We start from the raw sequence: 58,181 nt of genomic DNA on the forward strand, positions 1-58,181 counted from the left end.
CTTATTTCAGAACGTCAAAAGTATTTAGAACTTAGAAACATTATTGGAAGACGATATGTGAAAACCAAGAGGGGCTTTGTATATATTCACTTCTTCATCAAGGTTTCCATGAGGGAAAATATTATAAACATTCATTTAGTATAATTTTCAATTATGCGTTGTAGCCACTTGAACAAAAATATGTATATACACTATTTTAGCAATCAGAGAGAAATGTCTCATTGTAATCAATGTCGGAATATATGTCTTGACAATTTCGATACATGACAAGATATATGTCTTATTAGACCGCCCAAGTGACTTGAGTCATCAGTCGCAAATTTAATCTTGAAGATCCATTTACATTCAAGAGCTTTATTGTCTAATAGATAACACTTCCAAATAATATCCAAGTACTATAGTATTATTCAATCATCTGTTAATGTCAATCCTTTACCGCGTCATTAAACCACCTAGGATCCCAAAAAATTGCGACAGCTGCGAGAAAAGTTCGATAAGAATATGAGATATGCAACTGGCCAGAATCAACATATTCAACAACCATAATACTAATACTCAGCTAATGAGAGAATAAATCAAAAGCGGGCACTCAATGCGATTCAGTTACGCACTTAGACTCTCTTTAAACAAAAAAAAAAAAAAAAAAAAAAAACTGATTTGTGTCTTGTTTTTTTTTGACTTGAACGAGAGTCGGAGGTAGTAGTCATCATCATCCAAATGCAGAAAGAAAAACATAATCACGAAAAGCAAATTCATTAGGAGCAGAATTATGCGCTTCAATCACCCTATCATGTATTTATTAACTAAATTAAAAAAAAAAGAAAAATACCCTAAAATAACACACAAAAAAAAGCGATATAAAAAAAATTTAACAATGCTTTTGTCGGACAGTGATACTTTTTTAATTTTTTCCCCCTTGGTGGCCACAGCTTGGCAACTGGTATTTATTTGCTTCTCCATTTTTTTCCAATAAAAGTCCATTTTATAAACTATTATTAAAAAAAGGTTAATTATACTAAATAGAACACACACAAAAATGGAGACTCTCAAATCTCAGTTTCCCACTTGAATGAATCTAACAAACAAAAACAAGTCAAGACGACAATTGAAGGATTTTGGCAAAAAAAAGTAAAAAAAAAAAAAAAAAAAAAAAAAAAAAAAAAAAAAAAAAAATAAGAAGAGCTCTCAACGACACCATTTTGTATCTTCCTCTTCGTCTTCGTCTTCGTCTTAAAAAAGATAGCAACAATCGAAGAAGAGCTCGAGATGGGCCACCACCTCCACCACCACGACGGTGGCGATGGCGTCCCTCAACATGTCAATAGCCCTCGCTTCTCCGGTCCCATGACCCGCCGTGCTCAATCCTTCAAACGCGGCGGTTCTGGAGGTTCTAGCCACGTCGGCGGTGTCAGTGGTGTTGTTGATAACAGCAGCAGCGGCGGCAGCAGCAACAACAACACCTCCTCCACCTTGAGAGTTCATCACGAGATCGATCTGCCTCTTAATTCACCTAGATCAGAGATTGTTTCCGGCTCGGGCTCAGATCCGAGTGGTGGATTCCTCGATTCTGCTGTCAATAGGAAGCATCAGACGTATGGTCAGTTGAGGGAGAGAGTTGTGAAAGGCTTGTTGAGGAAGCCGATGGGATCCGTCGTTTCGGATTTTAGCTTGAAGGAGAGGAAGAAGCTTGGTCATTGGATGTTTTTTGCTTTCTGTGCTGTTTGTTTGTTTATGGGTGTTTTCAAGATTTGTGCTACTGGTTGGCTTGGATCTGCTATTGATGGCGCTGCTTCCGATCAGGTAATAGAGAACCCTGCTTAGCTCACATTTCTGATGCTAGTAGTGTTTAGATTGTTTCTTTACTTGAACATTTGTTGATTCCGGCTTAGGAAGGTCTTGTTTATGACTTTGTTGTAAATTGCGTTTTTTTATATGTGTTTGGCTTTCTGTTTCTGTTTCTACATATTGGTAAATTGCGTTTTGATGTTGCCCAAATGTGGATGTGTGTTTTCCATCTTGAGTGAGGGCTGCTTGCTTAGAATCTTTACATTTGTTGATGTTAGTAGTGTTGAACGTGTCTCTCTGGTTGAAATTTGTGGTTTGGAAGATGGGAGAAGAAGGCTTTAAACATCTTACATGACTTTGGTAATTCTTTATAGGATTTATCCAACTCAATCCCCCGAGTAAATCTACTTGATCATAGCTCACATGATTATATCTATAAAGATGGAGGGAATGATGTTGATCCCACTTTGGTTATGGTTGCTTCAGACGTGGTGGGTGACCAAAACAGTGTAGTTGAAGTAAGTCTTATCTCTGTGTATCATCTATTCTTTCACTGCTTCATTGGGCATAAGTTGATTAATTTGCAGCTTCATTCCCTACTCTCGTAAATCTTGCTACTGAAATCTTGCTCTATTCTTCATTCAGTATTCAGGTGTTTGGGCAAAACCTGACAGTGGAAATTTCTCGCAGTGCATTGACAGTTCAAGGAGTCGCAAAAGTATGCAATAGAAACTGTTAGTCCTGTTAGTAGCTTAGCAAAATCTTTTTTTTTTTTTTGTCTTCTTTAAGTTCTGACCATATTAGTACGTATTCTCTCTGCAGAGTTAGGTGCTATTACGAATGGCTACCTTCTTATAAATGCTAATGGAGGACTAAACCAAATGAGATTTGGGGTCAGGCTTTTGTGTTTTCTCATCGTTTCTCTAGTTATCTTCTGTTTATAAGTTCTAGGCTGATGCGTTTAACTATTTTAGAATGCAGATATGTGATATGGTTGCAGTGGCTAAAATTATGAAGGCAACTTTGGTGCTTCCCTCACTTGACCACAGCTCATACTGGGCAGATGACAGGCTAGTTCCTGACTTTATCAAGAAATTTGATTATTCTCATGCCCTTACGAAGCACGTAACTTGTTAAGCACTCTGTATACTTCACCTAATTAAACAATTAAATAAGTCATTGTTCTTAGCATACTAAAGATAAATAATTAAAGCTCTACCATAGTCATGATAGGTGACTTTCAGTTGGTTTTATTATCTTCTCTTTAGCTGATTTCCTTGTATCACCGAGTTTGCAGTGGCTTTAAAGATCTATTTGATTGGCAACACTTCATTGAGGAATTGAAGGATGATATTCACATAGTTGAGTCGCTGCCACCAGAATTAGCCGGAACCGAGCCTTTCGTCAAAACACCCATATCGTGGTCTAAGGTCAAGATTGCTTTCTTGCTATTTGGTTACATCGGGGTCCTCTGGTTCACTAGCTTTTGCATACAACTGTTTTCAAGAAGACCCTCAGTAATTAAAAAAAAATTCCTTTTTACAGGTTGGTTACTACAAGAAAGAGGTCCTTCCGTTGTTGAAACAGCATATCGTAATGTACTTAACCCACACAGATTCCCGGCTCGCTAATAATGACCTACCTGATTCTGTACAAAAGCTTCGTTGCCGAGTAAATTATAAAGCTTTGAAATATTCAGCTCCAATAGAGGAACTGGGAAACATTCTAGTTTCTAGAATGAGGGAGAACAGAGGTCCATACCTAGCTCTTCATTTAAGGCAAGTAGCTTTCTCTATTTCTCTATTTGTCAATTCGTATTTACTGACATTGGCCGTATGCCAGTGTATTTAGATAGATCTAGATGCAAGTCCAGTTTGAATGTGCTTGGTGTATAGCTCATGCAGAGACACTGAGTAATCCCGATAAAGTTTGGTTTTATTATAAGCATATTATCCTCTACAGGTATGAGAAGGATATGCTGGCTTTCACAGGCTGCAGTCACAGTTTGACAGCTGAAGAAGACGAAGAATTACGGCAAATGAGATATGAGGTTAGTCACTGGAAGGAAAAAGAAATAAATGGAACAGAGAGAAGATTGCAAGGTGGTTGTCCCTTGACTCCGAGGGAAACCTCGCTTTTGCTGAGGGCTTTAGAATTCCCATCCAGCTCCCGGATTTACCTCGTAGCTGGTGAAGCTTATGGAAATGGAAGCATGGATCCCCTCAACACAGATTTCCCCAACATTTTCTCACATTCAACTCTTGCCACCAAAGAAGAGCTGAGTCCGTTTAGTAATCACCAGAACATGTTGGCTGGTTTGGATTATATTGTTGCACTTCAGAGTGAGGTATTTCTCTACACATATGATGGGAACATGGCGAAAGCGGTTCAAGGTCACAGGCGATTCGAGAACTTCAAAAAGACCATAAATCCAGACAAGTAAATTCTCCCATATACTGTCTGTACCTGCTCCAGGTTGTAGTAATTTTTTTGTATCATTTTTGTTCACATATTCTTTTTCGATGCAGGATGAACTTTGTGAAACTTGTTGATTCATTGGATGAGGGGCGAATATCTTGGAAAAAGTTTAGTTCCAAAGTGAAAAAGCTGCACAAAGACCGACATGGAGCTCCATATAACAGAGAGTCAGGGGAGTTCCCAAAGCTGGAAGAGAGTTTTTATGCAAATCCTCTTCCGGGGTGTATATGCGAGACTAAAGAAGAAGAGGATAGGATGCGACGGACATAAACATGAGCAGATACTTCTGGTAATATTTTTTAGTAGCCTGAGTTTACAGTTAGCAAAAAAAAAAAAAGATGAAGGGGACTATGATTTTTTTGCCTCCTGAAACTAGAGAGGGTGATTGATTACCAAAGCTCAAAGATTGAGCAATTGGTTTCAAAGAGAGACAACTTAAAGAAACGACGGGGACAGTAACTTACTGGAATCTTTTGTAAGAGAAACCCCCCGCTGAAACGTTCACGGTTCATCCTCAGTCAAATTATACGGACAAAGCTTGGCCATGGAGATTTGTGGAAGTGGGTAAACTATAGGATTCATTATTTGTAACACTACAATTGTCATTGTTTTTTTGCCTTAAATCGAATCAACTTTATGTTCTTTTATACGCATTAATAACATAGAATATAATGTATTGCTGCAAGTATCTTTTTTCCAGCTGTTGATGAAAGTGTTGTTATCTTTTTCCAGCAGCTTACGTTTTAGAGAGATCGGTCAACCAACCTCATGGTTTTACAAGTTGCAAATGCAAGACTGCTTGATCGAGAGACTGTTAAACAGTTTCTTGGACTTTCATGAAACATACAACATCTACTCACCGCATCATGCATGTTAGTGAGCTGAGAAACTACGGTTCAGCGCATACGTTAGCCAAATTATCCATTTTAAAAAAGTAAATTTGTAGTAATAAAAAGAAAAAAAATGTTAGTGATTTTTTTGTTTCATCATTAAAGTAAAGTGCAATGTGAAGAATGGATTTTTCAAAGTAATATGAGACATTAGTTTTTTTTTTGTTAAAAGGCTTTCAATTTAAATAGCAAAAGGGTACATAAAAATTGTTTACAGGGCCTAAGCCCATTATAATGCTCAACAGGAACTCACTAATTCAAAGAACCAGAACTTGAACCAAGTTAGAATAGAACCAAGAGTTAGAATCGAACCAGAGATTTGGTTGAGTAAATAACTGCCCATCCTCCAAGCCACCCTCAATTATTACTCGAATACAACCAACAAAAAATAGTAGAAAGTGAAGAGGTAGGGTTTGAGATCGCATCTTGAGAGAAGTCACTTTCATGCCGCCGTTTAAGAGAGTCCAGCGAACCAGAGATGGAGGAGGTCTAAGGAGAGTTGAGGGTTAGAGTCTCTAAGGCTCGAAGCTTTGTTCCGGATCATCAAGTCAAGTTGTCTAAGAAGAAGATCAGAGGATTTGAAGGCGTTTCGATGGAATCGATGATTCCTCTCAGTCCAGATCGTGTAGATCACCGCTTGCCAAGCTATCAAGAGAAGTTTCTGAGCTACCTTGTCGATTCTACAAAGAGTGAGGTTGCTTAGAGTCGTTGACCAGTTGTTCGAAGAAGGGGAGAAAGCACATCGCCTCGCTGTTGGTTCCCATATCGACCAGCTGTAAGGACATTCAAAGAAGAGATGGTCTCGTGATTCAGGCAAGCCTGCACAAAGGAGACAGAAGGGGTCCACCCGCAAGCCCCAGTTTAGCAGTCGGTCTCTCGTCGGGCAGCGATTCAACACAAAAAGCCAGGTTAGAAAGGAATGCTTCGGGATACGTCCTGAAAACCAAACCACCCTGTACCAAGGGACATCAGGGTGACTCTCCCTTAAAGCAGAACAGATGGAGCATGTATTGTGTCGATCCCTACTTTGGCCATCGAGCCACCAGTTGTAAGAGTCTGGTTCTTCTGTTAAGGTGATTGTAGATAGGACAATGTGCAGATTCACCTGCGCTTCTGATCTTGCAGGAGGTAAAACCCACATCCCCTGTCTCCAAAGGTCAGCTAGAGTAGCTCCTCTGCGAATACCAACTTGATAAAGCCCATCCTCCTGAAGGTACGTCGTCATCTGTCCTAGACTGCTCCAGTTATCAGTCCAAAATTGACATGATTTTCCATTTCCTAGTTTAACCTTGATCCACGGATAAAACTCTGCTCTTATCTTTAACAGTTTGTTTGCTAACCAGGAATTTCTGTTGCTAGGCTTACGAGTCCAGAAGGAACTCAAGTTTCCAGCCAGAATTTCTTGCCTGAACCACGCTACCCAAACCGAGCCAGATCGAAAGAAGAGCAACCAGATTAGTTTGATCATACACGCCTTGTTCCAGTTAGATAAGTCCCTAACACCCAGTCCCCCTTCCTTCTTGTCCAGTACAATCGTTTCCCATGCCACTCTTGCGGAATGATGACCTTCTGTTGTTCCCTTCCAGAGAAACGCACTAGAAAGAGAGTTAAGCATCCTTATGCATTGCTTCGGGAGGACAAAGCTTGAGCACCAGAAGTTTGATATGCCAGCACTCACCGAGTTCAACATTTGCAATCTACCAGCAAAAGATAGGGACTTCGTAGACCAAGCATTGAAACAGCCCTTCACCTTTTGAATTAGCGGTGCACAATCAAGTAAGCTCAACTTTTTCGTACACAAAGGGACTCCTAAGTATCTTATGGGGAGTTGACCATGCGTAAGACCAGTCATGCTCACTATATGAACTATTTCAGATGAGGAGAGACTTGAGGTGAAGAAACTAGTTTTGGGGAGACTGATTGCTAGTCCAGAAACTTCCTCAAACTCCTTGAGAACTCGGAGGACACCGTGCACTGAGGAGACCAAACCTTCAACAAATATAAGAAGATCATCCGCAAAGCAAAGGTGAGTTAGTTTCATTTCTTTACACCTATGATGGTACTGGATTTTGCCTTCCTCTGCCGCTTTATCTAAACAAGCTGATAGACAATTCATTGCAAGGACAAAGAGATAAGGCGAGAGCGGATCCCTTTGGCGCAGCCCCCTAAGACCTTTGAAGTAACCATGAACATTTCCATTAAAACCAACCGAGAAAGACGGTGTACATATGCAAGCCTTAAGCCATTGAAGGTATTGCTCTGGTACTTCAATTCCTCTTAAGCAACTAAAAATAAACTCCCATCTCACTGTATCGAAAGCCTTAGCTATATCCACTTTGATAGTGATACGTTTCAAACCATTCGATTTTTGATAACCATTGACTAGTTCAGCTGCTAAAAGAGTATTTTCTACCAATAATCTTCCAGGGATAAAAGTTGTTTGATTCTTCTGCACCAAGTCTGGGAGAATGGGCTTCAGCCTCGCAACTAGTAACTTAGAGACTACTTTGTATAAGGTGTTGAGGCAAGAGATAGGACGGAAATCTGAGACAAGCGAAGCACCAGGAACCTTGGGAACCATTGCCAGAATGGTAGCATTAACCGCAGATGGGAGAAATGATATGCGGAAGAAGCAGAGAATGCTAAGAGTAACTTCAGGGCCCAGTATGTTCCAAGAAGTTTTATAGAATGCTGAAGTAAAGCCATCCGGACCAGGTGCTTTGTTATCTTTAAGCTTGAAAATTACCTTCCTTATCTCCGCAGCAGTGGGAATCTTTGTCATAGTTTGCTTCAATTCAGGTGAGCAACGGTAAGTGAGCAGAGTTCGAAACCAGTGGATAGGGGCGACAACTTGTGGAAGAATAGCAGGCGCGAGGAGGGTTTTGAAATGGTTTACTGCCAGCAAGCTCATTTCCAGAGGATCATCAACTATAGTTCCCGAGGGGGTGGAGAACGATCGTATAGCATTAAAAGCGTTCCTCATCTGCATAATACGATGAAAGTAGGTAGTATTCAAATCTCCCTCTTTAAGCCAGTTAATTCTGGACCTTTGCCTGAAATATGCTTCTTCAATGTTTCGTAGAAACTCCCATCTTGAATGTAACTCTTTCTCTTGTTGAAACAGGTCTCGAGAGGGGTCTGTCAAGGCTTGTACCTGCACAGTATGCAACAAACTGTTAGTCTCTCGCACTCTATTCTGTATATCGGAAAAGTTCTCTCGAGAAAGTGTTTTTAATTCTCTCTTTAATATTTTTTGTTTTGCACTCAAGGTGGACAAACAGGGTTCCTGCGAAGATATGCTTCCAGCCTGATTCCATGCAGTACCAACCGTTTCAAGGAAGTTTGGGTGCTTGGTTAGAAAATTGAAGAATTTGAAAGGTTTTGTTCCAGCTGAAGGAAGAGGGGCAAAAAGGTTAAGGCAGCTTGGGGAATGGTCTGAGATATCTGGAGCCAAGAATGAGACTGCACTATCTGGGTAAGAGGAAAGCCAGTGGTTGTTAGCCAGAACATGATCAAGCTTCTTTGCTATGGGGTTTAATGGATTTTTATTTGTCTAGGTGAATAGAGGGCCAGAGAAACGCAAGTCAAACATCTCAAGCTGCAGCAGACACTCACGAAGCTCCGTCATACGAGAGGTGAAGTGGTTAACTGATTGAGTAGAGTGTTCCGCTGGATGAATGATTTGGTTAAAGTCTCCACAGAGGATCCAAGGGGTGGCATCAAGGGAAAGATTCTGATGAAGCCTCAGCAGTTCACACCAAAGGTCAGTTCGATCCCCACTGGTATTTGGTGCATATATGAAGGTATAGTAGAAGCGATGACCACCTAGAACTGAGATTTCACAGGTGATTAGGTGAGTAGACTGATGCAGAATGGAGACTGCAGCCGGATCTTTCCAAATAACCACAATCCTACCATCCTCATGTGAGTTGTGATTGGAGGCAAAGTTCCAACCAGGTAAGGCCTTATTCATAACACGGTTCAAGTTTGGTTCTTTAATATGAGTTTCTAAAAGAGCTCCAAAAAGTGGCTTATGAGTAGCAAGCCAAGTAGCTAAAGGCCGATGCTTATCCGTATCATTAAACCCACAGATATTCCAACAAAAAGATTTTATATACATGGGGAACAAAAGAGGGTTACTGACTTAGAGGAGTTCCTCCTGAAGGTGGAGGATTTTCCCAGTGGAAGTGTCTTGAAGTTTTAGGGTTGGTGAGTCAATAACCATGTAAGAGGTAGGGTCAGCTGAAGATGAAGAGGGGGGAGGAGGATGAGGATTAGGTGGGGGCGATGGTAAAAGAGGGTTATGAAGTTGAGGGCTACTGGGGGGAAGTGCTAACACATCATAAGGATTGTGAGTAGCAATTTTATTAGGAGGGGAGGAAGGTGAAGATTTAGGCTTTGTTTGTTTTTTCATAGACCGGGGTTTAGGTGCAGGGATTTTGAGACTTGTATGGGGCTGAGTAGCAGTAGCTAACGGGACAGAAGAGAGAGAGGCACTAGCAGAGCCAACTGAATGTACCAGAGCTTCACCGACAAGCTCCAGATTAGAGCCTTTTGAACTACCTGCCTCTTCAGCAACCGAAAGCTGATTAGAATCAAGCTTTCCTTTTCACTTCTTGTCAGCAACAGGGTCCGATGGTAGGTCTTTTGTTTGTTTCTCCTGTGTCCATGATGGCGTTACTAAAGGACAGTAGCGAATAACATGTCCTATTTCTTTGCAGTTGGAACAAGTGGGGGGGACCCAAGGATACTCAACTTCAATAGAGATAACCTCACCATTCTCTCTTTCTATTTCAACAGAGGAAGACAGAGGCTCATTCAAGTTCCTTTCTACCTTGACATGAGCAACAGATAAGCTTACTAGATTTTTTGTAAACTCATCCATTTCCTTAGGTTCACCAACCAACCCAGCAACTAAACTTATTCCTTTATGATGCATCAGGTCAAATGGCATACCCTTGAGGTGAGCCCAAATGGGAATTGCATCAAGATCCATACTCTCTCCTCCTGAAGAATCCCATTGAGCCACAAGGAACATACACTCACCAATATACCACATCTTCTTCTCAAGAACTTTTTTCCTCAAGTACTCATTAGGGACTCGCACCAACATAGTGTTGCTTGCATGATTAAGGTGAATCTCAAGCCTTTTTCCTCTACCCCAAATGTGAGTGAGTACACTTTGGATATGCTTATACGTTGGTAGTCTACCTTTAAACCGCCCAATGATAAAATCTTTATGTATGTCAGCTCCTTCCTGGAAGACTGAGTCGGGAATGCAGACACGAGGCTTACCAGCAGGAGAGAAACCAATTGGAGCCAGTCTAGTAAGTGACCTATCTTCAGTTATTTTCAACTTCTGCGCTAAAGTTGTTGAAGGGTTACTAGAGGTAACAGGAGATTTGAGGGTTTGCTGATGAACAAAGTTTACAGGCTTTGCAGCAATTGGAACTGATACGGGAAAGGGTTGAGGGGGAAGAGAGGCAGGGGAAGGGTCGGAGATGGCTTGAGATGGGGAGGCTAAAAGAGAAGGGGCTAAAAGAGGGGCAGTGATAGTTTGGGAAGTGGCAATTGGGGTTGGGAGTGGCTTCTCCACTAGAGATTTGCTACCTTCGACTTGCTGCGATAGTGCTGAAGAACCCGCTACCGTAGTCAAAGCCGGAGATAGCATCGCTTCTGACAGTATAACAGAGTGTGCAGCCACTTCACCTGCTTGCGAGGGGGTACGATCTCTAACTCTAGTGATGAATTGACAAGCTACCTTTGGTGGAGGAGTTCCAAGGAGCCCATCAGTTTGAGCCACAGCTTTTGCTACAGTACCAACAGATCTAGGGATTTGCCCCAAATTTTTATAGTAAGAGTCGAGAATTGCCTGAGCCTGAGGATTAACCACCACAGGAGTAGATTTTTGTTGCGCAGGGAGTGCCAAGATAGTTCTTTCAGGATCCACAAAGTCAGATTGGGTTGGGGAAGTAGAAGCTGGAGAGGGAGAGATAGGGGAGAGGGGGGGAAAGTCAGAAAGGGATGGGAAGGGAGGATGGTCTGGAGGGTCAGGAGGAAATGGGGGAGGACGATTGGAACTAACTTCAACCAAAGTTGAAGAAGGAATCAGGTCGGAAGGACGCTCGCTATGAGACATTAGTTACACAAGAGATTCATCCCTTTATATTGCATCAGAGTCTTTGTGCTGTGCAGACTACATCGAAATCCCTTTCCCTTAAACTCTTGCCCCATGGGCGTAGACTGCACATGAATATTTAGCCCACCATACAATATCATGTAGTCAAAATGGCAACGAAAGTTTGTAATTTATTTTTAAAAGTCAAGAAAAATTTAGGCTTTGAATGGTTGAATAGTATGCTCCAGACCGGACTAAAATTGGACTAGTCCGCACTTAATTTACCATTCACCATTGCGTACCATTATGCAACAATGCATACTAAAAATCTTCATACTAGTACGCATTTCAGCATACAACTCCATACCATTATAAATTCACTGTTGGTCTGCATTTTTCATTTCACTCCTCAAAAGATCCATACCATTATAAATTCCATACTAGTTTGCTCCATACTACCGTCTAATATATTGCATACCAAAATATTGGTATGCATAGTCCGATTTACACCATATTGTACAACCATTCAAACCCTTAGACATTTAATGCACCAGAAGATTTTTTTTTTATTTTTTTAATTACTTTTTGTATATGTTTTTCTGATATTGTATTGAAAAATTGAATTGATATGTTTTGGTTACTCTGAATAGAAAATGAACTGTTCAATTTTTTTTTTGCATTTTTATTTTATTTATTGAATGACTATTCATCTATTGTTATTGTATTTTCATTTAAATAGATGTCAGAAGCTCTATGGGAAAATTCTGGTTCAGTTTTATGTTTTCTTATGGAGAATTAGAATATAGAGATAAATTAAGTAAACAATGAATAGTTTTTTTTGTTCCTGGTGAAAAGACTGTTTTATATATGATATGGATAAAAACTTTTATGTTTAGGGTGAACATTCTATTTTTTTTGAAAAATACTTAGGTTCACCCCTAGGGGTGAAACTTTGTATTCACCCCCTCTCCTCTCAACCAATCAGAATGTTCTATCTAATATTTTATTTAAAAAATAAATCAAAATTGAATTAATAAGCAAAACTAATTAAGGAAACAAATTCTGTATACTTTTATTTAAAGAAAGATAAAAATTGGCTTAGTTTAGATTTTACAATTAAACGAGGTTATATGTCGGTTTGAGTTTATAAATGAGAATAATTAGGGTTTAGATTTTATAATGAAAACAAAATTATATGTCGGTTTGGGTTTACAAATGAGGTGGTTAGGGTTTATATTTTACAATTAAACGAGGTTATATATCGGTATGGGTTTATAAATGAGAATTAGAGTTTATATTTTATAATTAAAACGAAATTATATGTTTGTTTGGGTTTACAAATGAGGTGGTTATGGTTTAGATTTTACAATTAGAACAAAATTATAGGTCGGTTTGGGTTTACAAATGAGATAGTTAGGGTTCAGATTTTACAATTAGAACGAAATTATATGTCTGTTTGGGTTTACAAATGAGATGATAAAGATTTAGATTTTATAATTAGAACAAAATTATATGTCGGTTTGGGTTTACAAATGAGATGGTTAGGGTTTAGATTTTACCATTAAAACAAAATTATATATCGGTTGGGTTTATAAAAGAGCAGTTTAAGTTTCTAATTTTATAATAATGTACACATATTTTATTTCTTTATTTTATAAAGGGGTGAATGAACCCAAGTATTGTCCAATTTTTTTTTTTTTTTTTTTACGTTCTAATTATTTTAACAATTTTGATCTTTTTAGTTAGCTCCAAAGACATTCACAAGTTCATATCGGATGACACCTTTTTTGCTAGGGGTTTCTTAAATTTTTTTGCTAAATGGGGTTTCTTAAATTCATTACAGTTCAGGACTTTAACCCTAAAAAACTGAAGCTCCCCAGATTTATTAACCTATTAATTAGTATTTAGTGTTGGTCAAATTAACAGAACTGAAAGTATAAAAAGACCCAAACCTAATGTGTTAAAAAAATCCAAATCAAATATTTCCAGTATCTATATGAATCTTAAACTCTATAACCGAGAAAATCAAAAACGACCTGAATTTGTATGTCCATCCTCACAACCGAAGTTTTTTGAGAAAAGTAAGTTATAAGAAATTAAAAACTTAAGAAGTATCTCTCAGTTTGAAACCAAAAAAAAAAGAAAAAATTACACCAAGTCTAAAAGTTAGTTAATACTATAAAATTCCACTCAATTAGCAAACTCTATATATCAACTCTCTCGTCGAAACTTGAACCCCGATTTAGGATTCATAAAAGTTGCAAAAGGATGTAGCGTCATTTCGTGGGACCAAGCAAATGTCAACAACTCAGAGTGAAGAATTCCCTTTTCTTCCCCAACGCGCTCACAAATACTTTCCACATCAACTGCTTTCGTTTCATATATCGTTGGAAAGTTTCCACTTCAAACCAAATATAGTTTTTTATACCCTAAATTTTTTTAAAAAAGATGACACAATCAGGTATTCTAGAAGCTTGACTCACTCGCCTATTGCAAATTCCACCAAATCATTTTTTTTTTGAACGAAACTTCTGTGATCTTCACAACTATTTCCTCTTTTTTCTTGGATAATAAATAGTGAGTGCAACTCTCTTCCACCATTTTTTATATTCATAATCACTTTATGGGTGTCTTAACATTAAATTTATAGACATTCTCATTTTTAGAGGTCTAAAAATTTGAAGACACTCCTACTTTAATTTTCATTGCTTTTGTTCTTTTAAATTTAAAGACACTCCCAAAAAAAATAACTAATGGTGGTGCTCTTAAAATGTTTCTTAAGTTCATCTCTAACTTTCTATTCAAGAAAAATCGTTTTAGAACATTGGCTCGTTACTCTAATAACTTCTTTGAGAAGGAGTATAATGAACTTCTTTACTCCAATAACTTCTTTGAGAAGGAGTGTAATGAAACTTCTTGATCTAGCTATCCAAATGTTTTCAAATTTGTTTGGTCAACCATTAAGATTCGGTTAGTGACATTTTAAGGACATTAATATAAACTACCAAACTACATAACTAGTTTGATTGTTTTCGGCTATTTTTTGTTTTCGACTATTTTTTCTTTTCTGAAATCACTCAATTAATGAATTTTTACTATTCTAATTTATCACTGTATGAAAAGGTATTATATGATTGTATTCAAAATTCTAATAGGAAAACGGGTAAACATGTCAATTTCTTCTCTCCCTTTTAGCCGTCCACTCACGACTATGATGAACTCACTCGTCTAAAACATTAAATTACATGACAATGTCAAAGCGCTGTTAAAACTTGAGAAAGGAGTATAAAAACTCCACCTCAAGAAGTCGTCGTCCTCTTTCTCTAATAAACTATTATTCCTCAAAATAGAAAACACTTGTTTTTTGCCTTTTAGGTAAGAAATGTTCTTTGGAAAAGAAAAAACATAGTTGTTAGTAAATATGAATTAGGAAAATATTAGTTAAAGTCTTGGTCCTCTTTTCTTCGACTACTTTAAAAGCTCTTTCTCCCATTACAAACCAAACCCATTACGAAAAAAAAAAAACAAAACAAAACACCTCTCCAAGAACAAAACAATGGCGGTGAAGAAGAAATCTTCTTGGAGATGTTTAATGGTTTCTTGTTTCCAAGATCAAGACATCATAAATTATCCCAAAAAGGCAAAGAAAAATGATGGTGAAGGTGTGATAACCAAACAGAAATCGTTTCTTGGATTGTCGATTCTAGACATAAGCGATCCGAGTTCAACCACCTTGTCTGAAGATCTTTCAATCTCTCTTGCTGGCTCTGATCTCCACGTGTTCACACAAGCAGAGCTCAAAGTCATAACACAAAGCTTCTCTTCTAGTAACTTCCTTGGTGAAGGTGGGTTTGGTCCGGTTCACAAAGGGTTCATCGACGACAAGCTCCGTCCTGGTCTTAAGGCTCAGCCCGTTGCCGTTAAACTTCTTGATCTTGATGGCCTTCAAGGTCACCGTGAGTGGATGGTTCGTACATACATCTCCGTAGCTAAATCCTCTGTTTGTGATACAAGATGATGAGTCTAAATATCTAATCTTTTGGGGGTAAACTTTTTCAGACGGAGGTTATGTGTCTAGGCAAACTAAAGCACCCGAATCTGGTGAAGCTGATCGGATATTGCTGCGAGGAAGAACATAGACTTCTCGTTTATGAGTTCATGCCTCGTGGAAGTTTAGAGTCTCAACTCTTCAGAAGTGAGTTGACTTTTTATATTTTGTTATCAACTATCAAATCATATGATCTATTCCTTTCAAGAACAAGAACTGATGAAAATGGTTTGCAGGGTGTTCCCTACCGCTGCCTTGGTCAACGAGGTTAAAGATCGCTTACGAGGCTGCAAAGGGTCTACAGTTTCTCCATGAAGCCGAGAAGCCTGTCATCTATCGCGATTTCAAGGCCTCCAATATCTTGTTAGATTCTGTAAGCAAACAAGTCTCAAACTTCTTCTTTATTGATCTTAAGGGTTTAGAATGCTTACACGTAACTAGACATTTTCCATCAAATATGTTTGTAGAGTACTAATTCTCGAAAGCGGTATTAAACAAATATATATATATATATATCTTTACCATATAAATTTACATAATATGGACATATTTGTATCCACAAATTGTGAATGGTGAAGGAAAAGGGTCTTGGCCGCAAGTTCCATCCATGACCACCGTTCAAAAGTCTAATTGTTGGATTTGACTAAAGGTTTTGATCTTTTTTATATTTTGTGCAGGATTACACAGCAAAGCTCTCGGACTTCGGGCTAGCAAAAGACGGACCACAAGGGGATGCAACACATGTGTCAACACGGGTGATGGGCACACAAGGGTACGCGGCACCAGAGTACATAATGACAGGTCATTTAACGGCTAGGAGTGACGTGTACAGCTTTGGGGTAGTGTTACTTGAGCTGTTGACGGGTAGGAGATCGGTGGACAAAAAGAGATCCTCAAGGGAACAAAGTCTCGTTGACTGGGCTCGTCCAATGCTCAACGACGCACGTAAACTCGGGAGAATAATGGACCCGAGGCTCGAAGATCAGTACTCCGAGACCGGAGCACGAAAGGCAGCAACTCTAGCTTACCAATGCCTAAGATACCGACCGAAGACAAGGCCAGACATCAGCACGGTTGTCTCAGTTCTCCAAGACATCAAAGATTACAACGATGATATTCCCATTGGGACATTCACTTACACGGTCCCTACTAAGCCAAGCCGTGAAGTTAAAGAGATTACAATTCTCCAAAACTACGACAAGCCTCGCAACGTTCAAAAGAGTGATCAACAACAAAAGTTCCGGTCGCCCGCACATACTGTACGAAACCACCGGATAACTTTGAGAAATGGATTGAACTCACCAATGCGTAATGAGGCTGGAGGGGAACGGTACTGAACTACTGATTGTTTAAACCCATTCATTAAAAAAAAAAATTAATACATAAAATGTAAATAGTAATTATATATTTCTACCTTCAAAGAAAAGAAAAAAAAAGTATTCTAGAATAGGTTTTGTCTAGATGGGTATTTTTTTCGTGAGTTTTAAATTTGTTTTTTTTTTCTTTTGGTTTGAATCAATCAAAAGCAAGCAAAATCGTTACATAAAAAACTGTTCTTGTTTTATTCTCTATACAAGTTTTGTCACAACTTTGGTCTAAGAAGTTACAAAAATAAACATTTGGTCGTAAGATAGACGCGTTATAATAGATCACCCGTTTCTGTCCTCTCTTTTTCTTTAATGCTATATTCTATTCATCCACGTCTCTAGTAGCTGTAATTTAATAAAGTCCGTCCAAAATTACAATCATTATGTCTGTAATGCATGACACGAACCTATATGACTTGCACATTGTTCATTTTTTTATTGTAAGTTTTCAGAATCACTTTGTTTTACTTTATATTCTTTTTGTACTGTTGGAGTTGGTGCAATGCAACATAGCAAACAACAACCAAACTGATATAAACGGTTAGGAGGTGAGGGCAAGCATCATCTCTGTGTGCAAGCATCATGCTTCATGCATATGCAAACACTAGCAACCAACTCGTATCACTGTATCAGAGCAACTTATTATTTTTGCAATGCCAACCACCAAAGATTGAAGTTAATCATTCTTATTTTTGGAAAACGAGAATGATTCTTCACTTTCGATTTTTTAAGGTTATATATAGGACATTCTACAAATGAAACCTTAGAAAAAAAACTAAAAATCTGATCATTCTCAATATTGGAGATCAAATCTTGCAGAAGCTCACCAACTACTAAACCTTAACTCATACTTTGAAAGGCCATACATGTCAAAGTATCTCCCTAAATGTGATTATCTTACGCTAAGTTTCTATACTTGAACTTAAAAGTTAATCAAGTTAACAAATGAAAATATTGATGAATTTGAAGATAGTTTCTTATTTGACGATAATGATGAGGTTCACGGCCAACTAATTTAGTTTGATCATCGACACTTGCAAATGTAACATGATCAAAGGAGGAGCTAACTAAAATGGGTCAAAAGAAAGAAACTTCAGAAAGGTCTCTGATGGGCAAAGAGAGAGAGAGCCAGATGACTTGAACACAAACAAAGGTCTCAGATCTAAATCATTCTGTAAAAAAGGTCATTACAATAAAACTGAAAAAAGTTTGCTTGGCATCATTTCTGAAGAGTCAAAAGACTCGGATGCTCTGACAAGTGACAAACCTTACACTGCTTTTTTTTTTTTTTTCGAAGTTTGCTGGGTTGACTAAGTGAATTAAAATAGGGAAGGACAACCAAACGAAAGATCGATAGAGAGTGATCACTCAGCTGAATATCTGAGAAAGCAAAGCAACTTAAAGTAACTCAGTGCTTGTTTCACTAACTCCATCAGTCTCGTTCACTAATGGCTGTCAAATGCTCATCAATCTCCTCTGTTGTCAATGCACGGAATAGCGGATTCTCAGCTCTCACCACTCCAACCTATCATTCCACCAACCGGTTTGATAAGATATATCAACAACAAAATGAATAATGACTACTGCAATCTGTACATGATGTTTTTCCATTTTAAAATTTGGGTATTACGAGAAGAGTTTTATATACCTCAATCTCAGTAGCCTTGAAGTCTTCTTGAAGAACAGATTGCAAAGCGGATATGGCAGTCTAAGAAAGTACACAAAACACAAAGTGAGGAACAATGTGCATTTGGTACATGCATATACAATAATAATCGATTTGTAAATTACACTTTAAAAACGGTACCCTTACACAGGGAACATCAAAACTATTCACCCGGAAAATGAACATATGCTCTACCATATTAGAACATAAACAGGCAAAAATGTCAAAGTTAATGCAAATAATCACCTGCACGGTTTCATCAAATGTGAAAGCTGGGTTTTCTTTCATTTTCTTCTCCAAGAAATTGACTGCTTCTTGTTCCTTCATACCAGCACTAGTTGCCTGCACGAATATCGATTTCGTATTTATTAGCTGCTTCTCAGATTACATAGGACTTCAACATGAAAAATCCACGGAAGAGAGAATAAAATTGTGTATATTCTCTAGAGATCTTAGTCATATGGTCCATAAGACTCATGCTTCACCTGTATGCAATTATGTCATTGAATAGGTACACAAAACGTGACACATTTTTGTTTCGACCTACGATCTACCAGTATCTAAAACTATAAATGATTACGTTGCTTAAAAACCTAAATACATTCAAGATTTCTGAAAAGTCGTTAAGATCAGCGAGAGAAAGACAAAATTGAAAAAGTTTCCTCTATTCTTCTCTGTAAATCTTCAATGAAAACAACCCAAGGAAAACCAGATACAAATAACCAAAGTGAAAGTTAGGCTATGTTATAGAGTCCCCAAACTATCCCAAAGCCCAAAAGGCTTACAACAAATAACCCAAATGACCAAAAGCTTCTGCAGTTATGACAACCTCTTATTATACTATTTACACTTATGCTTATTATCACAAAGACTTATAGACTGAGGCATTTTCTTCTATGTTAATCACAAGCAGTAAGTAGTGTTCAGTGCGTGTCAATATGCTTGTAAGAACATGCTATTCAGATAGGTTATCAAAATCTTGATGCAGCCAGCAAAAGCAATGAAAACAGCAAGTATGAGAAGACAAGTTTAGTTAAAGCATAAACTAAGAGTGATAATACCTTGTGACCGTAAAAATGTCCAGCTGGGTCACATTTGTAAAGTAAGGGACCATTCTCTTCATCAACGCCCAATACCATAGCAACTTCATATTTCATAAAGAGAGACAACAATTACAATCGTTTTGTCAAACTAATAGGATTCATCAAAATATGAAGGCGATGTAATAAGCAATTAAAACAAATGTACGAAACTAATGTATAACTTTGTCATAAGAAAAGAAAGAGATAGCAAGCTTACCAACTCCAAGGGGTCTCATGTAAGCATGTTGAGTGTAGACCTGTGACTTGTCTGCGATCCTGTAAGCAAGATAGTTATTTATCAGCAACCTCAGTTAAAGGACATTTATCACAGGAGAGCTAGATAAACTATAAGCCAGCCTCCACTAAGAAGCTAAGAATCGCGTAAGAGAGGAACAGGTCAATTAACAACTATAATACCATTTAGCGAGAATGTCGACAGGCATCTCGTATCCATAAGTGAAGCGAAACTCAGCTGCTTCATTCCTTGCTTGTTGGACCAAAGACCTTGCATCAGCTGAACATATAAAAATTTCACATTTTAAATCTACCAATGCAGAAAGGATCATGAACTCTAAAACTTTGAAGGAGATACAAACCTGTAATGCCAGTAGCAACCAATCCAATGTACTTGGTGATCGGAAACAGATGTGTAACACTAGACTGATCTAAAAGCTTGTCCTGTAGCAACCCCCAAAAAAAACGTTAAAGATAACTAAAAACCCTAATGGGTGAGATCTGCCAACAGATCCTAAACCTACTCAAAACCTATAACTCACACAACGGTTCAATTCATTGTATCGGCGGCGATAAAAGATGCAACTTTTTTGCAAACCCTAAAGACGAGAGAGAGAGAGAGAGAGAGAGAGAGAGAGAGAGAGAGAGAGAGAGAGAGAAGAAGTGACTCACCGGAACTTTCTTCTGGGTAACGACGCAAACGGAATCTTTCCCACGAACTCCGATAGAAGTGATACCAGATGTTTTCACGGCCTTGAAGGCATACTCTGCTCTCAAACCAAAAAATTGTATTCAGCGTTTTTTTTTTTCGAAGGTACAAAAAAAAAAAGAAGGGATTGAATCGTTTTCGAGTAATACTGACCAACTTGAAAGAGACGACCTTCAGGAGAAAAGATAGTGATGTGACGATCGTAGCCAGCCCCGCTTCCTCTACTCATCTTCTTCGATTCGATTCGATTCGATTCGGGGTTTGGGTTTTCTTCTGCAGTGAATCGGAGATTTGATTTTGATAATAACAAAAAAGGAACGGAATTGAAATCTTCCTGTCTTTCTCTTCAAGACAGAAGGAAAAAAAAAAAAAAAGAATTGTCCAGGGTCTTTTCCCATTTTGCCCCTTTGTTAGTCTTTTTATTTACTCTTTTGCCACTTATGATTTAAGTTCTTCAAGGAGGAAATATGGGCTTTTTCTTTTTAACGGAAATGGGGTTTGGGCTTTTTTCATACCTTCAGGCGTAAGAGTGATCGATTACGTTATATATATATTGCAATCATGTGCTAAAGTTTCACTCTCTCTTTTTATTTATTGGTTCACTAAGCAATACAATTAAAAAAATTATTTATTTTAAATCACAAATAAAATATATTTAATCATGACACTTAACTTACATTTTAATATAAAACTGAAATTATATAAATTATGCATTAACTCTAAATCTCCACTCAAGTGTATTAAACCACATATGTAATAAGTTAGAATTGTAACTCCTATCTATAATTCTCCACTACTTAATTGTATTAAAACACATAATAAATTCATATTGTAACTAATATTTTTCTAAATATAATTTTACATCACTTATATTCCTATAAATACTCATTCTCTCATTCTTTCATTCTCCCATCCTCTTCAACTATATCTCAAATCTTTTTTTTTTGTGTATTTTGTTGTTATTGTTGTATGGTTTAAAAAAAATCAAATCAAGTATTATTGTAAAAGCTTAATTCTAAATTATATTTTTGGAGTTTTAAAAGGTTAAAAATCAAATCAAGTATCATTGTAAAAACAATGTATATATATATACACATTGTTTTTGATGTTTTAAATGGAGTAAAATATAGAAAAGTAATATAATTTTTAAAATATACCATCTAATTAAACCCTCTAAAGATGAAAAAATTAGTATGAAATCTAGCAATAGAATTTAAATTGATGAGTGAAAATTAAAAAAAAGAGAAACCAAAAAGATAGAAGTTTTTCGTGGGATTTTAAAAATCTTTAGATTGAAGTTCATATGAGTTATAAGAAACCAATTCATGTGTAAGTTAAAATTGCATTGGGCCACTTGGTATTCCTTTTATAAACAACAAAACAGTTTAAAATTTTATTTTTAATTAACTCGAATCTAATGTCATGTGTAATTCTACATTTTAACTCAAATGTAACTCCTACCCAATAATTACTATAAATTTCATTCTCTCACTAATTTATTTATCTTTCAAAATAAAATGTCTTTAGATAAATTTTCATATTTTTTTTTGCTAGCTATATTTATAGTTATATATATAAACTTTGAAATGAGGAATATTTATACATAATATACATAGTTACTTTTTTTTTGATCATTAATAGAAAAAAAGAACCAAATACTATATTATTTTTATAAATATTCAGAAATATAACAAAAACCATTATGCATGTAACCACGCATTGCGTGCACTAATACCTAGTCATATTAAAACGAGAATACTTAATTGGCTGAAATCAAATATTAAACTGATATTTAACAATATGATATTGATTTGAATAATAAATTATTAATTTGTATTTGTATATGTTCTAATGAAATATATTTATGTCTTAATCATGTTCATAATACTATTCTCAATTCCACCACAACCAGTAAAACAAAAAACCGTCTTAATATCATTTTTTAGAAAGAATTCTGAAAATCAAAAATGTTATCTTTAAATATTATCAATTGGTTGACCAAAAAAAATAAAAAAACATAAATATCAGTTGATGTGGTTTACATTATGTGGTTTTTTTTTGTTTTGACAGTTTTTTTAAGCATATTTCCATGGAGAAATTTTTTTAAGACTAGATCATACCTTTTTGGATCAAATGGTAAACCACATTGATGTTGGCTCCTTGGATTCTAATTATAACTCTCTTTCCTATATGCTTAATGTGGTTTCCCATTTGATCCGAGAAGCAACATCAACAAGAACATAACTCTCTTTCCTATATGCTTTGCACTGTTGCTTTTGGTTGTTTCGTTCTACTATTGGGGTTTCTAATGGAAATATTTCCATAATGTTACTCCCAAGAAGATACTCAATCGGAATCATATCGTCACAGACCAGGTTGACAGATGATAGGTAAGGTGATTCTTTCAGAATCAACTATGGGAGAATAAAGAGACTGCAAGATAGTTTTAGATTTTTTCCAAAGAATATAGTAATCATGAGCCAGAGGAATATAGTATCTGCAAAGATTGCTGACATGAGGATAGCTTGACTTCAAAATGAACAAGAGAAACACTTGAGTTATTATGCTGCAGGTATTCTATTCTTACTAAATATAAGATTAGATAACAATCAAGAATGGTTATAGATTACGATATTGATGGTTAGTGATAGTATTGAAAGCTCAAATTTGTTACTGACAGACTCCGATTTTAGTTATGAATATAGATTACCAAATTTGCTCAGAAATATTAGGAAACAAATTAATCCCAACACTCCGATTTTAGGAATATGAGATCAGAAATGAATATTGATTACCATATTTGTTTCCTATTCTAATGGACTGTTGGGTTTAATTTTGTATTAAATGATCCGATTTAATTAAATTATGATTGTGTAGAGATATTTTAGAGATCACTGGCATTTAAAAAAAAAAAAAATCAAAAATAACATCCAACCAATATCTATTGCTTGAGTGCATTTTCTGTTCTATTTTTGGAAGTAGCATATCAAAATCTTTTTTCTTGCTTGAATCTTTTTTATAATTGTTTTACTGATTTTTTAAAAATGGTTGAGTTTTGGAATTGGTTAAGACACGGTCATTGTTTACGGAAAAAACCTCTTTATTATCTGAAAATGATAATAGCTGAGATTTATCTATTAAGCTTGAGATTCTATAGATTCTAATCAAGTTTAATAGAGTACGGTTCTTCAAATGAATTTTCACCTTTTGAAAAAGTCTAGTTAGAATCTTTTGATAATTATATGGATTTAGTATATATTGCCTCTGATGATTTTGTGGGATCCTTTTGTTTTGCAATTTGAGAATACTTAATTTGTTAAAGGATCCTTTTTACTCAATCATATTAAAAGGAGAATACTTAATTGGCTCAAATCAATATTATACTGATATTTAACAATATGATATTAATTTCAATAATAAATTATTAAATTATATTTATGTATGTTCTAATAAAATATATTTACGTCTTAACCATGTTCATAATACTATTCTCAATTCCACCACAAACAATCAGTAAAACAAAAAACCGTCTTAATATCATTTTTTTAGAAAGAATTCTGAAAATCAAAAATGTTATCTTTAAAAATAATCAATCAGTTCACCAAAAAAAAAGTTAAAAAAATATATAAATATCAGTCGATGTGGTTTAGGTTATGTGGCTTTTTTTTTTTTTTGTCAGATTTGTTTAAAGCATATTTCCATGGAGAAATTTTTATAAGACCTTTTTGGATAAAATGAGCCTTTCAAGCCTTGAGTTATCGCAGTATTTTTCTAAATATTTAATTATCCAATTCGGTCAAACCAACCCGACCCAATCAAAAATTAGGTTTATATGGATAAAGGATTAAGCCAGTAGCTGTGTGATGAAAACCTTTGAAAGCAAGTAGAGTGTTTTACCAGTTGGAAAATAGCTGGCAAAAAGCAAAACATCAACCTCAAAACGACTAAACACGAATGAGAATTAACTAAAGCCAATTTTGTCTAATTTGAATGCGGGGAAAATCATACATTAGCCATGAAACGTTGTTAACGAATAGGTAATTTATTAAGAGCACAAAACTGGTTAACAAAGGCACATTTAAAAGGTCTAAAAGTTTGCAGTGAGAACAAGCTTGATAAAATTTTAAGAGCTTTGTTTATAATATAGTTTAGTTTCAGTGGTGAAATCTGATCGTTTAGTGCAAATGAAAATAAGAGATTATTTGAAGAACGTAAATAGATTTATTGTGAATTTATTTCTGACATTATTATAAAATTTGCCATTGGAAAAATTCACGAGAGCTCGATCTCAGTCAAAACAAAATTTATAAGTGAATTTCCTCAGTGTTTCTCGATAAGTGGATTCAACTCAGAAGTTTTCTCTAGGCTTCATCATTGCTTGCTCAAGTTTCTGATCACATATGGAAGAATGCCTCCGTGGTTGAAGTACGCCAGTTCCACCTATGCACAGCACAGTTACCATTAGTTTTTACAAAAACATTTTAAAAAATGGTGTGTACAAATATTATACCTCAGTGTCAAAGCGGACTGTGCAGGTGAAAGATTTTCCAGTGTCTGTAGTGACAGTAACATCTTGCCCTGGTCTTATCTCCGAGATATCGGTTGAGAGATGGATGGTGTAACGCTCCTTACCTGTCAATCCAAGGCTGTCTGCATCCTCACCCGACTTAAAACACAGTGGGATGATTCCCATTCCCACCAAGTTACTCCGGTGAATCCTTTCAAAACTCTTTGAGATCACTGCTTTAACGCCCTGCAAAAGACAACAATTTTGTCTCAGAGAAAAAACAAAAAAGAAGAGAACATAGGACACTAATTGCAGAGAGAGAGCAAGAGATATAGAGGGAGGTTCGAACCTGTAACATGGGTCCCTTGGCAGCCCAATCACGTGAACTACCACTACCATACTCGGCTCCAGCCAGAATAATGGTGGCCTCACCAGCTGCTTTGTATTTCTGAGAAAGCAGACATTATCATTACTTCATTATACAATCAATAATACACCCACCGAACTTCTTTGGAAAAATTAAGCTAACAAAACACTAACCATGGCTGCATCGAAGACAGAGAGCTTCTCTCCAGTAGGAATGTGAACCGTCTTGGGGCCAACTTCCCCATTCAACAGCTTGTTAACAAGTCTGATATTAGCATATGTTCCCCTAGCCATAATTTCGTCGTTGCCGCGTCGACTACCATATGAGTTGAAATCTTTGCGGTCAACCCCACGTTCGAGGAGAAACTTTGCAGCGGGGCTGTCCTTGTGGATGCTTCCAGCTGGAGATATGTGGTCTGTGGTGATACTATCGCCTAAGTTCAGTAAACAGTATGCATCCTTCACATTGCTAGGCCCTGGAGGATCCATGGTCATGTCCTTGAAGTATGGAGGCTCGTGTACATAAGTTGACTTGGGATCCCATGAGTATAGATTATTTTCAGGAACAGACAGCTGATTCCACATCGGGTTTCCCTTGGTGATGGACTCATAAGTAGCTCGGAACATGTCGGGTAACACACTGGACTGAACAACCTGTAGCATATGCCCATAGAATGTTTCATAACTGTGTACCTGGAGAGAAAGACATTCAATGGTTCTAAGTTGTAAGTACCTGAGCAATTTCCTCTGTGGTGGGCCAGATATCCCTGAGGAAGACATCCTTACCGTTCTTGTCCTTGCCAATGGGCTCTGTCTCAAAGTCAATATTAACCTGGGAAATAGAACACATACATATATAATATATTGGTCAAGTACAATCGAATAGGCAACATACTGAACTCTTAAAAATTCCCCAAAACTGTGTACCGTTCCAGCCAGAGCATAGGCAACCACCAAAGGTGGAGATGCAAGGTAGTTGGCTCTTGTTAATGGATGAACACGGCCCTCAAAGTTCCTGTTCCTAGAAAGCACAGCCGCTGCCACAATGTCTGACAATACGCAGAGAAAATATTATTGCATGCCACTATAGTCTACAAAAGCTAACCAATTCTATTTTTTCAATCTCAATAATACCATTTTCTGTAATGGCAGCTCCCACTGATTCATCAATTTCTCCGGAGTTCCCAATGCATGTAGTGCAGCCATAACCGACAATATTGAAACCTTGCTGGTTCAGATATTTTTGCAGGCCGCTGCAGCAAGAGTACGACTGTTAAATGTGTCCACCAAAGCTCGAAATTACAAAGCGTTAACTACGGGAAATGTGCAACACGCAGGGCAGTACCTCTTTAGTTAGTATTTTGTAACAACTCCTGAACCTGGTGCAAGACTTGTTTTTGTCCAAGGCTTAACCTAAGGGTGGAATGATTAACTCAAGAATCAAAGTTATTCAAAACATTACATAAGTTTAGTTAAATCTGGTGGAAACTAACCTGTAGGCCAAGTTCACAGGCCTTTTTTGCAACAAGAGCAGCACCAAGCATGACACTGGGGTTTGATGTATTAGTGCAACTTGTGATTGCAGCAATCACCACAATGCCATGTTTAAGCTCTGCAGGTTGTCCATTGAAAGAAAATTTTGCTACCTTCTCCTGCGCCTCCTTAGGTATAGCGAAACCCTGCCCAGAATGTACATATCGAATCAAGAAAGTAGCACCCACCAAGTGCGTCCACAGCAAGTTTATATCAGATAGGTGCAAAACATAACTAGACATCCATATACCAAGTATGAAGGCTTACCTTGAATCCAACTTTACTGTCTAAGCATGAGTGCCAGTCAGCTTTCATTTCTTTTAGAGGAACACGATCATGTGGCCTGTGAAAAGAAAAGAATATCATCATAGTGGTCAATCAATTAAATAGAATACTTAGTGGTTAAAACCAACAGATCTCACACCTCTTAGGTCCGGAAATGCAAGGTTCAACACTATAAAGATTTAATTCCAGATAAGACGAGTAGACGCGCTCTTGCTGAGGCTGAATTTATTCAAAAGGCAAAAAAATCGATTAACAACCAGAAGCACAATTGATTAAAAAAAATCCAAGATATACGAAGGACAAAGTCGCACCTCACTATAGTCAACAAACATGTTATTTGCGCGAAGATATGCTTCAATCATGGCAACCTGCACCCAAGGAACTATGTCAGTTCAGACTCCTGCATATATGCAACAGAAGAACTGAGGCCAAACATTCACCGTCTCATCACTTCTTCCAGTCAATTTGAGATATTGTAGAGTAACATGATCCACAGGAAAGAACCCCATGGTTGCACCATACTCAGGAGACATATTGGCAATTGTGGCCCTGTCAGCCAGGGACAGTTCACTCATACCATCACCTAAAATGCCAAAAAAGAAAAGACTTAACATATTGTGGCCAACGAACACAAGTATACCAAACTTACGGGAAACGTGTTCAAGAAAAAGACTTTACCATAAAATTCTACAAACTTGCCAACAACACCATGTTTCCTCAGTATTTGGGTCACAGTTAAAACTAAATCAGTAGCAGTAACACCATCTCGTAATTTTCCCGAAAGATTGAATCCGACAACACCAGGCAATACCATACTCATGGGCTGTTAAAACAGAACACTCATCAGTAAAAGAAAGCTTGGATGAACTAACAAATTAATATACTGAAGCAGAGAACTAACAACAAAAAGTGATCTTAGCATCTGACATGAATCCATGAAAGTAGCCTTATTAACCAACAGTAGATGGAGTATAGTCAAAACTCAAAAATAAGAAATGAATACTTTACCTGGCCAAGCATTGTCGCCTCAGCTTCGATGCCTCCAACTCCCCATCCAGCAACTCCCAACCCATCAATCATAGTTGTATGAGAGTCTGTTCCAACCACACTGTCTGGGTAGAGAAGACCTTGGGTATTGAACACAACTCTTCCCAGATATTCCAAGTTAACCTTGCATTTTAATATCCACAATTAATTGATACCAGATGAAAGCTATAAAAAGCAAGAAAATTTTTAAGATGAACCAAGAGATTAGCATAGCAAGCTGCAAGGAAAATTACCTGATGCACAATACCAGAACCAGGGGGCACAACAAGCATGTTTTGAAAAGCAGTAGAACCCCACTTAAGGAAAGCGAACCTCTCCTTGTTCCTCTGGAATTCAAGCTCCATATTGGCTTGAACTGCATTCTCAGATCTAGCAACATCAACTTGAACTGAGTGATCAATTACAAGATCCACCGGAACCTGGAAGGCATGATGGTGTAAGTAAAAAAACTAGAACACCTAAGATAAAAAAACAGAAGAAATCAGCTGGTTGAACAAGAGATGTACCAACGGATTGATCTTGTTGGAATCACTTCCCAGTTTATTCATAGCATCACGCATACAAGCAAGGTCAACAACAGCTGGGACTCCAGTGAAGTCCTGCCCAAAACATAAGTTTCAAAAAAAAGGTTGAGAAATAGAAAACTACACATTAATGGCATATCTTCTAGACTGACTCCTTAGTTTACCTGCAGAAGAACACGGGCGGGTTTGAAAGGAATCTCGACTTGTTTAGGAGCAGTGTTTTCCCAATCAATAATCTTCTCAACATCTTCCTTAGTGACTTGGAAATTGTCACAGTTACGAATAGCAGATTCAAGAAGAATCCTAATGGAGTAAGGTAGCTTATCTGCATCAAAACCAAATAAAAGATCAACAAAAAAAAAGAAAAAAAAAAGAGGCTTTTCGACTTGACTTTAACGAAATGGGCAAGAAACAAAGTGTCTTTAATAATCTGTTACTCCAACTCAGCCTTGAGCTTCATTCTATACTAACTGACAAAATTGGGAAGCTATAGCAATTGGGTCGTTTCTTGAGACATACCAATACGTGGATCATTGAGAGCAGGCAAGCTGTAGAACTTTCCGAATTCGCCACCACCAGGCTTAGGAAGAGTGGTGAAGATCCCTCTGAACGGATGATGCTCTGAAGCTGAAACAAACCCTTTAAAGAGACAAAATTCGAAATTACCCATGGAAGAGAAGGTTCTCTGGAGACGGTCTAAAACAGGAGAAACGGCTCTGATCTGAGAACCGAGTCAAATTTGAAAGGGTTTCGAGTGGAGACAGTGACTCAAACGAGGCAAAGAGGTTAGAAAAGAGCGGCGAAGAAGAAGATGAGAAGACACAGGGGGAGATCTCAAGGAAGAAGAAGAAGGGAAGTAAGATCGAAAGGAGAAGAGAGCAGAGCGAGAAGAAGAAGCAGCAGCTCTGGCTATATACATGATTTGATCAATTGGGAACGATCATGGAGTGTTGGGGGGGGGGGAATCTGACGTCGGAGATGATGGAGAGCTTAGGGCTGCGTGCGACACTCTTTTGGCAATATATACGAAATTACGAATGAGGGTTGTTGTTATGATTAACTAGGACTCAGATCCCCGATGTCGCGGGGGAAAATTTTAGAAAAAAAAGTAAATAAAATTTAAAGTTTAAAATTATACATTATAAAATCATTTGAATCAAATAGAATAGTTAGAATACATAAATATTAAACATAAACTATAAACTGTTACTAAAAACATAACCATCAAAATGAAAATTTATAATAAAAAAATATTATATAGAATAAAGGCAACTTTGTAAAAAATATTGTTTAAAGTATAATCATATATAAGATATTCTATGAAAAATTATGATAAAGAGCTACAATTAAAAAATTATTATGACAAAGTGATCTTAACCGAGAATATTGAACTAATGGTTATAATGAATAAATATATATATTTTTTTAAATAATTATAATTAAAAATATATTTAATAGTGAGTGAAACTGTATCAACGAAAAATTAAAATTAAAATATACAACTTTTAAAAACAAAATAAAATAAATGAAAATAGTTTCTAACGAAAGTTATGATAAATAGACGCAAATGTAAATTCAATATTAAGTTTTATTAAATTTTTATATTTCTATAATCATTTTTAAATTTTGATTTAGATTATTGAATAGCGTTGAAAATTAAATATTAATATCCAAATTATTTAGATTCAACATAAAACAGAAAATTTCTTTCAAGGAACAATGATTTGTTAGTTATTGATGAAGAGACAAATATATAAAAAGTTCAAAAGACATGAATATTTAAATAGACACACATATTAGAACAAAAAATTGTGATAAAAAATATGAATAAAATATAGTGAAAAGACACAACTCTACAACTGTTTCAATTTTTTTTTCAAAAAACAAATAAAAACAAAAATTTTACGAAAGATACTACAAAAAAACGCAACTGTTGTGTATGCACTGAATTATATTTATACCTAATAACCCATATAAACTGCTTTTAATAGAAGACATCTTTATTACTATATTGAAAATTCAAATTCAAAAACTCACTATATAATCCATCTAATTCTTGGAAAAAAAAACTCAAGGTATTTTCATTAAATTTTTATATTTAAAATTAACTAAAAGTTGTAAGTTAACTAAAATGTGGCCTATTATGTATAATACTAGATTTTAACCCGCGGTACACCGCGGGACAATTTTTTAAAAAATAATAACATTTTAATTCTTTTGTTTTGTATATTTAGTTTGTTTTGTTTAATTAAATAATAATTTTGTTTGGATTGTCAATTATTAGAACGATAATAGGGGAAATAAATACATAAATATGTAATTTATAAGCTATTGTCGGATTAAGTCACAATTTTATCAATGATTTAATTGTTTTACAAAGTTAAATTACCTTGATTTAATATGTTTAATATTCTTATATTAGTGGTATTGACCAAATAATTAAATGAAGATTTAACTCGTGTTTCAAAACCGAATTAATAATATTTTATATTTATACTAATGTTAATTCAAATCGTCATGTTAATAACATGTCCTGCTATATAACAACAAACCGTCATATTAGTGGTTTAACTCGTGTTTCAAAACCGTCATATTAGTGGTTTTGGTTGTGTGTTGTGTTTCGTTTGTGAAGTTGATATTTATACATGGAAAATGCTTGATGAGCAAGGAGTTTACGATCCGTAGCAATAAAAGAGAGATTTTAGTGTTTTCCTATTTGAGTTGATAACATTATCGCAGAATAATATTCAGTTTCTTAATACGGTATATATTATATTAAATGTTTTTCTTGATGCTAAAGTTAAATATACCCGATTATTGAGTTTCTAAAAGTTGGGTTCTCGTTTTTATGAACTTTATTAACATTATAATAATTATTACGATTGTAATCATTTGTTACTCAAACTCGGCTGTGTCATTTAAATTTAAGAGATCATATAGTCTCTAAAGATCTATTAAAATATGTTTGGAGATTTTTATGGGATTAAAAATTTAATGCATAGAATTATGTTTGGAAACATCAGAAAGTATAGATGGTGTCAAGATTATTATGGCAATAAGTGTAAATAAATTTGTTCGATTAATATAGTTCTATTAAATGAGTTTTCAGGAATTATTATTTTAAGAAAATAGTTAAGGGTTAATGTTGTAAATAAAATAAATTAAATAACAAAAATTTTAAAGACGTATTTCAAAAATAATAATATAAATTATGTACAATAAAGCATCATAATTGTTACTTCTTAGGTTGACCAGAAAAGTTATATTTTAATGCTTTATTATATAAATGAAATTACCAGGTATCACTTAACCATTTAACCCATTTGAAGGTCGTCTATTCATTTTTAATCTGGCTTTTTTTTTTTTTTCTTTTTTTTGTCCGCTATCCATTTTCATTGATTAACCCAACATTGGCAGATTACAAGAAAGATACAATGTGAATTTTAGGAGTCCAATAACCCAAATATAAAGCCCAAACATAAACCTATACAAATGATACGGCAAAGCAAGAAGCTAGGTCTAGAGTGGGACACGTCATAGACACGTCTAGAGTGGAAAATGACCGACTCAATAGTCAACATCGTCTTTCTACCAGAGCTAAAATCCGATCGGACATGAAAAATTTCCAGTGAGAAAATCACTCGTTTCACCACAAGATTCCGGTAGATTTTAGCATCTTACTCCGAAGTTCATGAAAATCTTTTGCAGTTTTCTTCCTTAACTTTTGCCTCATCAATCTATAAGAGAGGTTTAACGGAATCTGCAAAAGGAGAAAAAAAAGAAAAAAAAACTAAATAAGATAGCCATAAAAGCTAAGTACATCTCGCACTTAGGCGAGGAATACAACCAAACTTAGCCAGAGACAAAAAAAACCGACGAAAAGAATCGCCGGAAGTATAAACAGAGCTTTCTCCCTCTCAAAGATTTTAGAAAGAGAAGAGAGAAAAAACTTGGTTTTTTCAACTGTAGCATGATTAATGATTTAACTTTTATCGGAAGTTCATCCAGTGGCGGAGCATGAGTTATTTTTAGGGGGTCATACTATATAGTTAAAACAAGTCTTTTTTGTTTGAAACTATATCGTAATCTTGTGAAGCAACTAAATATAAAATAAAAAAAATTAACAAAGAAATACTAAAAATTAATAAGAAAAGTGGTGAATCTTTTTTTGTCAACTGGAGTTGTATTAGATATTTATAGATTGTACAATACATGCATTTCATGTGGTTAGCCTACAGGCCCATTAGCCTTCTTCCTTTCCCCATTACTAACCTAAGCCTTCCCATTACTAACCTAAGCCTTTGTGAATTATAACAGGTTTATACAAAGAATTTTAACAACCCTTTTTATGATAGCCTGTGAAATTGTCTTGTTCCACTTCTGAAGCAAGTTAGTTGGCTATATCAGCATATTACGGTTTGTTGGAGCTAGCCACTGCAGCTAAAAAACCATCAATCGGCCAATTTGTCTCGGTAAAAGAGGTGTCGACTGACACCATTAGTAGCATCGATCAATGCTGCAGTATTGTCGCGAATAGACACGTCGGTCTTGTAGGTAGTGTCGGTCGATGCTGCTTTAGCCGAAGGTGGTTTCATTGTGTTTTCAGTCCGAAAACCTGTATCAATGAAGTACACATGCTCTTCCGGTAAAAAATCACGGATTGGAACATCATCATCAATCCAGTGGGATTTCTTTGTAACATCATCATTAATCCAGTGAAATGTTTTTTTTCATAAAATACATAATTAATAACCAAACTATACCCTAAAAGAAAATAAATCCAAATCAACCCAAATATAACGTGTAAAATTGTGTGTTTAAAGTATAAGAAAATGGAAAATTTAAAATAATTTTAATGAAGTGGCAAAATCTATAAATGCCACTAAAATATGTCCTTTTCTCATAATTATATATGGTTTTTAATCATTGGGTCAGGCTTTATATAAAATCTAGTAAACTAGTATCTATTATCTAGTCACAAGAAATAAAATGATGTGAATCAATTACAAGAAAATCTTTATTTCACAAATTTCTTATGGATATAGGACTGATAGTCTATAGTTACAAAATTGAGAAGTTAAATTTACTTACAAATACTTTTTTGCCTTAATTTTTTTTTTGGTTTGGATTTTTTAGTTTGTGTTTGTCCAACCTAAGAGAAAAACAATGGATCTGATGGTGGTGACAATGAGATCAAATGATGTTTGGGATTCGAGTCCTTGGGTACATTAGATATTATGTCTTTAGGGTTTAGTTTCTTTGATTCAAAAAGCAATTAATTGAAACCATTGAACTCATTGGATCAGAGATGGTGTTGGCGACTGAGATGTTTGTAAGGCGAAAGAGTTGCGTTTTGACTTTCGATTGACAGAGACGATGTTGATGGAGCATGATGGTGAGAAGTAAGGATTATGGCCGAGAAAGCGAGGGTTGTGGTCGGGAGAGGAAGCAAAGGTTTTGGTTATCAGAAGAAAAATATTGTGGTCGGAAGAAAAATAAAGGATAAGATATATAAGACAAAGGCATAACAGTCATTTTTTATATCTTAAAAATGTCTAAAATCATAAAGTTGGAAAATAGTTCCCAATTTACAAGTTTTACCCATAAAACCCTAAATAATTAATTAATACCAATGAAAAATCGAATCCCTATTTTCAAGAGGACTAGTGTAACAAAATCTAACCCTTGGCAATATGAGAAAATAGAAGACATGAAAATCATAATATACTAAAGAGTAAAACACAAGTGGATATTGAATTTTGAGCATCGACGATAACGATAAATATAAGGAAACAATTGAATCATGTCAATAATCTTGGCATGATAAACTTCTACTCCCTCTGATTTTTTTTTAATTGTCGTTTAACTTTTTTGCACACAAATTAAGAAAAGTATTAAATTTTCTGTTTTGCCCTTTATAAATATATTTCATAATTTTTTGATTGGTTAAAACTTTAAAACAGCAATATTCATCAAACATCTGCATTGAAAATCTAAAACGACAATTATTATAAAACAAAAATTAAGTCCCAAAACGACAATTAAATTAAAACGGAGGGAGTAATATCAAATATAATTTTGAAGATTAAAACATTATAGATTCTGTTATAAATATATTTGGAAACTCAACAACTAAGAAAAGGTATATCACAAGCCGCTAAAACTCTTTTAGCAGCTGTAATATATTTACTAACCGATGGATCTTTCAAGTAATCACATAAACACGATTGTTGTTCATTCAGTTTTGCGCAACATTCTTTTGAACGTGGGGTTTCAGTTGTTACTGCCGACTTGCATATTTGAACATCTGCCACAACACATGCCGCTTTCACTTCTTCCCCTACTATTGTTGTTTTGGTTAGAACAAGAGACGATAGAGCGAAGGCCATGAATAATATTGTAATGAACTTCATGTCTTGAAACCTTAATGACTCCTTTCTATATAATTTTATTTCAATTTCTTAAAAATGTTTGAGATTTTGATTATGGATTATGTTCACAGGATGATGAAGTTATATATAGAGGGTATGGAGAGATGGAGTAATGCTTTGCAATAATCAAGTGGGATTTCTTTTGGGTAAAATGCAAATGTCTTTTTATTTTTATTTTTATTCAACTTTAGTGTATTTCATATATGTGATACAATAATTAATGAAAATGTGTATGACTAACAAAACTTTTAAAACTATGCCATTTTTTATTAATTATAAATATCTACTAGGTTCGGACCCGCACGTACGTGCAGAGTTATTTTCATAATTTTATTTAAAAAACATAATTGTCAAGCTATCAGACCCGTCTAATATGTCTGATATCAACGTTTAATTTTATTTGACCCAAATTTAACCCATTATTTGTAATTTACATGAGTAAATAATATGTCTGCATATGTTCTGCTTGAATTCTTATTCTTAAAATTCTCGTCCCGTTTTTTGTCATACATGAATATACCCACGCAAAAATTCCCATAAACTGATTATTATGGAACTAATTTGAACAATTTCCTAAAATATAATAAATCTGTTGTTTACTGTTTTTTTTTCTTCCTAATATGTAAATTGGGTCAGTTTGGTGACATCGATGTTTGATATGATTTTTTTTAACCCTTAAGTGTATTCTCCAATTAATAATATAGATTTCCTTCAATTATTGAATGTAATATTCCTTAGTTATATTAATGACAATTTCATGAAAATAATATAGTGTAAGAAGGGCAAATAAGAAAATGGGATATAAAGTATTTTATATAGGAGATACTAGAAGGTATTTTATTAAGAAGAATTCTATTAATTTGGATATTTTTAGTTTTTTTAAAGTAATATATGTGCTTGTAATTGATGGAGATATAAAATTATAAAATTGTTTCGTGAGGGAGAAGACTATAATTGGTCATTAAATCCATTATATAATTGGTTTTAGTTACAGTATTATATCACTGGATTTAATAAATTTTTATTGGTCATTAGATCCCTATATATCTCAGCTATTGGTATAATATTATTACTTGTTTTCATTTTTCTTGAACTGAATTTTCTAAATTTTAAGATTTCTGTAAAAACACTATAACTACATATTTATATATAATGTTTAACTACACAATTATCCAAATTAAAGTATATATTCATGTCATTTCAATTGGTGATCATATGTTCTTTTGGGAAAATATAGTTAGTGTTTTTAGCAAAAGAATAAACAGTGAGACAGTTTCAAATGATCTTCGATTCTTTCACTATTAGAGCTTTATAAAATTATTAGAAAGGTAACATTATTTATATTTATGAAAATATGATTTTTAAAATATATATATATATATGTTTTACATCTCATAATATAGTCATATTATTATATTACAATACATAGTGAAATTAATTTAATTTTGAAAATATGTAGGGTAATATTTATCAATTTTTGAATAATATTCACCAATTTTAGAATTTATAGGAGAAAAATGTTGTGTATATAAATAAATTGAAGAGCAGTGGCAATTGACAAAAAAAATATATATATAGTCAGTGGCAGTTTTATGTAATTTTATAGAATACTAAGGGTGAATAATAAATTGGCTATGGAGCTCTCTGGCGACGACACATCAGCTTTTTCTCCAAAATGCTTCTCTTTTAATATATAGGGGATATATATATATATATATATATACATATATAATTTGGATTTTTTAACGGCATATATATATATATTTATATTTGTGTAAAATACAAATGTATATAGATATTTGATTTTAAAAAGTATCTTTGAAAATATTCAAACAATAGTTGTAAAGTAAATAATAAAAAAATTTGAAAAATAAATAAATAAATCTATGTAAAAATTGTAAATTTGTGTAAACCGGGGTACAAATTTAGATTGAATAAATCTAGATTTAGGGAGTGATTGGGAGAGACTTCAAAACATTTAGATTTAATTTAAAGTTTTAACAGCAGAAAAGTTACCAATCATATTTTTATAGCGTTTTAAAAAAAAACACTTTTTTCCGTCAAAAGCGAATTTATATTGATGAATTGGAATAGTTTCATACAACTGGCCTAAAAGCCAAAATGGAGGTGTAAAACATTCAGAGTAAAAAGACATTTGCAAACTACCATATTTAGCTAGTAAAAAAACAGTTTTTAAAGTCTAACTGCTCAATTTTTATTGAAACAACCCGAACCGTTTTTTCGTTTTAATAATAAAAATATATAATTAAGCATTCCATACTACTTAATTAAACTAACCAAACCACAATTAATCATTAAACCAGCAACAACCAATAAGCATAGTGGAAACCTACCAACAATACAAAACCAACATATCATCAATACAATAACATTTCTAACCCTTCTATCCGACAACCTAGCACAACTCTATCCAAGGTTCCAACATCAAATAACATAACTATAACACAATAACCGAGACCCTAGATCATCGTCCTCCTCATTGCCATGATTCCATGTCACATACCTGCACACCACAAACAACAATTGAGATGCGTAAGTATTATCATAAATACTTAGTGAGGCAATCCTCCCATCTACTGGGCTATACACACAAGCAACTGAGAAACCAATGTTTAACAAACCACAAACAAGCACAAACAAACCAGGATACAAGCGTCAGACAAGATGGTGTCGACCGTCACAGACCATAAGTGTCGATCGACACACCCAACCCCTGGTGTCGATCGACATCGACTCTGTAGACACGATCTGAACGAAGCCGAAAGTTGAAAAACCACTTCTCATCTCTTCCAAATCGTCCAAAACTCCCCTAAAAGCCCTGTAAACTCATGGCAACCAACAACCAACCACAACCACAAAAAGCAAACAACACAAACAACCAAAAATCAAGCAAAACAAAGGATTCTCATACTTAGATCAGCCATGGTCATGCACTCACCTCTTTTTCAGGAATATCTGGCTTCAAACGATGAATCCAACACCTTAGAAGCCTTCTCCTTTGTTCCTAGCACAAGATTTCCACTCCATAGGAACATATATCTCAAACAAGCCAAGAATCACCACAATCTCTCAAGAACACTTTCTCTTCTCTCTTTTCTCTCTAAAACAACAATAAGCGGCTTCTCCAAACACCAATGTCGATTCCCACTTAAATACTCCGATTTAGGGCTTCCCAAACCGAGCAAATTCTAATTTCAATGATTTAAAACAAACTGGTCTAACTGGAAATTATTGGTGTCGATCGACACTCCCCCTGGTGTCGATCGACACTCACCCCCAAATCACATTATTTGGTTAGTGGATGTTACATTTATAGATTGATGTGCATCTCTATATACTTATTTAAGCAATGTTGATAGAATTTTAACCAACTTTGATATAACATATTACAAAAAATGTCATTGCATGTTAATTAATTTAATAACTAACAAAAGAAAATATTATATTGGTTTATAAAATAAGAAAATAATATTTTCCAAATTATCTAATTAAATTATTTAACAGATTCAATTTCTTGTTTTAGAAGTCGTAGAAAACAATAACAAATTATTTAATTCGCTAAAACTTATTTTTTATACACAATATTCCCTATATAAACAATACTAAGTTTATAACGTTGACTACTCATATCAAAATCTACATCTACAAAAACAATTAATAAAAATAAAAGAATTAACTTCATTCTTTTTCTTTATTCTACAAATATTGTCAAGAAGTTTGTAATTCGGAAGGGTTTTGGCTTAATACTGTAACATCTGCGCACTGAATAATTGGTTTTCAAGGCGGGTGTCGATCGACACCAATGGGTCTGTCGATGGACACTATCAATTCTGGTCTGACCGGGTTGATTTAAATTGTTGTTTTTGTTTGGTTTGGTTCAATTGAAGTTTCTAACCGACGTATTAAGAGGGGGAAGTCGACTTGAGGGTTTGGGAACAGCCGTTATTTGTCGTTTTCCAGAGAGTCAGAAGAGAGAATTGAGTTTTGAGAGATTTTTGGAGTTTTGGTGCTTTCCTTGGAGATCTGTTGCTGTGAAGATCTTGTGTTAGGAACGAAGGAGAAGCCTTCCAATGTGTTGGATTCGTTGCTTTGGGTCAGAAACTTCCTGCAAAGAGGTGAGTGCATGACCATGAGAATCCTTTGTTTTGCTTGTTTTCTGGCTGTTTGTGTTGTTTTCTTGTATGTTTGTGGTTGGTTGTTGGTTGTTGGTTCCCTTGAGTTTCCAAGTCCTTTGGGTGAGTTTCGGATGATTCGGAGGTTTTGGGAAGCGGATCTACGATTTTCATCTTTGAGCAGAACGTGTCTGCGGAGTCGTTGTCGATCGACACCAGGTGGGTGTCGGTCGACATCAAGGTGTTGACGACACGAAGACTTTGCGAGGGTTGGATCGAGAGTTTCCGGGTCGAGGAGAGGTGTCGGTCGACACCAAGAGGTGGTGTTGGTCGACACCAAGGAGGAGTGTCGATCGACACCAGGAGGGTGTCGGTCGACGCGAATCCTTTTTAGCAACTGCTAATACTTGTTTCCCTGGTTTGTTTGTTGCTTGTTTAACATTGGAATTCTCAGTTGCTTGTGTGTAAAGCCCAGTAGATGGGAAGATTGCCTCACTGAATGGTTACAAAATATCCACCCATCTCATATGTGTTGTGGTGTAGGTAAAGGCAAAGTGTGATCGTGGAATCAAGGCTATGAAGAGGAAGAATTTCTAGAGGCTCCGTTGTTTGCTCTGTGTCTTTGATAGGATGCCAGAGTGGAACTTAGTGGTCTAGAACGGTTGTTATGATTGATGGTTCTATGACTTGCTATGTTTCGGATTGTTGTTGGAATTGGTTTAAGTTATTCATTATTCATTATTGGTTTATTGGATTGGTTATGTGTTATCCGCTGTTTGTTATTGATTGGGGTAGGTTGCTAGTAAGTATGGGATCACTAGATACTAGGATATTAAAAAAAAAAATGTTGGTTTGTTTCACATACAAAATAAAAAACAAGAGGGAAGGCCTAACAAATACAAATATGTTGCTCGCATCTTTCATGGTTCCATCTTACACAAGAAATGGTGGCCAATAGCTCGAAGAATATACCTGAGCGCTAGATGTCGGACATATGACTGAAGAGATAATTTGGGGTCATACTCTCCATTTCCTATGTAAGACCATAGAGTAGAAACATCTGAATACTGTTTGGGCAGAGCAATGCCATGAAACCAACGGGGCCAACCAAAGTCATCACAAATCTCAGAAAATCTCATACTATAGGGCATTCGTCTGATGAAGAAATGCATGCCACCCTCATAAGCCTTTGCTGCCCGCTCATTCACATAAGTGACCCTAACAGAAGCCATAAACTGATGCACTAAATCCGGATAACAGTCATACTGCTTGGTGTATATGGTTCCCAAGTGCATTTTTTCTATCAAACCTAAGACCCCTCACCATAGTTTCCCATCGTACGAATAATAGCAGGATCAACAAACCTGGTAGGTTTGATTTAAACTTCCAACCAAGCATTGTACAACATTGTCTCATACTCTCCCCATTTTTGAAGCAAAGGCCTGTTGATAAATTCAGACTTCCCAAGCTCAACAAGAGGTTCATCATCCTATTCCTTTTGAGTGTGAATCTGGGCATGTTCCTCATTTGGCCATGGGGTTTGAGATTGGATGGGAGAAGGAAGATAGAGTTCATGCAAGGTGGTGGGAGGTCTCGCCAGAGCTCGCAGCGGCTGGCTGTGGCCGGACTGGCAGGAAGATGAAGCTTCCCCGATGGTAGTTTTCTGCTTCTTATGGGGTGCCATTGCTTCAAACTGAGAAATTGACCCTATATCTGGAAAGAAGAGTGCAAAAAGAGTGGGTTAGAGCTTTGAAAAACGGAGCAAAATCAAAGAAGTTATGAAGTTTTGAAGTGTTTGGTTGGGTTTTGAGTGATTGTGAGGAACGAAGAAGACGACTCGGGGTAAAAAGGCTTTGCACGTCTATTCTCGGTGTCGACCAACACCCATTAGTGGTGTCGGTCGAATCTGATCAGTTAAACCCGGCCCACTCGTAATTCAAAGCCCATTAAACAAATCCAATATAAAGCCCGATATCTTTTGATCTGTTCTGCGATAACAACACTGGTGTCAGTCAATTTTACCTTAGTTGTACCCAATTTTACTCCAGTTCTACTAGTTTTACCCAGTTATACTTAGTTTTATCTACTTTACTAGTTTTACTTTCGTTTACCTAGTACTACCTTGTTTTACTTCCTTTCCCTAGTTATATTTCCGTTTTACTAGTTTTACGTACTTTTATTAGTTTCACCTAGTTCTACTGCATTTGATTTAGTAGATGAGATATTACAAACGATAGTTTTACTAGTTTTACAAACGATAGAATCATGGAAAATAATCCAAGCAATTTGTCACGAGACTACTGGTTGTACCTAGTTTTACTATGGTTCTACTAGTTTTACCGAGTTATATTTAGTTTTATTTTTTTACTTACTAGTTTTACTTCCGTTTACCTAGTATTACTTTGTTTTACCTTGTTTTACTTCCTTTACCTAGTTATATTTCGGTCAACACCACTTTTAACCGTTTGTGAGTCGCTTGTTTATGTGTTGATGGTGTTTGTTGGTTCAACTTAACAATAGAATCTCAGTTGCTTGTGTGTATAGCCCAGTAGATGGGAGGATAGCCTCAGTGAGTATTTTTAATAATACTCATGCATCTCAATATGTGTTTGTGGTGCAGGTAAAGGCCAAGTGTGATCGTGGAATCAGGGCGATGAGGAGGAGGATGTTCTAGAGGCTTGGTTGATTGTGGTCTAGCTATTGTTAGGTTGCTAGAATTGAGTTGATAGAACATCGTTAATGTTGGAATTCTTATAGGTTTATTGGAGTTGTTTTGGTTATCCGCTGTTGTTGATTGTTGCTAGGTTTTTAGTTGGTATGGGACCACTAGTGAATTAAAAAAAAAAAACGGGAACGCTTGTTTCATTTTGGTATCAGAGCCCTTACGGTTCTAGGACTAGGGTTCACTGTGCTTTTACTGTTGCTGTTTGGGATTTCATGCTAGAGTTGATTATGTTATTTAGTCAATTGTGTGTGGCATGAGGTCCTAGAACATCCTCTTCGAGCCTACTTCGTGATTCCACGGTGAGTTGTGTTCTTGTGTGATTAGAATTATTTGTTGTTTAGCCTTCTGTTCTTGGTGATACAGATGGTTAGAGGTGAGGTTGTTGTTGGTCGTGGTCGTGGTCGTGGTCGTGGACGTGGTCGTGGTCGTGGTCAGGGACGAGGTCAGGTTCCCGAGGCCAGTGAGAGTGTGATCCAGAGCATGGCCAATGAGGAGGTAGCGGAGTCACAGGTTAATCCTAGTGTGTCTGGAGACTAGGCTGGTTTGGGTGACGGCAGGGCGGATGGGCCTGGTGTCGGTCACGGTGTTGCCCCGGGTGTGTGGGTTGCAGCAGAGGGGGCTCCATGCAGGGAGGATGTCTTGGTGGGCTTGCTAACTCAGGTTTTGGTGCGGCTGCCAGCAGCGGTGCTGCTAGTGGTTGGTGGGAAGGTTCCAGCGGTGCAGCCTGTGGCGGGTTTGCAGGCAGGTGTGCAACCAGGGGCCGAGTTAGTGGACGCTCAGTATGTGCAGATGATGTTGCAGCTGCAGCGAGTGGGAGCGGGGCCCTTCTCGGGAGGTGCGGATCCGAGTGTAGTGAATGAGTGGAGAGAGAGGATGGAAGATCTTTTCCGGTCGCTTCGGTGTCCCGACCAGTTTAGGGTGGATTTGGCAGGACACTACTTGCCAGGTGATGCACGTGTGTGGTGGAGGTCGGTGACAGCACGGAGGGTGCAGCGGGATATATCTTGGGTGGATTTTGTGAGGGAGTTTAACTCCAAGTATTTTCCACAGGAGGCTCTTGACTGCATGGAGGCACGGTTCTTGGGATTGACTCAGGAGGACCGTACAGTGCGGGAGCTGGATGCTGAGTTCAGTGGGCTTGTGGGGTATGCAGGCCAGGCTTGGGAGCCAGAGTCGGCTCAGGTGCAGAGGTTCTTGTTGGCTCTGCGAGATGATCTGAGGATTCGGTGTAGAGTGATGAGCTATGCTACGAGAGCGGAGCTTGTTGAGGTTGCAGCTGGGCAAGAGGACGACTTGAGGTCCAAGCGGTAGTTTCTGGCTGGAGCGGGTTGATGGATTGGATTGTGGTATCTTATTTTTCTTATGTATTTTTGTTGGGGTTGAAACGATTATGACATTTTTGAGATTAATAAGATGAGTATTTTTCTTTATGTCTAACTGTTGTTGTCATGGGAAAAAGACAAATAGCTCGGGTTTCTATTTTTGGAAAGTTTCCATAAATAGAAAGTTTCCACAAAAAGGAAGTTTCCAGAGTTAGAAAGTTTCTAAAAAAAGGGAAATTTTTGTGGATAGTGTTGAGGTAGATCTAGTCGGGAGATACTCGATGGCATCAGACTTGTTTGCTCAAGGCCGTGAGGGCCCAACTCATGTGATACCGATAGCTTGATGGACTTTGTGTCCAGAGAGTGGGAGTGGTATGTTGCTTCAGATGACGATCCGAGAGCGCGCTTTAGGGTGACGACCCAAGAGCGGAATTTTTTTTGAGACTCCCTGGATACCGTAGCTGTAGGCGGTGGCCTGGCAGTGAGCCGGTATGTCTCGAAGGTTGCAACCCGAGAGCGGGGGAGCGTGTGTGTGTGACTTCCTGGATGCCGTAGCTTAAGGCAGTTGGCCTGATAGCGAGCCGGCATGATTCATTGGTTGCGACCACGGACGAGGGAAGCACTGAGTTGCGAGCAAATAGGGTCTTGGATGTGAGTATATTGACTAGAGGGAGACCTTGAGGTTTAGTCGGAGGTGTGCGGGCTGTTGCGACAGTTGCACAGGAAACCTTGGCTGACGGTATTTAAGTCCAGTCGGAGGATGTGCGGGCCGTTTTGATGGTGGCACGGAGGTCCTTGACGGATGGACGATGCTGCGGGATTCGAGGACGAATCCTTGTTGGTGGGGGAGAATTGTAACGTCCGCGAACCAGCATTTGCAATTGGTCTGAGTGTCGATCGACACCATGGGTGTGTCGATCGACACCATCATTTCCAATTTTGATTGATTTGTTTTAGTTGATGTTTGGTTCGGTTTGGTTCAATTGGAAATCCCTAAACTAAGTATATTAGAGGAGAAGCGACGAATTAAGGGTTTTAGGTTGTCTTGTTTTGTCGCCGTTGACCGAGAAAAAGAGAGAAAAGGAGAGAAAGTGTTGGAGAGCGTTTGAGAGTGTTCTTGAGAGATTTTTGTTTTGTTCTTGGTGTTTTTGGAGGGATCTGTGGCTGTGGAAGGAAGAGCTGTTATTGGGAACGAAGGAGAAGCTTCCTAAGGTGTTGGTTCTACCGTTTCTCATTCCAATCTTCCTGTAAAAAAGGTGAGTGCTTGACCATGGCTGATCTAAGCCTGAGATCTCTTGTGTTTGGTTGTTCTTTGTCTATTTGTGGTGTTTGCTTGCTTGGGCTTGTTGTTTTAGTGATTCCCATAGGTTCTTGAGGCGATTGGGAGAGTTTGAGACGGTTTCGTAGTGATTTGAAATGGAGGTTCGACATTCGGATTCGTGCAGATCGCATCTGCAGAGTCAGTGTCGATCGACACCAATGTGGTGTCGGTCGAAACCCTTTTGTGCTAGCCTCGAATCCGTGAACCAATTCAACTCCCACTCTTTTAGATGACTCTGTAATAATTCCATTGTCTTATGAATATAGCACTTTACTGTAATCTGGAATGGCTTTGTATATTCACTCGGAGTGAAGTACATCTGAGGAGGTTGTAGAGCTTCGGTTTCCTCATCAGAAACCACTACCGGAGGAGGCAGAACTAGTTCTTCTCCAGTAATATGCTCGGGTTCTGTATGAGGACAAGATACACTTGCGTTCTTTGTCCGAGCCATTACTCCCTTGCACAAAGCAACAAACAAACAAAATCATTTAGTTTACCACTAATATTCAACAAACGAAAACATAATGAACTAACGATTCTAAACATTTCCATTCAATCGCTTTCAAGATTGAGGCTTTTAGTCAATAGCTTAGTTCTACGAAGATTCCAACCGCAATTATACCTAGATAGACACTCTTTTTCCACTCAATCGATTCTATTACACCTTATTTTCCCCCATAACCCTTCAGATTCTATACAAACGAAAAAAATCGAATTTGATTCATCCAATTTTACACAAAACTCAAAATGAAAACGACATTTTAACTTACTCAATAACTTATTTGTCTTGTAGTTATACCAAGATCGACAGCGAGAAAGTAGAAGAGGAGCGAAAGAGATGACCCGATATCTTGCTGTCAAATGTTGTCGCCGTCGCTGAAGGGTTAATTTTTTGGTAAAAGGGGAAAATAGTGTTGGTTTTGATCGAGGACTAGTGATATTGTGAATTGTGATGAATTAATGGGATTTGAGACTTTTGTTTTCGAGAAAACCCAAAAAAGACTCGAAACTCTTCGCAAATTAGTATTTAATTAAATAATTAAATACTCTATTTATATCCCCTTTATAGATTTGAAAAAATATTTTAGTTGCTATGTTTTACGAAGAGAACTGGTTCTAACTTAAAGGAAAATGTTCTTTTCATATGTTTATTCGGAAGTCCAACGTCATTGACATTTGTTTTGGCCCCATACTGGACTTTATTATTTTTGAGGTTAAAAAAAAAAAAACAAACTATATCCATGAATTGTGACACTGTGTTGTGGAATGTGGACCAAAATCAAAATAAAGTAATTAATTTGATTTTTTAATTTATTGACTAATCATGTGTTTTTGTTCTTATTATTCAGTAATTGGTTTATAATTAAATAAAAAGAAAAATGAAATTCAGCTTTATTTTTTATCACAATTAAATTTCCAGCAAATATTAATACATAACGCTACAAAAAGGTTAATACATAATTCAGAACCTGTTCTTCTCGAAATAATAACAGGTTATAATGTCAAAAACATTTTCCCCATACAGTATTTGGGCCCCTTTATCCTCGTAAACAATACCACGTTATGTTCATAAGATAAAGTATATAATTACGTTACATTATAGACTTTTGCTAGAATTATAATGTAACGTAAAATATGCAGAATGGTTTTGCAAGAATAGGAAGGAATCCGTTAGTGGGTCAAATGCACAGAAACTTGTTCCTTTGTGGAGAGCGAAATTCATGAATGAGTTGAGATTGCATACAAACTAACGGTGAATGAGCTTAACACTTACGCCCTTCTATATAGTGTCATTGGTCGCGATAGAAAGACCTATGTGGTGGACTTAAGAAATAAAAGTTGCTCTTGCCGCCGTTTTGATTTCGATAAGTATCCTTGTGTACATGCAATAGCCACTACAATAACTCACTTGAAACAATCACATAGAACCAGCAGCATACACAAGTTTGGTAACATTCCTATTCCCCCTCATCCGAATAGGACTTCGATACACAACCTTATTCGCATTCTTCTTTGTCTTTTTACCGCCCCCTTTACTTGGTTCTTCCTCTTCTTTTTCCACTTTTCCTCTTAAGCATCTATTTGTTATTTGCCTCATCATTCTCTTTATCACCACCATCCATAACACTATCTTTTTCCATCTCCTCATTCTCCTTCTCCTTCCCCCTCGTCCCAATAGGACTTCGATACACAACCTTCTTCGCGTTCTTCTTTGTCATTTTACCGCCCCTTTACTTGGTTATTCCTCTTCTTTTCCACTTTTCCTCTTAAGCATCTCTTTGTTACTTGCCTCATCATTCTCTTTATCACCACCATCCACAACACTATCTTTTTCCATCTCCTCATTCTCCTTCTCCTTCCCCCTCGTCCCAATAGGACTTTGATACACAACCTTCTTTGCATTCTTCTTTGTCTTTTTACCGCCTCCTTTACTTGGTTTTTCCTCTTCTTTTCCACTTTTCATCTTAAGCATCTCTTTGTTACTTGCCTCATCATCTTCTACAATCTCCGTCTCCATCTCATCATCTTTTCCAATCTCCATCTCCATCTTATCATCTTTTCCAATCTCCATCTCCATCTCATCATCTTGAGTCACCTCTTTCTCAATCTCCATCACCTTTTCTCCACCCTGAATCTCCTCATCTTCAGCCACCTCTTTTTCCATCTCCTCCTTTTCTCCAACCTCATTCTCCTTATCACCACCATCCACAACACTATCTTTTTCCATCTCCTCCTTTTCTCCAACCTCATTCTCCTTATCACCACCATACACAACACAATCTTTTTCCATCTTCTCATTCTCGTTCTCCTTATCCCCACCATCCTCATCACTCCTAGCCGTACCACTCCCATCATGACTTGTCTTCACCTCTTTGCCTCTTAGCTCATTCTCCTCAGCACTTAGCCGGAATGATTGGATTGATGCTTCCATAATTTTGAGTCTTTTATCTTGTTCTTCATGCTTCTCTTTGATACTCTGAAATCCATTCTCCACCACTGTCTTTAACCCGTACACAAGCTCAGCCAATCCATCAATACTTACATTCTTTGGAGCCACTTTCCCCTTCCCCTTGTCTTTTTTTCCTTGACGAACCTTTCTTGGAGCCATATTCACAGTTTCTGTAACCATATTAGCCTCATTTGCTCGACTGGCTATATCTTGATTATAAAGCTCTTCAAAACATATAGTCCTCCCCTCATGAACTAAAGGATTCTTCCAACCATCAGCAATTACATCATCAAAATCATTCAATCCACACTGATCATCCATGATTCTTTGCAATAATATTTCCTTATCATCCGTTGGAGTTAATATACTCTGAATATCCTGTGTATCGTAAAGAAAAAAGTAATAAAACTTAAGTGATACGTAAAAAAAAAAAATTATCTAATTTTCATTATAATGGTACAACTAACCTTAGTTGTATCGAGTTTGTCATACACATCCGACAAAGGATAACCTTTCATGGTACTAGGTTTAAACTTTATCTTGCACATTCAAGGACACTGAGGATCTGTGGGTTGAACATTCTCGCAGAAAGCGTTCCTGATAACTGGGATTGCGTCAAACGCTAGAAACTACAAAACACAATGAAATCATTGGTTGTTTTCAGTATAACTATCATAAAAAATTAAGAAATGGATAATGAAATCATACATACCTTCAGGGGAGTAACAAAACTAGGAAAGACCTTTTGTGGACCAACAACTCCTCCACATTTTTCCAACAAATAGAAGATTTTTATCAAATTTTCATCATATGCATATCTCCCCCATGGGAATGTTTTGCAAACCTCTAGATCCCCTACGGCCCTAAGGAAAAACGTCTCCACACAGGGTGCGTCCTCTCCTGTATTTTCCTTTCCGACGATGACACTGCTTAAGAAATATAGCACAACCATTCTCAGATGATCATCAGAAGGTTCCTTCATTGACAACAACTTTTCCTCCACATCTTGATATTTTATCTTACTTCCTGGGGGAAATACTTGCCGACAAATACGTTACTGCCCCTGTTTTCATAGAAGTTCGGATAGTGATGGGAGTGTAATCCTAACATGATTGCAAACTCTTTGAGAGAATACAGGATCGGAACGCCGTTGACGATAAACCAAACTTCCCTCTTCTTCTCTAAACATGTTGTGCGAAGAAATAACAGCCACATACCCATCAGCTTATGATTTGGGTCCCTATGCATGTGGAAGAAGTGACTGAACTGCGGGTGATCCGTGAACCAATTCAACTCCCACTCTTTAAGATGACTCTGTAATAATTCCACTGCCTTATGTATATAGCACTTTGCTGTAATCTTGAATGGCTTTGTATACTCACTCGGAGTGGAGTACATCTTAGGAGGTTGTAGAGCTTCGGTTTCCTCATCAGAAACCACTACCGGAGGAGGCAGAACTAGTTCTTCTCCAGTAATATGCTCGGGTTCTGTATGAGGACAAGATACACTTGCGTTCTTTGTCCGAGCCATTACTCCCTTGCACAAAGCAACAAACAAACAAAATCATTTAGTTTACCACTAATATTCAACAAACGAAAACATAATGAACTAACGATTCTAAACATTTCCATTCAATCGCTTTCAAGATTGAGGCTATTAGTCAATAGATTAGTTCTACGAAGATTCCAACTGCAGTTATACCTAGATAGACACTCTTTTTCCACTCAATTGATTCTATTACACCTTATTTCCCCCATAACCCTTCAGATTCTATACAAACGAACAAAATCAAATTTGATTCTTCCAATTTTACACAAAAATCAAAATGAAAACGACATTTTAACTTACTCAATAACTTATTTGTCTTGTAGTTATACCAAGATCGACAGCGAGAAAGTAGAAGAGGAGCAAAAGAGATGACCCGATATCTTGCTGTCAAATGTTGTCGCCATCGCCGAAGGGTTAATTTTTTTGGTAAAGGGGGGCAATAGTGTTGGTTTTGATCGAGGACTAGTGATATTGTGAATTGTGATGAATTAATGGGATTTGAGACTTTTGTTTTCGAGAAAACCCAAAAAAGACTCGAAACTCTTCACAAATTAGTATTTAGTTAAATAATTAAATACTCTATTTATATTCCCTTTATAGATTTGAAAAAATATTGTAGTTGCTATGTTTTACGAGGAGAACTGGTTCTAACTTAAAGGAAAAGGTTCTTTTCATATGTTTATTCAGAAGTCCAACGTTATTGGCATTTGTTTTGCCCCATACTGGACTTTATTATTTTTGAGGTCCACATAGGATTTTAAAAGTCCACATGGGAATTAAAATCCATGTGGACATCCTTAGGAGTTTATGATCCCATGTGGACATCCTTAGGAGTTTATAGCTTGGAATCGTAAACCATAAAACCCCTCTTCCCCTCTCTCAAGTTTTACATTTATATATTTTATATTTTCTTTTTTAAAGTCTATTTTTATTTCTTCGAAATTGAGTTTACAAAGTTACAAAGAATATCCACTCAGGGATACATAAACAAAGAACTAAGGAACATACAACTTAAAAAGCGAATTACACGATGCTCCTTGTTCAGATGACTCTTACTCGCTAACAGATTATAAAATCTGTTATTTCCTTCTTCGTACTCGAACCCAAGTCGTTGTGATTTTTGTCTATCATCCAACTATGAAAATACCAAATTCACTTCGCAATATTTTTAAAACACTATTGCATCTGTAGTGATTTGTACCATCCTCCCCGAGAACAACATAAATCTGAAACAAATTGCATAATTCTTGATTCACACATTGTCAAGGCTTTAACAAACCACCAGAGAAACCGACAGAAGATCTTTTGCCGGAACCAAACTCTACCGAAGAGAGACATAAACTGATAATAATAATTACTAATACTGATATAAACCACAAACTTCAATCTTCACTCCAAAATCGAGTTCTTAGACTTTAACTTACATTTCCAAATGGTGGATAAATTATCTACCATGATGATTCTGGGATCCCATACTCATCAAACCAGTGGAAACGACCACGCTTGAAAGATATGGGAAATGCCACCAATGCAAAGCATCATCCCAAATAGTCACTATGAGACTCCACCAACGATGTCGCTTGAGGAAGCCACCATAGAAGTGTGTCTGATATGTGGCCAGCAAGGAGACAGAAGCTGCAGAGCAACCGGAGATCGTGGGAAGGGTCACTCGTTCAAGAGCTAAGGAGTTGGCCAAGGAAGCTCATGCACTCATAGCCGACGGGTCATTCAATCTACCGAGGATCCAAGTCTTCAACATATCCACCCTGAAGATTTCACCCGATAATGATAACTAGATAACTTAGGTGTGAAGTTTGTACTCTTTTTCCCATAGCTGAGTTTTGTCCCACTGGGTTTTCTCGGTATGGTTTTTAATGAGGCAAATGGATCACTACGTCGAGTTATCTAGAAGTCATTACCAATGGGGAATAATGTACTAATACAAGTGACTTCTGTACTACTACAGATCACCTAGACGCTTCGTTGTTTTTTTCCTTTACACGCCTTGTTGTTTTATTTTGAACTTCCTGTTGTTTGGAGTGTCGAACCCTAGGGTTGATTATAAAACCCAAAGCCACGCCTCCTTGTTTGGTAGCGAAGAAGTTGTATGAACAAGTATTGTCACACTTTTTCTCTCAATTTGAATTCTTGAATGCGTTCTTGATTTCTGGGTTTCTATACACTTTGTGATTCAGAAACTCTTCACTTTGTTCCAATCCATACAACCACCCAAACATCTATCTCCATCGAACCATTGTTTTCATAATTCGATCTTCACACATCATCACTCAAAGTCATTCGTCCATCATCATCAACAAGATCACGTCGCCTATCACCTATCTTCAGCCTTTCATCGGAGTTGTATACTAGGGAGATCGTATTATGTGGTATCAGAGCCAACTCTGTGCCAAAGGCTAAGCGATTCTAAAAACCCTAATCTCGTTGTGGCTTGATTTATTTCGTTTGTCTAGTTTTAGGGTTTGTTTTCGTTGTTCATTGGTGTTTAGATCGAGTTCTGTGAGTTTAGGATTTAGTTTTGGTGTTGTTTCGGATTAGACTGCAATTAGGGTTAGTTATTTCGAATTTTGTTCATTATAGGGCTGGTATTGTTCGATTTTTCTAATAGTCTAGCTCGACATTAGGTCTGCAGTCGTGTTTTCTGTTTAAAATTCAGAATTTCAGAGTTTATTTTCGTTTTTCTCATTCAAGGAACATTTTACTTCGAGTTTCTTCTTTAATTTGCAGGTACAATGGAGCTTTCTCCAGAAGCTATGGAAGCTTTGAACCAAGCCATGGCTAAGCAAATAACATAAGCAAACAAGACAATGTCTACTCAGTTCCAGCAACAGATGGAGCAGCTCAGTAACAAGTTTGAGAAGCAGATCAAAGATATAGCTCAAGCAACTAGCGCTTCAGATCAGAGTTCTTCAGAACCGCCTAGTCCTAATAAGGCTCTCCGCTTAGCTAAAGGAAAGGCACACGTGGGAGCTTCTTCCAAACATACACAGATCAGAACAGCTAAGTCACCTACTGGGGGAAGAGAGACTTGTTTCAATCAGAGAAGAAACACTCAAAGCACAGAAAGAGAGCATCGAAGAACTGGTAGAGACCCTACACGCCCACGACGAGCTGAACAAGTAGTTGGACATCGAATATACATTGAGTCAGATAGAGAGTATTCTGAAGAAGAAGAAGTTTCAGATCATAGTCAAGAGACAATGAGGAGAAACAGAAACAGAGATCATGGCAGGGATTATGATCCTTTGAGGCAGCAGCTGAAGCACCTCAAAATTCAGTATCCTTCGCTCCATGGTACCAATGATCCAGAGACTTATCTAGACTGGGAAAGGAAGATGGAGTCGAACTTTCAAGTTCAAGATACCTATGAGTTGAACAAGGTGAAGATAGCCATATCTGAATTCAATGGCTATGCTTTGTTGTGGTGGGAGCAGTTGGGACTCACTAGACATCGACAGAGAGAGCCTGCTATCACAACATGGGAACAGTTAGTCACGCAGATGAGAAAGAAGTTTGTGCCAACACATTACCAGAGAGAGATTCTTAACAAGCTTAGGCGTCTCATTCAAGGCACTAAGTCTGTTAGAGACTAGTATCAAGAGCTGGAAACGCTTATGATCAGGGCTGATCTGAGAGAAAGTGAAGACATGGTTATGTCTAGGTTTCTTGGAGGTTTGAACAGAGAGATTCAAGACAAGATAGAGCTGCAGAATTATGAAGATGTGCAAGAAATGGTACATAAGGCAGAGCTAATTGAATCACAGATCAAGAGAAAGGGAGTGAGGTCAACGTTTTCGCCTAACATTCCCAAGCCAAGAGAGTTCAGTAAACCCGCCTTCACCAAGGACAGCAAACCCGTGACAGCCACAGTCAAAGAGGAAGTTAAAATCGATTTCAAGCCCAAGAGTAGCACCTCTACAAGTCATATCAGGTGTTTCAAATGCCAAGGAATGGGGCATTATTCCAGAGACTGTCTAAACAAGAAGATGTTTCTTCTTCAAGAAGGAGGAGAGATTGTGCCAGTAGACAGTTCAGAGAGTGAACCAGAGTCTGAATTCGGTGAAGAAGTTGAACCAGCAGTCATGGGAGAGATGTTAGTAGCACGCAGAGCTTTAAGTGTTCAAATTCATCCAGATGACAGAGGGCAGCGTGAGAACCTATTTCACACCCGGTGTATGGTTCAAGACAAGGTCTGCACCTTGATCGTTGATGGTGGTAGCTGTACTAATGCTGCTAGTGAAGAGATGGTACAGAAGCTTAATCTCGAGACCACTTCACATCCAAGACCTTATCAGCTACAGTGGTTGAATAACAAAGGAGCTTTAACAGTTTCGCAGCAAGTGGTAGTGAAACTCACAATTGGGAAGTATGAAGATGAGCTGCTTTGTGATGTGATTCCAATGAAGTCAAGTCATATCCTTTTGGGAAGACCATGGAAGTTCGACAGAAGAGTGTTTCATGATGGCTATACCAACAAGCAGTCGTTTGAGTTCAAAGGACGCAAGGTCACTCTTCTACCACTTACACCCAGCGAAATCTACAAGGACCAGCTTCACATGAACCGCAAGGATACAGAGAAAGTGTCTCACAGCCTGTACATCAATCACAGCGAGTTCAACAAGCTATTTGATCCAGAGATGACCACATTCATGTTTGTGTATAAGGAGACACTCACCAGTACTAAGTCAGCAGGAGAACTTCCATGCGAGATGATAGAGATTATAGAGGAGTACAAGGATGTATTTCCAGAAGAGATACCTCCAGGTTTGCCGCCAATACGTGGGATAGAGCATCAAATCGATTTGGTACCAGGTTCAGCTCTACCAAACAGACCAGCTTACAGAACCAATCCAGTAGAAACTAAAGAGCTTCAGAAGCAAGTAGAAGAGCTGATGAGCAAGGGACACATCAGAGAGAGTCTCAGTCCATGTGCAGTACCAGTTTTGCTTGTACCAAAGAAAGATGGCTCATGGAGGATGTGTGTTGACTGCAGAGCTATTAACAACATCACAGTGAAGTACAGACATCCAATTCCGAGATTAGATGACATGTTGGACGAGTTATGTGGTTCAACAGTCTTCTCAAAGATAGATTTGAAGAGTGGGTATCACCAGATCAGAATGAAGGAAGGAGATGAATGGAAAACAGGTTTCAAGACCAAGCAAGGGCTCTACGAATGGCTAGTCATGCCGTTTGGTCTCACCAATGCTCCTAGCACCTTCATGCGTTTAATGAATCATGCTCTCAGACCTTTCATAGGCATCTTCGTGGTTGTGTACTTCGACGACATACTCATCTACAGAAAAGGTCTAGAAGAACACTTAGAACACATCCGCCAAGTTCTAAATATTCTTCGTTCTCAATCTCTCTTTGCTAATTTTTCTAAATGTTCATTATGTACTACTGAGGTTGTTTTTCTAGGCTTTGTTGTCAATGCAGAAGGAGTTAGAGTGGACGATGAGAAGGTCAAGGCTATCAAGGAGTGGCCAACACCCAAAAACGTGGCAGAAGTCAGGAGCTTTCATGGACTAGCAGGGTTCTACAGGCGATTTGTGCAAGACTTCAGTACTATTGCAGCGCCACTTACAGAAGTTGTCAAGAAGGATGTAGGATTCAGATGGGAGGAAGCACAAGAGAAGGCATTTTCAGCCTTAAAAGAGAAGCTTATCACTGCCCCTATTCTTTTACTTCCTGACTTTATGAAAACTTTTGAGATTGAATGTGATGCCTCCAGAGTGGGTATAGGTGCTGTTTTGATGCAGGATAGGAAGCCAGTAGCTTACTTCAGTGAGAAGCTAGGAGGATCGACGTTGAACTATCCAACGTATGACAAGGAGCTGTACGCCTTGGTTCGGGCTCTTCAAACGTGGCAGCATTACCTGTGGCCCAAGGAGTTCGTTATTCACACAGATCATGAGTCCCTGAAGCATCTCAAAGGACAACAGAAGCTCAACAAGAGACATGCCAGATGGATGGAGTTCATTGAGACTTTTCCCTACACGGATAAGTACAAGAAAGGTAAGGATAATGTAGTCGCAGATGCATTATCCCGGAGGTACACTCTCGTTTCTACGTTGTCTTCTAAGCTAGAAGGTTTTGATGAAATAGTAGGACTTTATGAGACTGACATCGATTTTGCTGAGAGCTATGGCAAATGCCATAAGTTTGCTTTTGAAAACTATTATAGGCAGGATGGATATCTGTTCTTTCAGGATCGACTGTGCATACCAAGAGGATCCATGAGAGAGCTGCTGATCAAAGAAGCTCACGGAGGTGGACTAGCTGGACATTTCGGAGTGTCAAAGACTCTACTTGGACTGCAAGCACACTTCTATTGGCCTCAAATGAAGAAAGACGTTGAGAAGGTTTGTTCTAGGTGCCATATCTGCAACATGGCGAAGGGTAAGGTACAGCCCCACGGCTTGTACACTCCTCTACCTATCCCTTCTCAACCTTGGACTCATATTTCTATGGATTTTGTTCTTGGCTTACCTCGAACCAGAAATGGTAGAGATTCGATTTTTGTTGTGGTTGACAGGTTTAGCAAGATGGCTCACTTCATTGCAAGTCACAAGACGGATGATGCTGTTATTGTAGCTAACTTGTTTTTCAGAGAAGTAGTACATCTCCATGGAATACCTCAAGTAATCGTTTCAGACCGAGATACTAAGTTTCTAGGACACTTCTGGAGAACGCTATGGGCTAAACTCGGAACTAAGCTATCATTCTCAACCACATGTCATCCGCAAACAGATGGGCAAACCGAAGTTGTGAACAGGACGCTATCTACACTCCTCAGGACCTTAGTGAAAAGCAATCTCAAGTCATGGGAAGAATGTTTACCACACGTAGAGTTCGCATATAATCACGCTAAGCATTCTGCTACTCTATTCTCTCCTTTTGAAATTGTTTACGGTTTTAATCCACAATCACCTCTAGACTTGATTCCTTTACCTTTAAGTGTGAAGTGTAGCTTTGATGGCAAAGAAAAGGCTGAACAGGTCAGGAGGATACATGCTAAAGGTAAGGAGAACATAGAGAAAAGAACCAAGCAATACGAGAAACATGCGAACAAGGGCAGAAAGGAGATCGTTTTCGGAGAAGGAGACTTGGTGTGGATTCATCTACGTAAGGATAGGTTTCCAGAAGAGAGGAAAAGCAAGCTTCTACCACGAGCTGATGGTCCATTTGAAGTCATCAAGAAGATCAACGACAACGCCTACCAGATTGATCTTCAAGGTATAATATATCTTCAACATTCAATGTTTCTGACTTGCTTCCTTATTATGCAGATCCCGATTTGAGGACAAATCCTTTTGAAGAGGGGGAGGATGATATGATCGTGGCCAGCAAGGAGACAGAAGCTGCAGAGCAACCGGAGATCGTGGGAAGGGTCACTCGTTCAAGAGCTAAGGAGATGGCCAAGGAAGCTCATGCACTCATAGCTGACGGGTCATTCAATCTACCGAGGATCCAAGTCTTCAACATATCCACCCTGAAGATTTCACCCGGTAATGATAACTAAATAACTTAGGTGTGAAGTTTGTATTCTTTTTCCCATAGCTGAGTTTTGTCCCACTGGGTTTTCTCGGTATGGTTTTTAATGAGGCAAATGGATCACTACGTCGAGTTATCTAGAAGTCATTACCAATGGGGAATAATGTACTAATACAAGTGACTTCTGTACTACTACAGCTCACCTAGACGCTTCGTTGTTTTTTTCTTTTACACGCCTTGTTGTTTTATTTTGAACTTCCTGTTGTTTGGAGTGTCGAACCCTAGGGTTGATTATAAAACCCAAAGCCACGCCTCCTTGTTTGGTAGCAAAGAAGTTGTATGAACAAGTATTGTCACACTTTTTCTCTCAATTTGAATTCTTGAATGCGTTCTTGATTTCTGGGTTTCTATACACTTTGTGATTCAGAAACTCTTCACTTTGTTCCAGTCCATACAACCACCCAAACATCTATCTCCATCGAACCATTGTTTTCATCATTCGATCTTCACACATCATCACTCAAAGTCATTCGTCCATCATCATCAACAAGATCACGTCGCCTATCACCTATCTTCAGCCTTTCATCGGAGTTCTATCCTAGGGAGATCGTATTAGTGTCAAAGCCGCTGGTCCGGATTGAAGAAGATTTATAGCATCAATCAATACACAACGTTGAAACACAAATTTCCAAGGAGTTCTAGTTCTAAGTTAATCAATTTACATGGATGCAAATGTTTACGATTTACATTTATATCTTTTACATTTATAGCATCAATTCACAACGCTGAAACACCAAACGTCACCACTCACCACGTTTTGCACTCTTTATATAGTATATTTCGTACATTCCTATTTTTTCAGTCTATTCCTCTGATGTTCTCTTCTGGTTAGCGAAACTCAATGACTACTCAAGAGGAAAAGAAAGCTGGTGAAGAAATTAGGAGCTTGGCAGCAAAGGAACATGTAGGCTTTTGCTTATTGTCTGTAAACTCATTCACTTTGAATGGTAACTAATGTAATGTCTCTTCCTCTGATCTTCTCTTCTGGTTAGCGAGAATTAATGGTTATTCAAGCCCGAAAAGAAGCTGATGAAGAGATTAAGAGATTGGTTAAATAGCATCAGGTAGGCTTTTGCTTATTGTCTGTAAAATCATTCACTTAAAGGGTAACTAATGTTCAAGTTCTGGTTTATTTCACTGAGAGAAAAAGCGGAGTTTCGTATGAAAAGGCTTGAGGTGATGAACACACTCCATGCTGTGCACGCATTGGAGATGGAAAAAAGGTCATGAGTGAAAAGCTGAAGCGCATAAGAGGCATTCCCGGTAATGAGGAAGAAACAGAAAAGTTAAATGAAAAACTGAAGGAGCTGACGGTAAAATACGGCTACGCTAACAAAGACCATCAAGATGCGTACAAGCGTATGTTCAAAGTAAGCAATTTTATGCCTCATGAACATTTTCACTGTTGATCTAGTGAGATATCTACTTCTCTTGCTACTAGATAATAGTTTAGTTCTGTTCTATTAACACATGTGTCTAATGTAATAACCTTCAATTGCTTGCATAGGAAAGAACGAGGGCGCTAGTTCCCCCAGGC

At 37.2% G+C, this 58,181-nt stretch overlaps 5 protein-coding genes, 2 long non-coding RNA genes and 1 pseudogene across 9 annotated transcripts; 2 read left to right on the top strand and 6 right to left on the bottom strand.

Annotated features, from left to right (window-relative positions):
- The first annotated feature begins 1,012 nt into the window (after positions 1-1,012).
- LOC104719261 (O-fucosyltransferase 35) lies at positions 1,013-4,948 on the top strand. 2 transcript variants are annotated; one of them, XM_010437138.3, is made up of 9 exons: positions 1,013-1,800; positions 2,160-2,303; positions 2,431-2,503; positions 2,608-2,678; positions 2,767-2,855; positions 3,083-3,215; positions 3,331-3,563; positions 3,748-4,224; positions 4,314-4,948. In XM_010437138.3, exons 1-9 carry the CDS (start codon positions 1,267-1,269, stop codon positions 4,531-4,533), a joined length of 1,974 nt encoding a protein of 657 aa, XP_010435440.1. In that variant the 5' UTR covers positions 1,013-1,266; the 3' UTR covers positions 4,534-4,948. The 2 variants fall into 2 exon arrangements, with proteins under 2 accessions (XP_010435440.1, XP_087325108.1); XM_087468982.1 differs by having other exon boundaries at positions 1,096-1,800; positions 2,431-2,519.
- Positions 4,949-14,583: 9,635 nt separating this feature from the next.
- LOC104719262 (serine/threonine-protein kinase PBL13-like) lies at positions 14,584-16,766 on the top strand. The gene is made up of 4 exons (XM_010437140.3): positions 14,584-15,238; positions 15,331-15,466; positions 15,556-15,692; positions 15,997-16,766. Exons 1-4 carry the CDS (start codon positions 14,828-14,830, stop codon positions 16,654-16,656), a joined length of 1,344 nt encoding a protein of 447 aa, XP_010435442.1. The 5' UTR covers positions 14,584-14,827; the 3' UTR covers positions 16,657-16,766.
- Positions 16,767-17,823: 1,057 nt separating this feature from the next.
- LOC104719263 (proteasome subunit alpha type-6-A) lies at positions 17,824-20,789 on the bottom strand. Its single transcript, XM_087468983.1, has 9 exons — positions 20,531-20,789; positions 20,341-20,435; positions 20,031-20,112; positions 19,852-19,948; positions 19,652-19,710; positions 19,414-19,496; positions 18,599-18,694; positions 18,335-18,394; positions 17,824-18,211 (listed from the first exon to the last, which is right to left on the bottom strand). Exons 1-9 carry the CDS (start codon positions 20,604-20,606, stop codon positions 18,119-18,121), a joined length of 741 nt encoding a protein of 246 aa, XP_087325109.1. The 5' UTR covers positions 20,607-20,789; the 3' UTR covers positions 17,824-18,118.
- A 3,789-nt stretch (positions 20,790-24,578) lies between these two features.
- On the bottom strand, positions 24,579-29,672 carry LOC104719264 (aconitate hydratase 3, mitochondrial-like). Of its 2 annotated transcripts, XM_087468985.1 has the most exons (15): positions 29,159-29,672; positions 28,804-28,964; positions 28,622-28,714; positions 28,349-28,534; positions 28,077-28,238; positions 27,747-27,891; positions 27,509-27,651; positions 27,380-27,436; positions 27,208-27,287; positions 27,051-27,126; positions 26,744-26,929; positions 26,596-26,663; positions 26,385-26,503; positions 26,178-26,299; positions 25,981-26,082 (listed from the first exon to the last, which is right to left on the bottom strand). In XM_087468985.1, the coding sequence occupies exons 1-12, from the start codon at positions 29,307-29,309 to the stop codon at positions 26,604-26,606; spliced, it is 1,500 nt and encodes a 499-aa protein (XP_087325111.1). In that variant the 5' UTR covers positions 29,310-29,672; the 3' UTR covers positions 25,981-26,082; positions 26,178-26,299; positions 26,385-26,503; positions 26,596-26,603. The 2 variants fall into 2 exon arrangements, with proteins under 2 accessions (XP_087325112.1, XP_087325111.1); XM_087468986.1 differs by lacking the exons at positions 26,744-26,929; positions 27,051-27,126; positions 27,208-27,287; ... (6 more) ...; positions 28,804-28,964; positions 29,159-29,672 and adding exons at positions 24,579-24,817; positions 24,888-25,130; positions 25,234-25,332; positions 25,425-25,904 and having other exon boundaries at positions 25,984-26,082.
- Positions 29,673-32,042: 2,370 nt separating this feature from the next.
- On the bottom strand, positions 32,043-32,803 carry LOC109126927 (uncharacterized). The gene is made up of 2 exons (XR_002033641.2): positions 32,517-32,803; positions 32,043-32,399 (listed from the first exon to the last, which is right to left on the bottom strand). It is a non-coding gene; the product is annotated as an uncharacterized LOC109126927 (long non-coding RNA).
- A 1,961-nt stretch (positions 32,804-34,764) lies between these two features.
- LOC104720475 (non-specific lipid-transfer protein 2 pseudogene) lies at positions 34,765-35,052 on the bottom strand (annotated as a pseudogene).
- A 6,505-nt stretch (positions 35,053-41,557) lies between these two features.
- On the bottom strand, positions 41,558-45,520 carry LOC147936287 (uncharacterized). Its single transcript, XR_015568252.1, has 2 exons — positions 45,342-45,520; positions 41,558-45,028 (listed from the first exon to the last, which is right to left on the bottom strand). It is a non-coding gene; the product is annotated as an uncharacterized LOC147936287 (long non-coding RNA).
- Positions 45,521-46,402: 882 nt separating this feature from the next.
- LOC104719265 (uncharacterized) lies at positions 46,403-48,373 on the bottom strand. Its single transcript, XM_010437142.3, has 3 exons — positions 48,234-48,373; positions 47,989-48,150; positions 46,403-47,899 (listed from the first exon to the last, which is right to left on the bottom strand). Exons 2-3 carry the CDS (start codon positions 48,067-48,069, stop codon positions 46,811-46,813), a joined length of 1,170 nt encoding a protein of 389 aa, XP_010435444.1. The 5' UTR covers positions 48,070-48,150; positions 48,234-48,373; the 3' UTR covers positions 46,403-46,810.
- Positions 48,374-58,181: the final 9,808 nt, after the last annotated feature.

The sequence above is a fragment of the Camelina sativa genome, chromosome 10 (genome assembly GCF_030686135.1).
Source record: "Camelina sativa cultivar CO46 ecotype springtype chromosome 10, ASM3068613v1".
Lineage (NCBI taxonomy): Eukaryota > Viridiplantae > Streptophyta > Magnoliopsida > Brassicales > Brassicaceae > Camelina > Camelina sativa.

Bases quoted from the DNA above. Each gene is read 5' to 3' on its own strand.
- LOC104719262 (XM_010437140.3), top strand. From the start codon at position 14,828: ATGGCGGTGAAGAAGAAATCTTCTTGGAGATGTTTAATGGTTTCTTGT. The intron at 15,467-15,555 runs GTGAGTTGACTT...AATGGTTTGCAG, and splicing joins AGAGTCTCAACTCTTCAGAA to GGTGTTCCCTACCGCTGCCT. The intron at 15,693-15,996 runs GTAAGCAAACAA...TATTTTGTGCAG, and splicing joins CCAATATCTTGTTAGATTCT to GATTACACAGCAAAGCTCTC.
- LOC104719261 (XM_010437138.3), top strand. From the start codon at position 1,267: ATGGGCCACCACCTCCACCACCACGACGGTGGCGATGGCGTCCCTCAA. The intron at 2,504-2,607 runs GTATGCAATAGA...TTCTCTCTGCAG, and splicing joins CAGTTCAAGGAGTCGCAAAA to AGTTAGGTGCTATTACGAAT. The intron at 2,679-2,766 runs GTCAGGCTTTTG...TTTAGAATGCAG, and splicing joins TAAACCAAATGAGATTTGGG to ATATGTGATATGGTTGCAGT.
- LOC104719264 (XM_087468985.1), bottom strand. From the start codon at position 29,309: ATGGGTAATTTCGAATTTTGTCTCTTTAAAGGGTTTGTTTCAGCTTCA. The intron at 28,239-28,348 runs GTAATTTTCCTT...TTAAAATGCAAG, and splicing joins GTTCTGGTATTGTGCATCAG to GTTAACTTGGAATATCTGGG. The intron at 27,892-28,076 runs GTAAAGTATTCA...CTGTTTTAACAG, and splicing joins AGGCGACAATGCTTGGCCAG to CCCATGAGTATGGTATTGCC.
- LOC104719263 (XM_087468983.1), bottom strand. From the start codon at position 20,606: ATGAGTAGAGGAAGCGGGGCTGGCTACGATCGTCACATCACTATCTTT. The intron at 20,436-20,530 runs GTCAGTATTACT...GTTTGAGAGCAG, and splicing joins AGGTCGTCTCTTTCAAGTTG to AGTATGCCTTCAAGGCCGTG. The intron at 18,695-19,413 runs GTATTATCACTC...ATATTCGTGCAG, and splicing joins GACATTTTTACGGTCACAAG to GCAACTAGTGCTGGTATGAA.
- LOC104719265 (XM_010437142.3), bottom strand. From the start codon at position 48,069: ATGTGCAAGATAAAGTTTAAACCTAGTACCATGAAAGGTTATCCTTTG. The intron at 47,900-47,988 runs GTTAGTTGTACC...TACGATACACAG, and splicing joins ACAAACTCGATACAACTAAG to GATATTCAGAGTATATTAAC.